We start from the raw sequence: 72,089 nt of genomic DNA, 5'->3' as shown, positions 1-72,089 counted from the left end.
TTTTATTGTGGTTTAGTAACAAATAAAAGGAGAGAAAGATAAATTTGCACCATCACATTTTTTTTGCTTGGCACTTGCCTCCAATAATTTCTGGAAGATGACAGTAGGATGATATTCTCAAACTTACAAAGTTTCTGCCAGCACTGGAAGGAATAAAATGGTGTGTGGGTGCAAAAGAAGAAAAGGAAACAACAATGTCGTGTTGGCCTTTCTAAGAGCACATTTCTTGTCAGCACATTCCTCTGCGAGTGAGCACATGCATTGCTTCTACCTCTGACCTGCACGGTCAGACCAGAAGGGACCTGAGAAAGAATGCTGGGATTATAAGGGAAATACGGGGAGAGTAGAGGTGGATGGAGAATGCCAATCTGCAGAATGTCATCGGTTCCACTGCTCATGAGTTCTTTTTTTCTTTAAAATCTTTAAAGACACAATCAGATGCCCAATTTCAGGAAGGCACTTAAAAAAAAAAAAGGAAGAAGAAGAAGGAAATTAAGTACATAGCTATACCCATGAAAGCTGTAGAAGCAGAAAGCAGCGATGGAAAGAGTGAGAGTAGCTCAAAGTGTTTTCATGTGGAAACCATGGCATGAGGCCAGCTCTGAATCCCAGAGACTCCACTCCTGCAGCAAAGCAAATTCTTCTCTTTTTGAATTATGCCTATTAAAAAATAAACAATATTTGTATGAATAGCTGACCAGTTCATGTGTGGAGGAGGGATCCCCTTGATGGAGAAGAGGAGTAGTACCCTTGAGACCCCAAACCACTGGATAAAACTGAAAAAATGCATGCACTGAATATTACCAAAAACTCCTACACAGATCCAAGACATTACCATAAAGGAAGAGTTTGCTTTTCTATATGAAAAAGAGAAATAGTGGCACACCACTAATAACTAGCGTGCAAGCTGGATCTCCTATAGAAGGTAAAGTAGTTCAGGATCAAATTTGTCCCCCCATGACCTGTTCCTGCGCTGACAACTGGCCAGCCTCAGTTTGCAGGGAAGGAAAAAAAGGGAAAACCCTCAGGTTTGGAGGCAGCTGCTTCTGCATTTTGGAGGCACTGCAACCCTGACCTCATCCTATCCTGACTTATAAAGTGATCACTGTAAAGACTAGAGAAAAAAGGCCACCCAGAAAATGCCCCCATAATTGCAGTTGCTCCAGATCACAGTGTCCCAAATGGACCATCCTGACTTAGATGGACTCTTCTTGAGAGACAAGGTGTGATTTTTTTTCAGGGCTTATATTGCAGAGAGCAACATAAGTGAGTTAAGCAGTCTTTTGGGTGCTCCTCCAGTGTGAGTAACAGATATTTTGTATTTGTATGAATTAGAAGTACATGTGGAACATTTGGACCTCCTGAATCCACAGGCAGAATCAGAAGATTTTGGTGTCTCTGAAAATAAATCTTTGAGGATAAAAGCCTTCCTTTTAGAACATTTAGTGCTTATTTCTCATAAAGAATTTTAAAACAATTGTCAAGAGACTAGAGCACATAGCATAAATATACTGTAGGTCTCTAATTTATTCTCAGAGCTTTGCTGATGCCACAAAACCGCAAACAGTAACAGATTCCTTTATGTGAATTAAAAGTTATATTGAGTTACAACCATCTGTTTACAATGCATAGTTTTGGGGCCTGATTCATTATGGCACAACTCCAATTTTGTAAATGACATTTACTTTAGAGTAACATTAGAATACCGCTTGGATGAATCTGGCCGTTTAATGTTTTAATGGTTTGTTTTTCTTTAACTATCAGAGTTATTACCTGTTGAAAAAGTAATGGTTGATTGAAACTTTCACTGCCATGAGCCTAGAAGGCCTACTGCAGTTACCTAAGAAATGGACTACGACTACAGACAAGGAATTGGAATATGTTATAAAACAGAAATACTGGGCAATATGTTTGGCAGGGTAAGTCCTCCTTTTTCTTGATGTGCTGCTCTCTCACGTAAAACTCAAATATGTGATAGCAGCATGGGGAGGTAAATACACTATCCATATGAAGTTTGTACTGACATTTTGGTGTTTTCATTTTTTGCTCATTTTTTTGTCAGGTTGCCCAAATTGCACATGATGGTGCATGGCACCCATACTACAGTACCACAGGAGCCAAGTGGCTTCTTTGGCAGGGAAACAGTCTTGTTCATGACACGCTATTGTCGCCTTTCCTACAGTGCCAGAATGATGTGTCTGTGCTACGCCTACATCTTGGCCTGAGGAGCAAGGGCTCATGTGACATCAGTGACACAATAGTGCAGAAGAAACCAGTATGAGCTGTCCTTAATGGGGCAGTCTTATGGGGCTGCAGCACTAATGAATTTATTGTAAACCTTGGAGGTAGCATAGTACTACTGGCAGAAGAGATATGCTATTGGCTTAAGGCATGGCAGATCAACATCATTTTTTTTATCATTTTTTATAATCTTTTTATCATTTTGATGCAAAGTGAAAGACTTTGATGCAAAGTGAAACACCAGAACCTGCACCCTGCTAAAACAAAGAACACTGGTTGCAGGATAGCACAAGTGTTTTGTATCTGTTGTTCCCAGGATAGTAACTAACTTACTGCAAAATTAAAGTGTAAAGGAGGGCCCTACACAAGAGCTCAGATTATGAAAATGAAGTGTTTCTCTTGATTGTTTTTTTAAGAAATACCATCCTATTTCCAGGTGTCTCACCTGGGATTGTTGAATTTACTTATATGTTCATATTAAAGAAAGAGAGCAAATATGGACTGCTGGCACATGATTTGCTGTCACCATTGCCTGCTGATAAAGATGCAGGTTACTGGTGAATTGTGTAGGTCTCCCATTTGCAGACCCTGCCCAAGAAAGTATACACTGGCCCAGTACCCAGGAGTACTTGCAAAGAGGCAAGTAGTTTTAGATGCAGCTGCTGCACCCAGTCTTGAAAGTGTGGGAAAATACACGATAATAATTTAATGAGTTGTGCTTCCATAATTATATAAGCTATAAAGCAACTGAAATCAGTTCTGTTTCATTTTAACTTCAGCCACTGTAAAGTTAATTGTAGCTCGCTTCTCCTAGAGACATTTCATCCCGGCATATACTATATTACATGTTGAATTTCAAGAAAGTTTGAAATACTATGTATAATTTTAGATTTTCTTTTAGAGAACACTTTATTGGAGCCATAGAAACATATCTTTCACAAATCAAGCTAGTAATGCATAACTTTAGAATACACTGAGTTTCTATCTTAATCTTGAACATCTACCTTTTATTTGTTTATTATAAAGTTAAAAAGCAAGACCAAAACATCAAAGAAAGCACAGACACCGGAGTTAAGTAAAACTCAGTAGAGCTTCATCACATTCTTGACATTTTTATTGCATGATATGGGAAATCAATATTAAACATTAAACTGAGGTATCCACACTTCACTCCTTTCTTTCTTTTTTTTTTTTCCAAACATCAAAATTAGTCTACTCTCACTTTAGATTTTCAAGAAGCCCATATTTTTGCCAGAAAATAAAAGCATTAATAATAATAAAATTCATTTAGTATTTTTGCTTATGAAATCAAATCATGTTCATCCTTGTAGTATCAGAATGCCTTTCCTGGCTAAAGTTAGAGTGAGTGGTATTACATTTTGCTAAGCCGCTCTCCATCATCTTTGAAAGGTCATGGAGAACAGGAGAGGTACCAGAGGACTGAATGAAAGCCAACGTCACTCCAGTCTTCAAAAAAGGCAAGAAGGAGGACCTAGGAAACTACAGGCCAGTCAATTTCACCTTCATCCCTGGAAAAGTGATGAAGCAGCTCATCCTAGAGACCATCTCTAGGCATGTCAAGAAGGTGATCAGGAGTAGTACGCACAGATTCACCAAGAAAAAATTGTGTTTAATCAACCTGATAGCCTGATATGATGGGAAGACTGGCTGGCTGGGTGAGCGGAGAGCATGTCGTCTGCCGTGACTTCAGCAAGGTTTTCAACACTGTCTCCCATAATATCCTCATAGGAAAGCTCAGGAAGTGTGGGTTAGATGAGTAGGGTGGATCAAGAACTGGCTGGATGGCAGAGCTCAGAGGGTTAGGATAAACAGGTGCAGTGTCTTGTTGGAGGCCTGTGGATACTGGTGTCCCCCAGAGATCAGGACTGGGTCCAGTGCTGTTCAACTTATTCATCAATGGAGTAGAAGGGGAGGACACACAACATGCGATGCCTGCTGTGGACCAACACCCCAGCACCTTGCAGGCTACGACCAGGTGAGCTTAGGCGCAGGTCTGCACCAAAGAGCCTGTGGGGTGATGGTGGCAGTGGCGCAGGGTTAGAGGAGTGGCGAGCACCTGTGGAAGTTTCTGGAAATTGCCCCTGCCCTTTGGAAGCCCTTGGTTCTTTGCAAGCAGGACATCTTTCAGTCCATATGTTTCTCCCCTGCCTCTCCAAGTGGCCCCTCCTTCCCCCACCACTGTATTGGGAGCCCCCTTTGCCCATCGCTTGGGCTCACCATCACAGTGGCCTGCTGCTGTCACCTCTGACCTCACAGCTCATTGTGCCAGGTGGCATAAAAGCGGACATCTGGGAGCGGGGTCTGGAACTTCTAGCTCCAAGAAGACTTGTGGCAGGCAGGGGGCAAAGAGGCATAGCGCTGCAGAACCTCTTTGGGAGGCACTTTTGAGAAGGTCGCTGTGCAGGATGGCCAGCACAGTGGGCCTCAGTGACGCCACGCAAGACACAGCATGGTACAGACCGAGGCCTGCGGGAGCAGCTGACACTGGCTCTGCGAGGAACTGTGTGGAGCCAATGGAGATGGACCCGCCTCCTCAAGAAGCCAACGCAGAGCCAATGGAGGTGGATCCTCCTCCTCAAGAAGCTGGGGCGGAGCCAATGGAGGTGGACCCACCATCAGCAAAGTGGACATACCCCAGCAAGAACTTCTGTGGACTGGCGGGAGCAACGGAAGCTCGTCATCATCCCTGGAGGGCCAGGACCTCTCAAGGCCCACGAGTGTTTCCCCTGGGGTTATCAGGTGGCCGAGAGTGGGTGAGGAAGGGGGCCATGCCCAGATGCCAAAGGAGGCATTAGCCCAGCCCGCCAATGCCTACTCCTGTGTCCATCAATACAATTCTCAAGTTTGTAGTGTTGGGCTAGCCTTCCCTTTATGCTCTACAGTGTACTGCCCTCCATTGCTGCTGTATGCAGAAGTGTGAGCTCTTGTGGTTTAAGTTGTGAAGGAGAGTGGGGGAGAGAAGATCTATCTTCTTTGGGGCTGTTGTGGCAGGGTGACAGAGAGAGAGTGTGGGAGAGGCCTGTTATATTTTGGGGTTGCATTTGGGGTCGTTTCTTTTGGTCTGAGTAGGAGGAAGCAGTGAGTGGGGTCTTGCTGCCTTGTGCACCTTGTCCCTGAGGCTGCCAGAGCAGTGGCTGAAGATGGAGGCTGAGCCTTCCTGGGTGGGGTGACAGAGTGTGCTTGTGTGCAGGACTGGCGTCCTAGCTAGTATCATAAATGGTGTCCTGAAAAAGGCAAAAGCAGTACCTCAGTGGAGGTTTGGTGCCTGGCGGAAGCAGAAATTCTCCATCTGTTGGGTCTCCAAAGCCATAGCATGCGCCCCTTTGCCTGAGCAGCTTCTCTTTGCCTAAGCAGGATTTTATTCTCTTGCTGACTGCATCCTCCTCGAATGCTCCTCTCGTTCATGCAGGCCCTGTGCGACTTAGCATGAGCAATGGTGGTCATGGCTTGCCGTTTCCTTTTTCTGTGCCACATCTCTCCTTTCTTTTGCAAGATGAGTCATTGCTAGAGGCCCAGGAACCTGGAGCTGACTCCTAAGTGTCCTGACTGAGATGCGTGGCAAGGACAGTTTAAGTTGGGTGGGATACTGGGGGTACCAACAGCTCGGCTCCATTTGTATTGCGGATGAGCCTGTCGTGCAACTTGTGTTGCCCCTTTGTGCTTCCAGGTCTCGAGGGCTGTGAGTTGAGCCCTTGAGCATCTCCTGCACTGTCTTGCCAGAGGAGCTCCAGAAGTTAGCTTCAAGTTTAGCAGAAGTCTAAGAGAAGATTGAGAGGGGATCTTATCAACATTTAAAAATACCTGAGGGGAGAACACAAAGAGGATGGGGCCAAACTCTTCTCAGTGGTGGCCAGCGATAGCACAAGGGCTAGTGTGTACAAATTGAAACACAGGAAGTTTCATCTGCATGTGAGGAAGAATCTCTTTACTGTTAGGGTGACAGAGTCCTGGAACAGGCTGTCCAGATGTGTTGTGGAGTCTCCTCCTTTGGAGATATTCAAAACTCACCTGGATGCAACTCTATGCCACGTGCTCTAGGTGTCTCTGCTTGAGCAGGGACTTTGGACTAGGTGATCTCTAGAGGTCCCTTCCAACCTCAACCATTCTGTGATTCTGTGATTTTTGTCTTGTTTATAGCTTCTCTTTGTTATATTCCTCTGTTTAATGTTTAAAATAGCTTGAAGGCTGCAATTTGATTCTAAAACACAAGACAATATTCTACAGAGTATTAAACTTTCTCATAATTGCACTTTTTCCTGCCAAGTCTGCTTTTTTTTGTAAACTTTCGGTCATCAGCCAAGAGTTCCCTTCAGTTATAGACATCCTTGCAGTTGTTTTCACCTAAGAAATTTGAGAGAGAAGAATTTTCCCCTTAGGATTCCAGTTTAATAAGAAAAATGTAACTGCTACATCACAATAGTTTAGGCAATATTATAAAAGCCCAGGGAGGGGGAAAACAGCAAAAAGAAAAAAAAAAAAAAAGGACACTTCTCTATGACCTTGAGCAACACACATACCCATTTTATGGTTTTGATTGTATCTGGTTCAAGGTCTTTACATGGAAAAACTAAACTATTTTTTCCTAGTCTGCTCAGCTCATGTTAGCAATGGCTTATGGCCATACAACCCCAGGCTACGATCTCATAATTTCTTATTAGGGTCATGCTTGCTCAGAGCCTCAGTGAGAAACCTCTAAGGAGATTCAGGCTTTGGTGGGAAGCAGTCCTGGGGTTTGTGGCACTCCGGCCTCTAGCAGAGCAGTAAGAAACATGATGAGAGGACAGGAACAACCCCATATACTTACCCCCTGTGCCAAGATGCCTCAGTGCTCTCTTCAGCCATGGTGCTGTTAAAGCTGTTGGGTCAGCTGCAGTTCAGGGTGTGCCATTGCATTCTTGCTAATAAAATTATTTCAGCAATTCCAATCAGGTAGGACCTTCATTATAGCACCCCCTCCTAAAGCTCAGGGGAGCGTTAACTTCGATGAAACGGCTGTGGCATTTCAGCTGGAAGGTGGCTGTGCTCAGCAATTGGACACAGTCATTTCTCAGGACAAGTCTGACGCAAGCTTTGCTATCATTATAGCAAATGAAGACAGAGTAACTATGGCTTAACATCAAATTACTAAGAACAAGTTTTAACTCAAAGTTTGTAAATACACTTTGGGTTCTTCTGGACTGAAAATATCAGTAAACAAAATCAGTAAACATTGTAAACAAAATGTCACTGTGATGTAAAAAAGAAAACACACATGCACACACACAAAAAACCCAAATCCCAACAAAACTAAACAAACCAAGACAGGTTTGCATTGCGAAGCAGAGGCCCTTATACATTGGACATGAGTTATAGGGTGCCATAAGATGGTATGTAGCATCTCTCCCCACTCCCCAGTATTTTCCTTTGTGACTTGTGTTGGGTCACCTGAATAAAGCACAGGCACATGCATGTGTAGGCTTCCCCTCTTCTCCCTGGACAACTTCCTCCCTCCAAAGATAAATCACATCTGATTTCAGACCCACTTGTAAATACCATGACAGACCCACAAGGCCAATACTGGTGCAGAAAGGTTTTAAGATATAATTTTCAAAGTATGTGAACAATTCTACACAATCACTTAAGCATATCTCAGGAAAAAAAAAAAAGCATAGGCTACAGTTGTGTTTACTTTGTTTTGGTTTATCCTGGTAGTTTTATTGCTGCAGCCTGTACCTGGCCTTGAACCCCTGGTATCAGAATAGATCTGACACATGAAAGGCTTTCCTTGGAAACTTCATAGGAGCTATCCTGTCTGTGAAGCTGATCCCAGACAGAGAAAGCCTCACAGAATTTTGTGCAGTATTGTTACTTCCGTAGACCTTGTGGTAGTCTGCACTTACGACCAGTGTTGACCCTATACAGAAAAATTTATGTTCTGGTACTCTATGCTTTTCTGACATATGGTGGATATCAGTCTGTTGTGATGTTTCTCTTACATTTGCAATAAATCCCCTTTAAATTCTCTATAAATTAAAATAGCCTTCCTATTATTTATAGATTACATTGAACCAAGTTATGCTTTGCAACTTTGTTGACATCAGTGATATCACTCTAATGTACCAGACAAATTTTAGCTTAATATAGGAAGGAAAAATCACAAAAAGGGGTATTTTTCATATGATATATCATTGACTACAGGAAGAATATTTGGCCCTTCTCTGATATCTTTTTTATATTCCACAAGCTTTTCAGACCTGACTTATGGGTGGCAAGAGATTCTGAGCTGCAGATAAATTGTGTAATATTTGGTCTAATACTACTGTGTGACATTTTTGGCCTGGAGTGATCATGTGGGGTTGTATTTCAGATTACTCAAGGTCTTTCTCAAGAAATCTAATTAGACTTCAAAGATATTCCCACTAAAGTAGATGAACTCTAATTGCAGCTACAGAAATGACTTCAGAATCTTTGGAAAAAAAAAAGATGCATACTGCAAGGAAAAAAAAAAAAGGCAAGAAGACTGGCTAGCTTTTAGGAGAACACTGACCACGGGCCAAATCGTGCCCTCAGCTCTGTGTATGCAATTCCCATTGAAGCTAAGGGGATTTGTATATGCCTTAGAGCAGAATATGGCTTCTTGTTTTAGACGGCAAAACTCTCCCATACACAGATGAGAAATAAACATTAAAAACCAACATATGCTATAAATTTCACTGCATTGAATTTCCTTTTATAGCTATTTCTTCAGCTAAAGAAACGCTGTCTGCTTTTTACAGAAGTTTGACAATTGCAGTTTTTCCTTCCCATCAGATCCATGGTAAACTGTTGCTAGCCGTATTGTTGATCACTTGCATATACCAGGCCTCTGGAAGGACATATAGAAGGGGATGGTCTTAAGTTGGAACAACAATGTCCACTTGGGGGGTTAACCAAACTCTGTGTTTGTCACAGACTCACCAACCTAATCTGGCTGGAAGGAACCTCACAGGGTCTCTAGTTCAAGTACCCTGCTGAAAGCAGGGCTGCCACTGCACTGGACCACGTTGCTTAGGGATTTGGCCAGTTAGGCCTTGAGAACATTGAAAAGCAGAGATCCTGCAGCCTCTCTGAGCAACCTTAATTACTCTCATAATGATAATTTTTGTTTTTCCTTGTATCCAGTTGGGACCTCCAGTTTCAGTTAATGTGCATTATCTCACATTATCCCACCATGCACCACAAGGCTCTTCACACAAGAACACCATGGCTCTGTGCTGTTGGTAACTTCCCAGTAGTCACTGCTAGGCTGCACATCAGTCTCCCCAATGCTGCCTGTTCTCCACACTGAACAAACCCAGCTCTCTGTCTCTCCTCACTGGGCATGTGCTCCAGCAACTGATCACTTTGAGGGCCCTCTGTTGAATTCACTCAGTTTATCAATGTCTTTCTTGCCTTTCAGTGTCCCAAAACTCATATGCAGTCTTGTAGATGTCATCTAAGGATTAGAGAGGGATAATTGCTTTTCTCCTTCTGCTGACTTTCCTCTTGTTAAGACAGCCTTGGATGCTGTTGACCCTCTTTTGTTGTTAGGGGATCCTCTTGGGTTATGTTCAGTTTCCTGGCACCAACACCCTTGGATGCTTTTCAGCAGAGCAGTTTCCCAGCTAGCTGGTCCCCAGTCTGGATCAATGTTATACATTAATCTACCTGAGATACAGGATCTGGCGTTTTTCCTTGTTGAATTTCATGAGGTTACGGTTAGCTACCTCCTCCAGCCTGTCAAGACGTCTGCCTTAATTGAAATAAACACCTGTGTATAGAAAAGCTCCCACAGGTCAATGCTATGAAAAATCTCAAAATAGACTTCTGTGGTGCAGAGCTTCACCTTCAGAGCAATCCTAATAGCTGAGTGTGAGGAGACCACAAAGCCAAAAGTATGAAGTCAGAGACAAGACAATGATGTGCTCCTGAGCTAAGGACAATTCTAGTATGGATTGAGGAGGATTTGAGTGTGAGAACCCATGGGTCAGGATTTTGACTCTTTTGGAGACGTAGTAGCAGAAAAGGTTGGCTTTTTTTTTGCCTCGGGAGTTTAATGGAAGAAGGACCTGTATATCCCTATGTAAATAGATTTCTATGTAAATAGAAAAAGCTTTGCTATGAGAAATGACCATGTCAGCTTGGACTCTTCAATTTGGAAAAGATGATTTGGGTAGGTCTGACAAATTCTGCAAAACAGAGTTGATTGATCGAGCTCAATGTCCACTTTATTTGAACAAAGGAAATAGGAGCCACCAAGCAAAGTGACAGGTTTAAATCTGAAGGAAGTGTTTCTTTATGCTGCTGTTCTAACCTTGATGTATTAAAAAAAAAAGTGTGTTCAAGGACAAGTACTCAAGTGGTTGGAAGAGAAAGTTACTGATTAAACAAACTAATCAGACTTAGGAAATTCCCTGAGATTAGAAAAATTGAAAACAATTGGAAGCTTGAGGAAACTTAAAAGTATTGTACAGTTGGTCTTACTTTTTCCATGGCATCCATTATTTCCACTGTTGGAGATAGCTACTCTGAACTACGTGGACCCTAGATCTCAAACAGTATGGCTATTCTCACAAAGTAATGGTTTAAAAAATAAGTGCCCTTTTAAGAACATGGTTCAGCTAATGTCACATGTATTCCTAATGTAAGGCACAGTGACTCTGACTTTCCTTATGAACAGTGTGAATGAAATCTCATTTTAGGATGTTATAGGAAGACCATGGAAAAATATATTAGTATAATTAGACTAAATTTAATACTTGAAAAATATTGCTCCAAGGGACATCTCAATAGCTTTTAGTGAAAAAAATACTCCTTAAGTAAGTTACCCATTGAACAGTAAGCCTTAGAATTAGCAAGTTTTAAGATATAAGGTGACTTCAAGAGAGGCTGGATATAAATTCCATTATTAATTTTATATCAGATAAAACTGCAATAATCCAGGTGTTGTAATCATAACAAAATTATAGCAGTCGCTTTTGCCAAGGCTTGCTCAAGATTAGTTCCCTTATCTATCTCATTAGTTCAAAGAACATTGCAGACTTCACTTTGTTGGCAAGCACCTGCATTGCCCTAGACAAGGAGTAGTAACTAGGTACTGAACAAGCAGAGAGTAAAATTTGGCAAGGTAAACGCAATTCCATATAAATTAAGTCATTGAAGATATCACATTGCTTATATGATAGTAATTAAGTTCAGTAACACACTTTCCTTCAAGGTACTTCAAGTGACTTTGGGAGCCATTTGTTAAATATTCATTTTTTGGCTCCAAAATAAATTCAAGTACATTTTTCATTAATGCACTTAAGCAGAAAACAGTTAACTAGGTAAGCAAATCTCTTTAAGGAAAAACTAGCCCGGTGAATTGCACATTGCATTAGTTTCAGGTAGTTCAATCTCAAACTCAAGCGAAAACAGAATAAATACAAGTATACTCTACAATAGTTGCTTGTATAAATTATTTGTGAGCCAAGAAGGAGCATTGGCTAAGACAATAAATAAAGTTTGTTATATTTTGGCTTGCTAAATATGTACTGTAAGATAAATGTCAGTTTTCCAATGGAAGGCTACAACATGTGTTACAAACATTAACTTTCTGAACCTGTTATGCCTGTTCTCAAATGGGAACATAAGGACCCGATACTTGAAGGTGCTCTTAGTGTTTGCTTATAATGGTCTTCAGCTGAACTGCAAGGGCACAGCAATTCTAAAGGCTCAAACCTTTGCAAAATGACCTGACACATTTTTGATTGTTCCCTTAAAAAAAAATATGGTAAATTGGTTAAAGACATCATTTATACTCTGTAACATCACGATTAGAAGATGGTCATGAACCAAGAATGTGCTGTGAAGATGCTGTATCTGTCTTCTGTGATTTAGGTTTACCATACAGGACAGCAGACAAAAAAGATTTTTTGGAAAGGAAAGTTCAATTTATCTCTCAATGGGATGGATTTTGGACAGCACTTCAAGTGAATGTGTCGCTGTGATAACAGCCTACCCAGCAAGAGAGACTTGAAAATGTATAGCATTTTTTAAAGGAATTTCTGGATGTATATAAGAAGATAGGAGAGCTGTTATTTTAAATGTAAAAAAAAAAAGTATAGATTAGCCTCTGACAAACTGCTTAGCAAAATGCGGTAGATATTTTGATACTGAAGAAAAGGTAAATTTTGATACTGAAGAAAGGCTGAAATATTCCCACTCACTGACTCGCTGTCACACACAAAATCATAAATAGAGAAGTACTTGCAAATAATAAAAGTCATCATCAGAATGATGGTACTTGAAAGGAAATGTGCCTTTGTGGTGGGTTGCATACACATTGCAGAAGCTGGGCAGGGTCCAAATTTAGAGCTGGAGAATCCCTGTGGGTTTTTCAGGATTGGCTACTTCACCAAGAAATAGCTCTTACTTCTTAATATTGGAAAGGACCAGAGGAATGTGACTGCTGGCTGCTACAAGGCAGGGAGATGCACTGCTTAGCTTTGCTCTACTGACTGTTCTTGAACTTGTTCTTGCCCGCTCAATAACAATGATAAAGTTCTCTTCAGAATAAATCAGCTGTTTGCGGAGCAAGTCTTCTGATTCAGTGCCTGCAATCTTCTAAGAAGGCATCGGAGGGAAATCTCCAATAGCCCAATTTGGATGTGGAGAAATGCACAAGGAGTTGAGAAAGATGGGAAGTGTTTATTTTTCTTTTTTTACTTTATTTATTTATTTGTTTTTAATTTTGCACTGGAGCTTGGGGCAGATGCAGAATGATTCAAGGACAAAAGACAAATCACAAGTTGCACACCTTCTTAGACACTTCTGAAGACACCAGTGATCTATGTAGAGAGACCTGGGTTTAAGCCTTAGAAGTCTTTAAATCCCCTGCTTTGTCTGTTAAGCAAAGGAATGTCTACCAATTCTTTGCAAATCCGGTGAAGAGACATGTGCCCTGCACCCTTAGAAGTTAAACCATGTATTTTGTACCTTCAGCAATGCTTCCAGAAGGACTGAACTAGCGCTATGATCACAGGCTGAGGACTCAGGAGTGGATTTGTGAGATGGGCTGCTCCTGCAAAGCAGTTCTGAGGGCACTGGAACCCTAGTGAGGCCATGGGCTGTCTAGATTTCAGAAGCACAAAACAGAGCTTACGATGTAATTTTGGTTAGGAGTCAAAAAGGCGGGCTTGTGAAGCTGCAAAGATGAATGAAACACACCACATACATACACTGATTTCAGTAAGCATAATGTGACATAATTTTGCAGTATTATGTTTTTGTGGTTAATAATTTAGTTTTAGCAACTTGCATTCACATTGTCTTTATTAAAAAGTAACTGTTCTTCATGAATCATGTAGTATAAGACCAAAAAACAATTAGAGACCACATTAGGTTCTGGGCTAAGTAGATGACAGAATGGTTTGCGAAAAAAAAGGGAAAAAACTGTTTTCTGCCACCCATGACAGTTCCCTTGGTGTGAAAGGCCAGGAGTTGAGAGTGTTGACTGGTCTCTAACCCCAGTAAATAAGACTTGCAAACTCTGTCTAGATAATGTGAATACTGAACAGTCAGAATTTGGACAACATCAAAACTCAAGCAAAACACTAAGGAGTTGGAAGCCCCAGCACCACATTGATGATACCATTGCTGCAAAGGCAGCTTCAGACCATTTAGGTTTCTGTAAAACTGGGTTTTTTATTTAATTCATACAGTGCACAGAGACAGTTTTGTTTTAAACCCAAGGTAGAAGGAGTGTATTTCCAAGATTCCTGTCTTTATTGTAGACCTGGAAAGAAAAGAAATTACCCGCTTAAATCAACACTAGATCTTAACTAGTAAAGTTCAGCCTCTTTATAAAGTCCTTATTCCTAATTCTAATAATCACTTTTTGGTTGTCATCATGCATATTCAGATCTTCACTCTAACCACTTTGCTGAGCAGATAGCTTATGCACAATGGTTGTCAATGCCAAACCCTTCTCCTTCCATCCTCTCTATATCAGATCAAATTCTGCACCCACCAACAAAATAGGAATCATGCAGGGAAAAAAAAATCTATAATGGTGTTCACCTACATGACTGCTGTTAAAAAAGTGACTGAAATCAGGATTTCTTTCCTCTTCTGACTTTAGAGGTTGTAATTTAGGTTTCTTTCCTCTTCTGAGAGCTTGAGTAGCAAGACTTTTTCTTGTCAATGGTATCTGCAATAAAATATTGCTTGCATTACATCAGAGCCAAATTAAGGCAGTTTTGCCCTCAATTGACAACTTCATGGAAGTGAATGAGAGGTGGTTCACTACAGTGATGACTAGATTGTGCCAGGACACCTCACTACCAGCAAATATAGGCATGTAGATAGATATGTTTTAATAATCAGCTTTCAGGACATAGGATTGAAAGACTTCATTGAGCTCCCCATTGTTCCACAAGATGTAGGGTATGCAACATAGCTTGGTGCCAGCATCACTGTTTATGGGGACTTAAAGTTAATGCTAATACTGACTTCTTCAAGATTATGTATCAACTGGCAGAAAAGAAGTTCTATGAAGCTCAGTTTACATACTTAAACAATATGTTAGAAGTTCAAATCTGGGCTTATGTTTATTTTGAGTTGGTAAAAACATTAATGTCCTATGTACAAAGAGCTTTCATGGAAAAATGCGTATTTCTCAGTTAGTGGCACTGGATAGATGTGCTTCTTCTGTGTGTCAGTGAATGTTTATGGATCTCTTGTCTCTGTGAAAGGACATTTCTCAGCCGTAATCTCGTCAGCCACATACTGAGATTATGTTCCTTGTTTTGATAGAAAACACAATACGGATGCACAGGCTGTAGTTGTTTTATATATGTATGTATATGTATGTATGTATTTATATATATATATTTTTTTCTACTATCCAGTGCCTCTTTTCCTAGGTGTTTCTATTGTACTCTTCAATCCTGGAGGCTAAGTGACCTATTGACTGCACATATATCAATTGTCACTTGATTCTAACTCTCATCCCTGGGGCAAAAACTAGATCATGTTAAAAACCCAAGCTTTCCTCTGCCCCAGCGAGCTCAATACCTGGCATTGCCAGTGACGTCCCTTAGGAGTGTGGAAGTGGGGCACGTCCCTAGTGCCACAGTCGTCTCTTAGTGATGCATCATGTTTTTAAAACACACACTGTAAATGTGTGACACACAATAATTATCACATCCTTTTCATTAGAAATTTCATGACATTTCTTTTTAACGCAACTGCTACGACTGATTCTACACAAGAGGAGAATGAAGGCCCCTTTCCGATTTACTGATGTATTTTCACCTGTACACGTCAACGTAAGGCTGCAGTAGGAGGCACAGATGAGATGATATCTGCGCAGAAATTCACCCATTCCCATAGCACTAGCTTCTCTACCACCTGGTCAGAAGCAAGGTGACCTATTAATTCACATAATATTTCTATAACAAAGATCTTGTACCTTACAAGGTGCATTACTGTGTCAATTGTCAAAGTGCTCACTGTGTCAAAGTGATCACTTCCATTTCTTCTCCATTTTCAAAGTTTGTCCTGGGCATGCATTCATGTGCTTAATTACAGCTGACAAACCTAGTACTTTTTCATATTTTGATTAATTTCTCCTGATAGTCTTATTTCACTTTCAAACCACTGTAATCATATACTTCTTCTTTTGGACATATCTACACACCTTAATGAAACAGCTTTATACTATAAAAGAGAGGCCAACATCTCTTTCTTAAGTTAGCACAGATATACCAAGCATTAAAAATATGGAAATTCCACATGGATTAAATATTGATTTTATTTTTTAGAGAGCAAGTACAATGATGTTGCATTAAAATAATGCCATGTCATAATTGTTACAGCTCTGATAGAAAAATAAACATCTCAATATACTACAGTGTCAACTCATTAATAAATATCAAAATAGAAGTTAGTAGTCAAACAAAATTAATAGACAGCTATAAAAGTATACTATTTTAAATAATAAAATATTCAGTATGTTTCCAGAAAAAAGTAGTGATTTAAAAGTATCATTTAAAAAGGGAAAAGAACAGTAAAAAGTTATACATTTATTTAAAACCTCTTCCCTTACTAACATTCTCTATGCATAAACTCTAGAGAAACATTATTTATCTGCATATATTTTTTTACAAAGGGTAGTATGTGTTAAATAGAAACTAAAAACAAAGTATGTAGCATTATTAATAGTTGTCACACCATTGCTAAATAAGACATGTTAAAGTAGCTTCGTTTTTTGAAGCAGTAGTAGGTAAAAAAGATGTTAGCACAGGGGATTTATCCGACACTAATGCCTTTACAAATGAATTTTTCTTCTTTCACCCTCTGCCTTCAAAATATAACTGAAACACCCCCCAAGTCAGGATGAAACTTTAAGATGTGTTGAATCCATTTTTTTTAACAAGTGCCAGACATTTTAGTATTTTCTTGATAAGTAAGTACCTTTTCTCAAGAGTATGTGCAGAAAAGAAAAGAATGTGCAACACTACATTTCTGAAGTATAAGAATGACTTAATTTAGTTTTTTTTTCAGAAAGGCCAATCATACAGAATTGGTTTGCACTCACTGAAATCCCGCTGATTTAACTGACTATGGAAATTTATTCATGTTAGCTATTTTTAACCTTTTTTCCTCTCCATAGATTTTAGTTCTTTGTAATATCCATAAGAGATCTGCCCATTGAGCAGTGTCAAGATCATGATTAAAAAGTAGTGTTCTTCTTAACTACTGCTCTATTCCTGCTTACCACATAAATCTCTATTTCCAATGCACGGCAAGAACACTGTAACTACATTTCACGTGTAATTAGACGAGAGTAAGTTTCATTCATTTCATTCAGCATTGATTTACCATATTCTACTTAATTAGGAAACGATTCCCTAAGCTTCCATCTCTTGGTATTTTCCAGTAAAATTCCCAGCAGGTTCATTTATGAGGCATCACCTCTGCCAAATCAGCCTGCTTTCAAACGGCTTCCTGCCCTAACAAATAGAGAAGTATGGCCTCAGAACATAATCTCTTTAAGGATGGCATCTAAGATCTACTCTAGGATGCGTTGTGACTGCTTGAGATGCTGTCACTCTGCAGGTTTTGGCAAAGGCAGCACTACCTTGTACCTCGCTCAGTTTTGGGCATCACTAATGCCCAAGTGCTTCGAGGACCAAGGCAGGCCTGAAGCTGCTTCACTCCCACAGTTTGTGACACATGTACATTTATATATGTACACTATGTAGAAAGCAAATATTATATTGATCAGACTGGAAAAACTATTTCTTTTAGTGCGGTCTGAAGAATACTTCACATAGCAGATCTTCATGACACCATAGAGAGGAAAAAATGAATGGGTGAAATGTAAACTATGCCTATACAAATGTCCTTCCTTTTTAAGGCCCACTTTCAACATTGCTTGTGAACATAAGGGAATTTCAGCTGGGCACAATGAAAATTCCTTGCATACCATGTGCACGTTTTCTAGATGAAGCAGCTATTTTCCCACACCCATCTGTAGTGATGTTTTTAGCGTGTCCATGGTGCTTGGATACAATCAATTCATAGTATTTCTAGTTTCATAGTTTTGTGTATTTTTAAAAATTTGAACAAGAAAGCACTTTTTAAAATTGTATGAACACGTGCCAATTCTGAAATGTCACACAGACAGTCAAATGTAGGAAAAAAAAAGTATTAGAAATGATACCTATGATTTTTACCATTAACAAATCTGCTATAAGGAGTCATATAAATGTTCTGGCTTGTGGGATGAAAATCTTAAAAGAAAATCAGTGAGGAAGCATCACACTGTATGGTAGTATATTTTGGAGTGAGGCATGTAGTCAAATTATTCTTTTCTTTTTTCTTTTTTTTTTTGGTAGGAGCCTAACATAAAAAGTTTTATTTAAGAAATTTAGAGCATTCTGTTCTGAGGCCAAACTCCCCCACTCCCTGTTTTTATGAGCGTCTTTGACGCACAATACATTGAAAACTAATATGAACTAATTTGTCTGTAATATCTCCCATATTAAGCACTATAGGAAGCACAGTCATTCTGCAATTGCTGAGCAAATTCCTTGTGAATTACAGGCTGCTTTCTCATTTAAGGTCATGTGCTGAGGGAACACAGCTCCCTAAATAGTGAGGTTTTTGTTGAGCTATTCATCTCCTGCAGCAGCTCTTCTGAAAAACATGGTCAAAGGCAGAGCGAAACAAGTACCAAGTAAAGCCACAGTTTCTCATGGAGAGATTCCATCCATAGAAACAAAGCTTCTCCCAAGGATTCTGCTCTGTATAAGCTCCCCATGGGCCTTCCAAAGCCTTGACCTGTCACATTAGCAGCAGCTTATTCTTTCTCACTAGCCCACTCATCACCCCCTCCACAATGCAGCGGAGCAATGAGGGAGACGAAAAAACCTCCCCCACCCCCTGCCTTTTTCTCTTATTTCCTTTCCTTTATTTTTTTTTCTTAACAACCGCTCAGGACAGCAAGCAGCTTGAAGGGCAGCTTGTCCCCAAGCCTGCACGATTTATCGGGCAGGTGTTCTGGTAACCAGCTACTCTCTGTGCCCTCCGCGGGCAGCACTGGGGTGCCAGCACGGCACTGCGGGAGGAAAAGCAGGAGCAATGGGAGGTGTCTGGAAGATAAAGGGCTACACCTCAAAATTTCCTCCCCCAATAAACACAGCTCCATTTCCCAGCACCCCCAACTTATCTCTAACAGGGAGAAATAATTGTAAAGAAAAACGATAGCTCTCCCTTTACTAACTGGCTGAAGGGCTATGAAGCATACGTGATTCTGAGGAATCCTTTTCGTTAAATGGTATCCCATTGTTTTAAGAGCATAGCTATATCTTTTGTTAAACATTCACATATTTTCAGTTGAGCGTTTAATATTTTTGTTGTTACTGTTATGCTAAACAGATAACCAGGTCCCCTGTTTTTTACTTACTTAAAAATAGTAATTGTGACAAGGACAACATTATGTAATTTCTTACAAATAGTTTATCTAAATCCCACTGGAACCAATGGTCTGGAGTCTGAAAAATTCCATAGGAAGAAAATTGTTCCATGCTGTTCCATTTAAAAAATAATAAAAATAGAAGTTTAAAACATAATTGATACAGAATAATTCTTCATATAGAATTAATCTATAAATAACATGATAGTGAGGCTGTCACTGAAATCAGAGTCTGTGTAAGGAATTCCCCTCTTCTTTAAATGAGAGTTTTAACTATGTGGAAAGAAGCTCAGGTTCTTCTATGAAGACTGCTTCAGAAACAATTAATGGTGCAGCTTATAAAATTTATAGAAACAAGCCCTTAAAGCTTTTAGGAAAACTCAGTGGAAAGCCGACTGTCTCTATATTATTTTTGTTAATCCCTCACTTGATCCTTGGCCCAAGTAATTCACTGTGAACTCTTGTATAACATCATCTGTTCTACATCCTGCCTTCTTTTTGCACGTATACGCCTCAGATTTCAGTGGGAATCGACACTACAGGAAAAGTACAGAATAAGAAATACTAAGATTCTTATACATTTGTAGAAATGTCATAGAAAGATGCTTCTGTGACTCCTACTTGTAATGAGTACAAATCAATATTTAGTACCAGTAATACTTCTAAAATGATATACCGCATACTGCTGTCTTTTGAGATGATTTTTTTTTTGCCAGCTAGATCTTAGTGCATGTTTAAGAAAGGTTGATCAGAATTCCTACAGTTTCAGCAGCATAAAATAAGTGAATCAGACTGCTAGTTGACCCTTCCAAATACCAAATGGCCATAACATGTCTTGCAGCACTAAAGCTTCCTTCAGAGTAAGAAAATATATCCGGCTGACCTTGTAGCTTAAATTCTGCTCTCAGATAAGCTTATATTGGTCCCACTGTATTTAGAAGAATTTTTGCTCATTTATGAAAGCAGAATTTGAGCCTATATTTATGAAGTCAACTAACATATTCTCTTGAAAAAGACTCTTATTTTCTGTGCTTTTTTTTTAATTACAGATACTTTTTTTATACTACATTAGACACATTCTCAATGCACAGTCACAAAAAATGAAGTGGTTAAGTAAAGAGTCAAAAAAAAATCCTGACAACTAGTTTTATAGAGAAAAAAGAGCGCACATGGAAAATCAGACTTACGTCTGACATTCAAAAAGAACAGAGCCCTTATTTGGCAAAACACTGACATGTAGCTAGCAAACCAAACACAGCTCTGGTGTGATTTATCTGGTTGCAATTGAGTTGATGCTCTCACTCCAGTGGTGAAGTTAGCCAGCAGTGATGATTCTGTAGACTATGGTGCTGGTAACAGGGACTCGCTCATTTTCTGTTTGCACTCGTTTTTCACATATCTTAAAATTTCTATAAAAGCTTTTATTTTGAAACAAGTAAAAAGCTAAAAATTAATCTTTTTTTCAAATATAAACTATCAGCGACACCACTGTGTAGATTAAAAATTGTATTATATACATATTTATCTCTATGTGTGCATGTGTGTGTATGCATATGTATATATCTACACATACACACAACTATACACACATCAGTACAACCTAGCACACATTTAGTCCAGTTATTTTTATTTAGTAACGAGGAAAAGCTGAGAGGCTAAAACAAACAAATCAATTTAGTCAACTGAGAGAACTATAAAGTACCATTCACTCTATTTAAGAGTATTTACATTTTCATCTATTGCCACAATATATAGCAATATTAATAGCTCAGTCACAGTTTTTGTCCATTCCCACAGAGCATATCAGTACTAGCTACATGTAGAGTGAGATCAGTGCTTTGTCAGACCTGTTTATATCTACATTCTAGGCTAAACTAAATAAATTAGAATACATTAAAGTGCTACATCAACACTAATGTTCTGGAACAGTAGTAATGCACATTTCTCTTTCAAAAATACAGCAGCTAAAGTTTCAAACATAGTCACATTATGTGACTATACTTGCATGTCACCTTGTTACAGTATTCAACAAAATGCATGACACAAAACCGAACAGCAACAGTCAAGACTCTTACAGAGTACAAAAGGTAACTTTTTAAAAGTAGAAAATGATGAAAATAGACATTTCCAGAAAATGCACTGTCTTCAGAATTCACACTTGAAAGTTTCATTTAATCGTAACTTGCTGATGTCGATATTTATTTCTTCTGGTTTGTCACGTCTGTATGTTACTGTTCTTGTACAAACAGTAGGCAAAAACATCTTATCCTTGAAGGAGAAGATACAATTTTTATCAACAATTAGCTAAAATTTAAGTACAAGAAAAAAAGACTGAATTTGATGGCTCTGAAAATAATTACCTTTTTTGTTGTAGACACTCTGTAATCAGATGAAGATTTTATTTTATTGCTATTCCATTGCAGAATTATCTGCCTGATGATAAGTACCGTGAGCAACCCGATCAGAAATGTAACTATAAAGATGATGGAAAAAATTCTAAAGTAGCCTCGTCCAGAGAAACATTCTGCAACAAGAGGAAAACACAAGTGTAAAGTCTAAAATAGGAAGAGCCCTAAAACACTTTTGTATTTCTCATTGCACATTACTTTATCAAATTAATTAAAATTTAAATTGCATTTAACTTAAGCTAACTAAAATCTAAATTACATTCCCTGCTAACTTAAATGAAAATAAAGTATTGATAAAAATTAAGGGAAAATAACTCCTGTTGCCCCACGCAGACTTTCAAAGTAATACATTTCAAGAAATGCTGTAGAAAGAACATCAAGCATTATTATTCCTTTAGTCTGCAGAACTAAGATCAAAACTTAATTGTTGTAGCCACCGTAAATAATCTGTAAAACTATGATTTTACAGCTGCAAAAGAAATTAAAAACTGCTGTAGAAGTAAGGGGCCAAAACAGATTCATTTTCATAAAGTTAAAGAGCAAATCACTAACATAATATGGAAGAGAACATGTTCTCTTGCTTCCTGGTCTAGCGTTCTCTTCACTGACCACCTCTCTCACATAACAGGCTTTCCTCTAATTAATACTATGGTCATGACACTAGCAGTCCCAATACATAGTATCACTCATGAGCTTCTGTAAAACAAAATCATGTAAAAATGTTACCTGACAGAAAGTAAACGTATACCTGCATTCTTGTTGCAGTCTGTACCTGATTATGATCTACAAGATTTTATCAAAAGTGACTTTATTCTTTCACAGTTCTCATAAATACACAGCTGTGTGACTTGAAAGTCATATTTGAACATTACTGAAAGTGAGGTAAGCATTCCATTTTACTATTCCTTGTTTCTGGTAATGTCAAATAATGTAAACATATGCAAAGTAATAAAATATACTGCTGTCATAATAATTTTTATAAATATTTCTTTAAGCATTTCTCCGGCAGGACTCATTATTATTAGATGTGACTTCTCAGGGAGCTGGGAAATCTGATGTAGCAATGCTTGGCAATCATATTTCCTGTTATTATTTATCTTTCACTTTCCCTGAAGCTAAGAATGGTTTTATTCTTTTTCCTACTTTCTTTGTTGTTGTAATATCACTAATATACTTCTGAAAAGCAGTGGTGAATTCCATTATTAATCCTAACAGATTTTGATCTCTTACTAAAATTAGCTAGAAAATGTCACATACCTGAAGTCTGATCAATATAATGCAACATGTAAGTGCATGAGGTTTGACATTGGTCAAGTATAGCTTGAGATGCATTGTTAGAATGATGGCATTGAACACAATTCCTGTAAAAGAAAAATGTCTTTAAAACCCTTTGTTACTTTCCTTTAAAAGATTATATCAAGAGGCTGAGATATCATTTGCAGATATTGTTTTCCTATTGTTAGTAAAAACACTGCAACATTTATTTTTTTCTAAAATGAGATACTCCTTTTTTTTTCTCCCTGTGATACTTCTCAAAACTAATTAGTCAAAAGTAGCAAAATAACTCAGATATCTCTTACTAAAAGCCACTTTCATTTGGCCCCTACTCTGCATTTTGTGATGTGTATTTTTCACGGGCTGAAGCTAAGAACCCACCTCTTCTTCAACTGTCAGCCTCCAATTGAGTCTTGGGGCTCTCCTATAGCTCTGCAGAAGCTGGACATTTAAAATGATATTGAAAAAGCCGTGACAGAACTTTTAGTAAAACTATGCCATCTTTTGAATTTGTTAAAGGCACATATTTTGCAGTGACTTTGAACAAGTCAGACCAGCAAACCCAACTGCATTTTATCTAGTGAAGTTTTAGCAGTCACCTTTTAGACCTTATCAGTTCACGTTATCAGATGAACTGTAATCCAACTGAGTACTAAAAAATAATTGAATTTTGATCATGCTTCCCTTTCACCTTCTCAACCACGCTGGCATTCAGAAGATTATGTGCACTCACAGGCAGACCTTGAAGAGCTGTGCCCAAAAAGTGTGTTTCATGTGCTCTCTAAATCAGCAGCCACCAGTGGGCCACTCACAGACCAATCTGAACTTCTCTGACTTTGAAGCAGGCAAGAGTAGGATCTAGTATCCCCCTTTAAAACTCCCAAAATATAAACTTTATTTCCCACCCAAAAGATTTTGTATAAAGAACCATTCTTTAATATGAATACTAAGACTATAATATCAAAAAGCCATCTTCCTATGACACGTCTTTTACCTGTATAGAGCTGAAAGTTGAACACAGATTGGTGAATACGCATGGACATGAAGTTCTCTTAATTGCTAGTGCAAACTCCTCAAATACAAAGAAAAAGCTCTCAAGTAGGAATCCTGTTTCAATTTCACACAGGCTAAACATCTAAGGAACACATCAGGCATTTAGCCTAGCAGAAATATTTCTTCTCTTTGAAAAGTATATTGCAAAAAAGTCAAGTTTAACACAAGAAACATACCAGTTTTCTTCACAGGCACTGTTACAGGTCGGGCAATATTCACAGAAACGGCCAAAGCTTCTTGGATCAGTGCATTCACACTTTCCACATATGCACTTTCCTCTTCCACTGCAAATCTGGCCCTTTGAATTCAGGCAGTGTTTTGCTGCTTGTGATGAGCACTGGCAACGGTCACCTTCCCAGCCAGCAAAGCATTTACATTTGCCAGCTTCGCATTCACCATTACCTACAACATCACACAATCTTAAATCATTTGTTCTTATGAAAACACTAAAAGTCAATTTTATAGGCATACATTTGCATCATTATTGCTGGAGTATGGAGTAACAGAGCTAACTGAGACTTTGGCTGGCTCATATATTTTTAAATCTTACCATTTCAGACTGAAAGTTCCAGAATCATATATATTTATGCCTGCTGCTTGTTGCTAATTTGAGCAAAAGCTGTTACCTTATCTCATCGAAAAATATTTTACTAGAATTTTCCTAATTTCCCTTGCACCAAAGCAGCTGGGATTAAAAATTACATAACTATCAGGAAAACAGGCTTCAAGCAAACTAAACAAAGTTCTCCTCATTATCAAGAAAGCATTCAATTCCAATACACCGCAAGATTTGAGGAGGAAGAAGTTTCAAATTATTGTGCACATGCCAGTTGGGATTATTTTTTCTTCTCAGGAACATGCATTATAACACTACCTTGCTCTCATTCTAAAGGGAAGGAGACTGAGCTGCTTAAGTGCTGGATTTATGAAGTGTAGGTTAACAAGCATTTAAAACGCACAGCCTCGAGCGTTCAAAGGCTATGAAAAATCCCTGGTGGCCTCTTAATTTTTGCAGGCAAAGCAGTGGGAGCTTTAGGGCAAAGTCCATGTTTTCCCTGTTGCACTACATTTAAGCAGGTGTACAAATGACAGGCTGATAGTGTTTATACACATTTTTCACAGGGTGGGAAAGCTCCTTCAGGAAGTATCGAAATAGGACACAAAGGACGTGCAGATCTAGCAAACCTCGTGAGGCCCCCCCACCTCCACCTTGGCAACACCCAGATTTCACACACAGTCCGATGGTCCTTCTTGTGCTCCAGGGATTTACAGGTCAGCAGCAGACAGACAGTTGCGTTTACCATATAGGCTCCCCTAAAAGCAAAGCCAAAGTGTAGGCCACCCCCTTACTTGCCTGGGGAGAAAGAGCCTTATGGAACATTTCACAGCAAAGCTTTCCACTGAAAAACATCCCACGGAGAGGCATGTGATTCAGCTATGGTACAGGTTCTCCCTGTGGTTCTGCTAGGCAGGACTACACCATGCATGAGAATTTCCAGGGCATCTTAGACACGGATCCCCCTGCCTCTTCTTCTGACCCAGGCACCACCTTTCAGGCTTTGGCAGCTTATATATTTGAAAAGTCTGCTTATGTTAAACCTAGTTGGGGGGCGCAATGGAGACTGAGAACACAAACTATAACTCTCTGTGCTGTAAGGAAGTATTTAAAGGATTACGTAACATCATTTCTCTTCCTTCCACGCAAAGTTCATAGTAACAAGCAGGACAAAACCAAAACAACTCTCCTAAGGTCAATAGTATTACTCCACATTTATTCTACTGAAGCTAAAAAATCTGTTCCCCAGTTTACTCCTTGGTAAATACAGTCATGCAGAACAGCAGTATGGATTTTAAAATGCTTTAAAAAATACTTCCAAACAAAAAAAATATATATTCTGGTAAAAATTTTGTAACAGAATTTAGTTATATTTAAATTAAATTTAGAATTTAGTTAGATTTAGTTTCTCTTTTCCTAGTAATATTAACTGAAAAGTACATGTTTACTACTTGTTTCGCACACACTTCTGTTTATGAATAAGAAATGGACTACAGATGGAATAAGGATTTGTGCCACTTACACTGTCCATTACGTAGAGCAGGAATTCTGTAGAGTATTAACATATATTTTAGTATTTGAAATCAAGTGTTAATATAGCTCTGATGAGATTTAGGATGTTAAAGAAATCAGAACCTCATTTGGAAATTGAGATTCCTCATAATCTCCAATATCTATGTTCCTAATTAGACTGAAATGTATCAGTTTATTTTCTGGAATGACTGTCTTATTCAAGATAACACTACTGTTAACATATATAAAACGAGGTTGAGAAATAAAACAAACAAACAAAACAAAACAATGCACAGACTTAAATTCTGCAGCTTACCAGAACACAAATTTCCCTGGTGATAAGGGCAGGAAAAATCATCCAGTTCACAGTACTTGCCATACACCTTGCCCAGCTTATTTTTGTAACAGAAACATTTTCCATCTATGCAGTCTCCTTGACCACTGCAGATGGGCTGCTCCTCGTACCGTCTGCACCTCTCAGAAGAAACCGAATCTCTGTTGGAATTACAGTGAGTGTCACTGCAATGGGATTGCTCACCATCAGGAAAAGTTTCATCAGCACAAACCCTTTTGTGCCTTGCACTGTCTCCACACTGACAGGCACAGTTTTTATGTATATTAACGATGGTGGTTTCATTGAAACCAATAGGCTTAAGTATTGCATATTTTCTTCCTCCAGTTGCATGACATCCTTTCATTGTAACTGAAACATTGAAAAGCACCTAAGAAGAAACACAGATTTTACATCATTAAGATTTCCTATAAATTGCTTAACATTTTTAACACACAAGTAAATCAGAATTTTACATTATATATGTACGTGTACTACGTAATAAGAGCAAAATACACAGTGGCTAGTTGTAAAATATGGGATATTAGTAATTGCAAGCATCAGAGATATAGTTAAAACCCTAGTAATAAAATAGCGATAGCAGTCTACATTCCATGTTAAGGAGAAATGGCCGCAGAAGACAAGGTAAGTTCAAGTGAAATACTCACAGAATTATCATTATCCTGTTTTTAGACAATCCACTCTCAGAAACAGAGATATTCTTAATAAAGGGAATGTATAATGAACGTTCCTGTTGCAGAAGCACACTGTGCCAATGTAAACCACCAGATTTTTAGGATAGTTCTCTACTTCTACTAAAACAGAGAAATGGCTCAGGCCTTATCTGCAGCTTTTTTTTGCCACTGATATTTTGCCACTTAGAGAGTAAGAAAAAGAGGCCACAGGGTGACAGGCCCAATGGGAATTAAGAGTACTGCAATTAGCTGCCCTCGCTGCTCTTGCTGCAGCCCTGGGCACAGCAAGTGCTCTTCTGGGTGAATCCAGTACCTACCCCCTGGTCACGTTCCCCTTCCACAGGCAGAGGTTTCTGCTTAGGTTTCTGCTATTCTGGCATGGGACTCTGGATAATTTTAGTGCTCTGGGCAACTTCCATCAATCACTACTAAAACTCTTTAACATCTTTGGCATATGTAATGTGTTCACTGCGCAGCACTCTTCGGTACTTTTTTTTTGTGTGTGCTGGAAGGCTTTTGAAAGGATCTTCTCACTATAGCTTTTTAATCTACTGACTAAATAACTATTTTGTTTAGATTTCTTACAGAGCAAATATAACCAAGAAAAGCAAAAAAAAAAGTGATAAGAAAGCCCAAGAAAAGTGAGTATTTTCACTCCACTCTTTATCAGCTAAGAACAAAGATTTCCAAATCAAACAGCAGATATGGAAACGTAGGAACTGATTACAGAAGAGGTTGGAGCCATCTGCAAAGACTAAGGCCATTCATTGCTCAGCGTTGTCCCCGTCCCGCTGCGCCCCCACACGAGAATGGCCAAGCTCTGGTTTGACAACGGCCGCTTTGTGACGAGCCGCGCTGGGGCAGCGCGCATGATCAACAGCACCACACTTGTGCAGAGAGGCATGCACTTCGTTAGCTGCACTGTCTAGTGCACAGAAAGGTTTTGTCACTGCCTTTTCTTCGTTTTGTAATAACGTGTCCCTATACACATACCTCACAGCTGCCCTAATAACCCTGAGCATCAGACTTCTTCCCTGAGGTTGCAAAGCAGAAGTGTGGATGTGCACTAACTCATACTGCAGGTGCACACCGTGTGGGGAGGAAGGCCTGCAGCTAGAAAGGGTCCTTTTTAGTCAATACTGAACCCTGCTAGAAACCACAATCATGTGCAACACAGTACTGGGGAAATGGCCAGGGAATGGGAGGGAAGGGCAAATAACACCTTGCATTAACCATGACATTTTGCAGATCTGAACACAGTAGCAGAAAGATTGAACATATTACAACTATGCAGTTAAGAAAATGTGAATACTGACACTCACTAATAGCCAAACTTAGTTTTGCAATCCCTAAGGAGGCTGTATGACTCTTCCAGAATATAATACACATTTGTGTTTTGGTAAGAAAAGGAAGGAAGAAGGATTAGACAATGCAAAGAATGTGAGAATTAAAGAAAAGCATTTTGCCTGTAAACAAATAGTGAAAGGAGGATTTACAGTTAAAAATAAATTCATCTCTTGAGGATGGCTCATTTTCAACAGCTGTTAGTTTTAGGACCACATGTAATCTTTTACAGTCAACTGGCTTGGCTTTTTATTAAAAAGAAACAGATATAAATATTTTTCTTTTCATTAAACAGAACAAATTCCAGTCCTATTTCTTAAGACTTGCACAGAACACAACACTGTAGAAAAGATAAATTAAGAAGAAAAAGACAGCAAATCTCCTTGAGCCGTATGTGCCAAACAGCAACATATCAGACAAATTTAGAAAAGTATAAAATATACTCAAACTAGCATATTCAAAATTCACACATTTAATCTACTGATTTGTGGGTTTATTTCTAAACAAGACACAAATCACATCACATCAGCTGAGCCACGTGTACATGGCAAGAAGGAAAAAACTCCTTAACCCTGCACTCCAGAAGCACAGACCTCTTCCTGGCAAGCAAAATGAGTTACTCTGCTAGTTCCAGCCAATCGAATAAATAGATCAAGGTGCAGAGCAGTTGTTCTGGGAAGAAAACCACATTCTTTATATTAGCCAGACACTATCTTCCCTTGCATGTTCTTCATGTGATGCTCCAGGTCTGAAGTCAGCTTCATTCAGTAAGCGGCTCTGGCCCAAGTAGGGATAAGAAACTTTATGAATTTTATTTAGAAAATACACTAGTTATCTACACAGGAGAGTACTTCAAAAGTGAAGGAGAGTTAAAGGTGGAGTCTCATCCAGATGCAAGCAGCAAGAATTCCAGTTATTCTCTTCCACTGCGTGATTATCTTTCAACCTCTTAAAATACAAATCTCACTACAATGAACATGATCATTGTGTCTGGTGACAGACTACAGAGGATAGTTTTAATGGACATTAGCTTTGGGGCAAAGCATTGAGTCTTAGTTCCATGAGACTAATGAGAATTAAAATAAGATTCAGGGAAAATAGAACCAGAGAATAACAGAGAGTCTGTGACCATAAATCACAAAAAACCATTTTCAGCTGAAATAAATCCTTATAAGATTTCACACCACTAAAAATCAACCACAGAAAAGGTATTTGAAGAATGAGAAATCTCAACATACTTCTTCATTATATGCCACATTTTTACATCCTTCCATGCCTGTTTTTCTACTTCCATCAGGACATATTGCAATGATATTGAAATTAAGATCCTGAATCTGGTTATCCACTTGAATTTTCACTTCAGAGATTAGTTTCTGGAAGAAAAAAAAATCTCTTAGTTGCACCGCTTCTCAATATAAAATGTATACTAGTGACTAATAACAAGTACTGCTACCAAGTATGTCTCATCAAAACTGAGGAAAGCTTGTCGGTCTGAATAAAGGAATGATTTCAAATATTTTTTCCCATATAAAGACCCAGCAACATTTCAAATACACACAAGCGAGCTGTTAATTCTGAAGTTATGTTTTCCATGTATAAACATTTTTAGCTATTTTAAGTGATCTGGGGACTATATTTTTGATAATTTAAAAGCTGATTCTAAAAAACACGTGTAACAAAAACTGATTATTGTTTGAGAGGCAATACTGTCCCTTAGACATATATTTAAAATGAAACTGTAAATAAATACTATAGTATTACAACAACATAGTGCACAATTATTAAAATATACAATTATATGTACAATAGTACAATTATTCTAACCAGCAGAGAAGATTCCTGATTGATTTTATATTTTCAACTTGTGATATTTTGCACACGCCTTGGAAAAGTTTCCTCTGGACAAACTTCGGGGAGCTCCAGAGGCTACTGGAATTATTCTTAGTGATTTATTCAGATAAAAACTATGACTGTATAAATCAACAAGTAGTTGATTCCCATTAGGGATTTTTACAGTATAAAATAATGAAAACTCTGCAAATATTTGTTGTGTTCTAATTATGAAAGAAATATTACTTCTTGACCTCTTACAAATTTATTAAAGCTGCTTGTAGAAGCTGATGAGCTGAAAATTATATGAAGAGATTATCAAAATTCCTTACATTTTAGAATTAAAAAAAAAATCAGTTTAGTGGGATATTTCTACTTTTATAAATGCTAATTTAATTACATGATTCTGAACACATGTTTATCTTAATGACTTTTTAAAAGTAGTGACTCATCTTTGGCTTTTTAGCCAGGGATTTTCAGCCAGGGTTTTCTGCAACTAAGCCAATAGGTTTCCCTGCTTAGAACAAAAGTGCAAGAGGCCCACTATCAATCTAATATCAACACTAAATTTATATTCTTACTTTTGCTTTCTAAAGAGCAAAACATTCAAGCCCAGTTAACCTTGTATTTGTAAATTACAGGTCACTAAAACAATGAAAAAAAATCAGTGTATCAAATCCAACAATATTTGGGATGAGAAGGAAGATGATGTCTGAAAAATGAAAATAAGGGAAGAGCAAAGAGTGGGTGGACAAAGCAGGAAAGTCCCAAAGAATCTTCTATTTAACTAAGTGATTGTTTTCATTCCCCTTCCTTGAACGTTTGCCCTGGATTATCCTTTAGAACCTGCGATACAATTTAGGATGGACAATATAAAAGTGGTAGTTTGACATGGAATAATGTATTTATCCTACAACATGTAATGGGACCATGATCTTCAAAAAATTAAGCTAGTAGTATTTCATAATTTCCTGAAAACTTCTATAATCACAATAAGATTTCTTGATTTTATAAGAGAAAATACAATACCAGATGACTTCACTGCAGTTTCATTCTACCAAACATTCCTGTGCTTTTAAACATCTTTGGCAACTACACAATGTTTCCAACATGACAGTGAGAAAAATCTGTATGAACCCATGCTACTGAGTACTAGAAGACATGCAGCTGGGCTCTTCATTTTATCAGCTATTATAATTCTCCCAAGTCCTAGCAATTAAAAATGATGTGATGCATAATGATATCTTGCATATAACTTTGTAATGGATTTCTCAGCCTTTATTTGCGACAGCATTCAACTTATTAATCAGAGGAACAGGTGACTTTATATTCTCTTCTGTCCTTCTTTCACTTGTGAAGAATTACATGTAAAAATCACAAAGCTATCTATCTCCATTGCTATCTCTCAGATTCCTATTAAAACTCTCCTTCACTGCAGTGTCTCAAAAACTTGAATCATAGATGCTGCTTTTCATGGTATTCACTATTCACTACCTCCTTGCTAGAAAATAGACCTGCTGTCTATTTTCTAAGAACTGCACTGTAAAACTCTGTAGGTACTAGAGTGTCTTTCTTTTCTCTTAATTTATATGGTGCCTAGACAGTTACATGGTCTATAACCACAAATCTGAGATGCCAAAATACCAATAAGTCAGGCATTTCTGTGAAGTAACGTGACGAAAGTGCAGAGAATCAAATAGCATACTTAGAAACATTCTTACTAGAGAAAAGAATGCTAATGCTTAGCTTTGAGAACCCAACAGTCTGGAGATTTGAGAGCCATCATGAAACAGACACCTACCAACCTGGACATTCAGAAAAGCAGGGAACCTATCCTATGACTTTAAAGTCAAGACCCTTCTAGGTATACATGAAAGTTCCTATTTCAGGTTCTGCATTACTAAAGGTGAAAAATCCTTGTACAAGTACTTAGATAACATTGTCATTCTGACCATACCTGATAGGCTTCTACCACCAAATCATTGAGATTTGCTGCTTGTGATTCTATCTGTCTTGCAATAGTACCAGGCAACAGAGGTAATAGGTCCTACGAAAAATACAATAATTTATGCATAGTTTAGATTTTTAATATAAATACTGTTCTTTTAAAATCAGGAAGAAAAATGAGGTTTCTAACCTACTTTATACCAATGAAACTGGCTTCCTTGAACTGCAAATATAACATTGATGTTATTGTCAATCAACTTTTCAGACAGCTGCCCAAGTGATGGATGTTCCTGCAAAATACAACAGACCAGAGAAGACTGTAGTTCAGTAACAGAAAAAAACCTTACATATGATATATTATGCTATACAGATTACAAAACCACCCCAATCCTTTCATTTTAAATTTATGGAGCAATATTATGCCTATATCCAAGAGAAGCTGGGACCAACTCAAAAGACAGATCATGACAAAAATTCATCAGCGCACCAGCTAGATTGTGGCCTGTTGCCAGCTATGTAGTAGTGCGGCACATTTGGAGGACACACTGAACTCTCCTCCTATGCTAGATGACATCCACTGTTCTCCCCTCGTCTATCCAGCTGGCCATTCCATCATAGAAGGCTATCAGGTTAGTCAAGCAAGATTTCCCCTTGGTAAATCCATGCTGGCTACTCTTCAGCACCTTCTTGTCCTCCATGTGCCCAGAGACAACAGCCAGTATGAGCCGTTCCATCACTTTTCCGGGGACGGAGGTGAGGCTCACTGGCCTGTAGTTGCCTGGGTCCTCCTTCTTGCCTTTTTTGAAGACTGGCGTGACATTGGCCTTCTTCCAGTCCTCCGGCACCTCCCCCATTCTCCAGAATCTTTCAAAGATGATGGAGAGCGGCTTAGCTATGACATCCGCCAGCTCATGCATCCCATCAGGGCCCATGGATTTGTGGGTATCGAGTTTCCTTAGGTGCTCTCTGACCCAATCTTCCTCTACCCAGGGCGAGTCTTCCACTCTCCAGGCTTCTTCTCTTGTCCCTAGGGCCTGGGATTCTAAAGGGCTGCCCTTGGTAAACACCGAAGCAAAGAAGGCATTCAGCAACTCTGCTTTTTCTGTGTTATACGTATCCAGGGTACCCATCCTGTTCACCAGTGCATCCACGTTTTCCCTGATCTTCCTTTTGCTGTTAATATATTTGAAGAAGTTTTTCTTGTTATTTTTAACGTCCCTTGCCAGGTTGCGTTCCAAACGTGCCTTAGCTTTCCTTGTCACATCTCTGCATTCCCTGACAACGTTCTTGTATTTCTCCCAGGGGACCTGTCCTTCTTTCCACATTCTGCATACCTCCTCCTTCTGCTTGAGCACTGCCGCAAGCTCCCTGCTCATCCACGCAGGTCTCCTGCCCCCTCTGCCTGACTTCTTACGCACAGGGATGCCCTGTTGCTGGGTGTGGAGGAAGTGCCGCTTGAAAACTAACCAGCTCTCTTGGGCCCCCTTCCTTCTAGAGCACTAGCCCATGGGATTCTACCGAGGAGGTCTCTGAAGGGGCTAAAGTTGGCCCTCCTGAAGTCCATGGTTGCAAGGCTACTTACAGCCCTGCCACCTCCTCGCTGGATCCTGAACTCCACCAACTCATGGTCACTGCAGCCGAGGCTACCCCCCACCTTCACATCTCTTAGAAGTCCCCCTCTATTTGTTAGCACGAGGTCCAGTAGCCCACCTCTCCTTGTTGGCTCCTCCACAACCTGTGTCAAAAAGATATCATCGATGCTCTGCAGGAATCTCCATGACTGTTTGTGCCTGGCTGTGTTGTCCTTCCAGTTGATGTCAGGGTAGTTGAAGTCCCCTATGAGAACCAGGGCTTGTGACCATGAGGCAACATCCAGCTGACTATAGAAGGTCTCATCAACTTCCTCCCTCATCCTGGTCAGGTGGCCTCTTGCAGACACCCACCACAGTGTCTCCCATGTTAGCCTGCCCTTTAACCCTTAGCCACAGGCTCTCAACTTGCTCATCATCCACTCCCAGGTTGAGCTTCATGCATTCCAGTTGCTCTCTCATATAAAGAGCAACTCCACCACCTCGCCTTCTCAGCCTGTCCTTCCTAAAGAGCACATAGCCTTCCATGACAGTGCTCCAGTCGTGTGAGCTATCCCACCATGTCTCTGTGATTCCAATGAGATCATGATGATGGGCCTGCACACAGATCTCCAGTTCGTCCTGCTTATTCCCCATTGTACCATTTTGTTGGTGTTGAGTCTGGTGTTTATGAAATATAATTGTATGTGGCATTGCCTGTGATCTGCCTAGAATGATGATGGGACTTCTGACAATAGGAGGGCTCTTGTGCTCTTCGGGGAGAAAGAAAGATACTGAGATGAGGAATATTTTGGAGAACAGCAAGGCTACTGAATGGCAGAGTAATCAGAGTATTTTCCTAGATATGTATCTTAGTACTGGGGGTGAGACACATCCGTTCAGTGTAAGCAGCAGCCCAGGTTCTAACAGTCTCGATATTCTAATGTTCTTTGTGATGATACTTTTCTCCTATCCTCTTCTGTCCAAACCTTGCCTTAGCAGTGATGCTTCCATGTCCTCACAGCAGTCTTCTGCATTTTCTAAACAACACTTGTGCTTGGTGCTTAAAAAAAGTAGCATGTCACATCCCTCCTAAATATTTTCTCTTATTTGGTGGTGTCTATGATGGTATGTGCTATGCCAGTGACAGCAGTGGAACCTGCTGGTCATTTGTTGCTGGAATAAGATATCTGATGCTTGAATTCGGAACAAGATGTTACTATCCTCTCATCCAAGAGTATTTGGAAGAACAAAGTGGTTTGTGTGGTCCCAGTGGTCTTCATACATCTTGGCCATAAGAGATCTTTCAATTTCAATTTATTCTAAAATAAACTGTACCTGCAAGTTATCATTGCTTTACTACACATCTGTAAATGCTTCTTAAGAGGGAAATTCAACACTCACAATTCATGACTGAATGCAGAGAAGTGGTTCGGGCTTTGGCCAGCATTTTCCGTTATAGATAATGACATCTGGGCACCTATTCACCTCTGTCAGGTCTTTCAACATCTTTCCATTCTATATACTTCTGCTGTCTTTCTGCCTGTTTTTTTTTTTTTTCATCATCCATTTAATCTGTTTATTCTCTCTCTCTCATTTTTCTGAACAAATTGTTAGTTCTTGGAGAGCCACTCTTTAAGTAAACCGCTATCCTAACAGTAACTCAAATGCCAGAGCAGCAAAGAGGAAATTATGCAAAGAGGTAAAATCAATTTTCCATCATATTCCACCAGTAAAAATAGCCTAGTATAGAAAGAACTAAAAAGTCATTCAAGTTTGATCTTAGCCAGGGCCCACCGAAGTTTTTTACCCGTTGGTAGGAGATCGTATTTCTTAATAAAAGTGATTAAAGTTAGGTAACACAGCAATAAATGGGCCTTCTTAGCATTGCAACTGGAGAATGTGTCATCCACCAAGGTCCATTGAGAATACAGTCCCAGTGTGAGAACACAGCACCATTATAGTGGCTTTGTTGCCATTCTCCATAGCCTACAACACAGCACTGAGGCTTCATTCTTCAGGACCACAGACCTGGGGCCTCATCTGTGTACTGTGACCCTCTATGCAACATGTATTTGTTTAGCACTTCACAGATGGAGCAAGTGGGTCCCAGGGCATAGAAGTCATATGTTCTACAACTACCTCCTGCATTGTAAATGTGTGAAAGACAGGGACGGCATTGAAGGATCATCAGATGGCAGTCAAATAAATGTCTTCTGCTTAACACAGGACAATAGACAAGTGAGTCTTCAACATCTCTACAACTAATGGCAAAAGTCTTAAAATCAAAGAATCATGGAAACATTATGGTTGGAAAACACCTTTAAGATCATCAAGTCCAACCGTAAACCCATCACCACCCTGCCTGCTAAATCATGTCCCTAAGTGCATCATGTACGCAATTTTTGAACACTGCCAGGCACAGTGACTCCACCACTTCCCTGGGCAACCTCTTTCCACGCTTCACCACTCTTTCCGTGTAGAATTTTTTTCTAATACGTATCCTGAACTTCCCTTGGTGCAAATTATGGCCATTTCCTCTTTTCCTGTGGGTAGTTATTTTGGAGAAGAGACTGACCCTGCCTCTCTAGAACCTCATTTCTGGTAGTTGTAGAGAGCAGTAAGTCCTTTATCCACTAGGGGAGTCACTAGATGAGTGTTATCAGAACTGAGTTTGCAAGCCCTGATGAAAGCAAACAAACAAACGTCAAAAAAGCATATTTGGATGGTACTTACTGAAGTCAAGAGATCATATGCAAAGAACAGCAAGAGTCATAGTGACTGGATCTGCAAACTACCTAGGTTTTTACAAGTACAGCTGAAACAACTTTCATCTACTTGTCAAATTGAACACTTCAGTATCCAGTTTGGCTAACAGTATATTGAAACCTCAATTCAGATGAGAAAGAAAATTTAATATTTTATCAGAAAGAAGTTGAAAAATATCATCAACATAACTGTCCACACTTCCTTTTTCATTTCAAGCATATACAGAGATGCCCCAAGGGATTGATGGTCATTGAAGGGGCCTCATCCTGCTCCTGTAAAAATCTTGATGTTCTTTTTATCTTTTCCCACTACTAATCAGGAGAATGTATTCTTATTCTTTTTTCTTCTTTCATTAACTGTTTTAATCGACTTGTTCTTAAGCTGAAGGTATAACAAATGTTAAATATTTCAGAAAGGTGAGTGAACCAAGGACATATTTTATTAAAATTGAATAATTTCTTTCCTGTGTTATGCTTTTTTTGTTATCCTTTGGATGACCTTATGAAAAGTTAGAAAGCTAGAAAAGTGTCTAATTAGAAATTTGTTTTAAAGGTTAGGCTTATGCAAAGTTAAAGCAAAGTCCTTTTAAGTGACAGAACAAAGAAGATGCAATAATATGCTAGAATGCCACCTGATCTATAGCAGCAGAAACTAAGAATGAAAGCAGGACTATAATGTGTTACAGGGAGCTCTTTAATTCTATATATCTCACCAAAATTAATAAAAAATCTTCATGTCCCACCTATATTCTTTAAAAAATGAGCCTTTCATGACATTTCTTTTTAAAAGACTTCTGTTTGCCCTTTTTCTTGTTTTTTTTTTTTTTCTTGTCCATTTAAAGCTCAAGCCTTTTTTTTTATTTCCTTTTTTTCTGTTTTTTTTTTTTTTAATGGGACTCTGGCTAATGAGAATATGACTAAAATAATTGCAGGATATATGACACTGAGGAGAAAAAGAAGTCAGCAGGAAACCAATACACCTACCCCTGTAGAGTCTTGTACTATCATGTCCAATCTACTCCAGAAGATACTTGATGCTGAGAAATAGTGCCCTTCTGCACATTTCTGCATTACCCAGATTTGCATGTGGGCAACTCAAGAAGCAGAAAAGAAATAACGAACTAACAGCTAACAAACACTATTTCTAAAGCTGGACAGAAAATAAAAATAATTTGTTTTGAAACAGTTGCTATCTTTATTATCAAACAAACCCTGAACACCAGAAAAAGGATTTGTATCTACAGCAAGTGTTTAATAATCAGAGCCAGATTCCTCTTGGTCATAGTATTGCAATTCCTATGAAGTGAAAAAAAAAAAAAAAAAAAAAAAAAAAAAAAGGAAGGAAAAGAGAAGCTCTTAGAAAAACAAGATAGGGAGACCCATAAGTATGGGAAAACTTTGGGAAAGTTTTTTCAATTACTTGGTTTAAGTAGAATAAAGAGAGGAGTGTTCTCATCTCAGGAACACTGAAGCAATACTGAAACCAAGCAGACTAGCTAGAGGGCAATAAATAATCCTGACATCTAAGAGAGAATATCAAAAAGGTGTCAGAGGGAGTATATTAATGTAGAACATCAGATAATCGGAAATCCAAACAACCTTCCTGCCAGTTTACGCTGAACTCCATTGTCCTTTCCGGAAGGTTCTTACACCCACCTATTCCAGGAAGCCTTCCATTTTTCATGATCACATACCGTTCAGTAGCTCCCTACTCTTGCCTCATAATCCTATAAACACCAGTTGTTTGGACTTGCATATAATCCTCACTGATTGCACTAGCACCTTCCCGATTTATATCAGACCTGAACACTCAAGTCTTTTAACAAAGTAGTCTTTAGTGTGGTCTTTAACAAAGTGAAGTTAGCAGTGGGAAGAAAACGGTAATGTCCTCTCACTGGTACCATAATTTATATATTCCTGAGTATTTGGTGACTGCATAGCAATTAAGTAATGATTTACATTTCTTGAGGCTTAAAAGAGAAAGTCAATGAAATTCAATATTACAAATCTTAGACAAAAATCCATTCTTAACCTCTTATGACTATTTTATCTTCCTAAAGAAATCTTTCTGAGAACTAAAAATATCTGCTGATATAATTATGCAAGAGAGATTTTATGATTTTTTGTACAGATATATTTTATCAAACATTGGTTTTACATTATTATATATAGATTTTACACTGTGAGATTCTCAAATGTGTTTGATATTACATTAATACAACAGAGCTCTGCAGTATAAGAATATTGTCTAGTCCATCAAGGATGAATTCGTTCATTGCTATTGTACATCTTCTTTTCTATTAAGGAAACTAGGCATCTTCTAACCATAAAACATAACCACTACTCTTGTCCTACCTGCAAAACCCTGCATTTCTTACCTATTACCAGCTTTATATCATGGAAAATATCACAGCAGAGAATTTCTGATCATATTTTATATGGAATGTATGTGATTTTATGATATGGTAATATTAAAAAACATTTAAAAAGTAATATGTTCTCCTCTGCTGCATACTGCTGATTTGAACTCCAAAATACTTTATCCCAAATAAAAAGAATTGTCAGGATTTCCAGACAACTGACTCTTCATTTCACATCTAGCCTATCTGGGCTCATATTATTCTAATAACTGCAATAAAAGTAAAGCATTAACACCAATCTACATTTTTTTTCTACATTTTAACACTGGTTTCCTAAAAGTAGAGCATGATGTATACCTTACCATACTCGTAGCTTTGACGTACACATTATCTTTCAGATGGCAGTTTCCATCATGGGGAATTACTATCCCTGCTAATTTGCTATCAAGGGCCAGATGGGAAGTTTGATCTGTCATCACAAGAAGTAGTCTCTTTGCTTCTTTGCGCCATCCAATATGACTCTAAAATCAAACAAACAAACAAACAAAAAACAAAGAACATAAGAAAGCAGTGAATTGCTATTCTCTAAAATAATAAAGAAATTTTATGAAAGACTAATGTAAAAATCTTTTTTCATATATTGCACTGTTTAGAAGCACTGAGTTTACACAGTTTATGAAGAATTTAAAGCATTTTTTGTGGATATATATATCGTAATCTAAGTCTGCAAATTACTTGAATGATTCAGAGGTCCATTTATCACTTTCTTTCCCTTTTTAAGGAAGATCCTTTAAAATATATACAAATTATATATTATATAGTAGACTTGGGCAACATCTGTCACTTTACGTGCGTCTCTATTATACATGCATTATGCAACTGCATAGCATTTCTACAGTTCTCTAGGATCTATAAAACATTGAAATCTTTACTGAAACCACTACTTGGTGTTCTCTTTTGTTTTTCCTTACTGTTTGTTTTTCCTACGATTTCCTCTTTCTACATAGGTTTCTATAAAGGACACTCACATATGATTGACCAATGAATAAACTAAAGCCTCAGTGTCTTCATCCACCCATAAATTATCTTATTATGCACCAAAAGACTGTGCATGTCAACCATCCTAAGAGACTAATGACACAGTGTCAAAAGTAAAGGTGAATTTAATGTGCTTTACGAATTTAGTAATGTGGAGGAAATAACAGGGCAAACATATCTAAATGGGGTTGTGTGCCAACTTATGTCTCCACAAAATTTATATCCCTGCAAGAAATAAATGACTGTTTTAAAATCAAACTTTAGAGAGGCTCACATGAACCTCTCCCTATGCTTTTTCATGCTGCTTCTCAGTAACTCTGTTGCATTCCCTCCTTTCTTCTTCTTCCTTGCTTCCTTTGACTGTTGCATCTCTGCCACCTGCCTTTAACATTGTCAGGTATCATTCATCTCATGTGAAAGATATCTGCAATACAGCCTATGTATTCAGCCAGGTGCATAAATTATTTGCTACTCTTCCTTTTTTTTTGTATTGCAGAAAGGGATTTATCTCTTTTTTCAGACTCATTACTTTCTAGCTTTTAATAGTGAATAATAGTAGGGATAGCAAGTGCAGAGGGGTGTCATGTCTTTTCCTGCTCACATATTAGCCTTAATCAGCCAATGCTAGATAGTATTACCCTAAAAAGAAAATATTTTAAGATGTATTTATAAATAGATTATATCTTAAGTAATCCCCAAGTCTGCACCAAATTCTCCTCCATAAAAGTAGAACCTACTTATTCCTAAGTCTCCACCATTTCACTTTGTCAGCTCAACACTCTTACCTACATACACCGTAGCAACCAAAATTTTAAGTAGCTTCACATCTTAACCTGCTATTGCTTGTAAAAGGGATGTATTGGTTGCAGCAAGTTGGAGCAAGTTATAAAGTTCTATTGGAGGCAAAATGACTGCAAATTAATATTAATTACCATTCAGGATGGTAGTTATGAACTGAGCATTGTTTTTATCCATTTTGGTTCGCAATTCAATTATCAGGAAAGCCTCCCCACTCATGAAGGTTTCCATTTTATTGTTTTTGGAAGCACACATTATTCCCAAACTTGAATGTCATAAGTGTGGAATGTGTCCAATGAGAAACACTGGATTTTAAGGAATATGTCCTATGCTTCAGGGTAATTTTTATAACAGCTGTGATCAGTGCCTCTGAAGAATGGCTTTTATTCACCTGTTTTACAGCTCATCAAATATTGAAAATAAAACTGGGATCAAACCACTCATTTTAGCAGAATTCAGGTTCATTTTTGGCCTTGCCTCATTTGATCACTCCAAAAGAGAATGTGAGGATAGACAAGATAAAAGAATTATCCTGACATCATCTCAAGGGACTAGAACCATACCAAAATCCTGTAATGCAGACAGGAGTTGAATCACTTAATGCAAGAGGACCAAAAAGAGTATTTTATAAAGCACTACTCAGTTAATGCACAAAATTTCTTTTGCACTTCTAGACATAAAAGGTCAAGACCATTCCAAAGAGCCCTTCCAAGCAGACAAAATATTACCATTTAATATGATTACAACTTGGAAACTACTGCGGCAGATATTTTTCATCCCTTTCTCGATGGGAAGGATCGTGACACATCTTTATCCATATATGAAATTTAAATTTTAGTGGATTTTTCTAAGTATGAACTCTTTAAAAACAGAGATAACACTGAAGAGCATTTGTTTTCAGCATCTGCACAGAAGATATATCTTCTGACTGACTGACTGACTTTTCTGACTGTATCTTCTGACTGACTCTTCAGTTTCAAACACATTGTGATTTCAGAAATGTCAAATGATTTATCTTTACTTAGGAACACTGTAAGTAGCCTTGCAACCATGGACTTCAGGAGGGCCAACTTTAGCCCCTTCAGAGACCTCCTCGGTAGAATCCCATGTGCTAGAGCTCTAGAAGGAAGGGGGCCCAAGAGAGCTGGTTAGTTTTCAAGCGGCACTTCCTCCACGTCCAGCAACAGTGCATCCCTGTGCGTAAGAAGTCAGGCAGAGGGGGCAGGAGACCTGCGTGGATGAGCAGGGAGCTTGCGGCAGTGCTCAAGCAGAAGAAGGAGGTATGCAGAATGTGGAAAGAAGGACAGGTCCCCTGGGAGAAATACAAGAACGTTGTCAGGGAATGCAGAGATGTGACAAGGAAAGCTAAGGCACGTTTGGAACGCAATCTGGCAAGGGATGCTAAAAATAACAAGAAAAACTCCTTCAAATATATTAACAACAAAAGGAAGATCAGGGAAAACGTGGGTCCGCTGGCGGACGAGATGGGCACCCTGGTTACAAATAACACAGAAAAAGCAGAGTTGCTGAATGCCGCCTTTGCTTCGGTGTTTACCAAGGGCAGCCCTTTAGAGCCCCAGGCCCTAGGAACAAGAGAAGAAGCCAGGGGAGAGAAGGAAACTCGATGCCCACAAATCCATGGGCCCTGATGGGATGCACCCCAGAGTGCTGCGGGAGCTGGTGGATGTCATAGCTAAGCTGCTCTCCATCATCTTTGAAAGATTCTGGAGAATGGGGGAGGTGCCGGAGGACTGGAAGAAGGCCAATGTCACGCCAGTCTTCAAAAAAGGCAAGAAGGAGGACCCAGGCAACTACAGGCCAGTCAGCCTCACCTCCGTCCCTGGAAAAGTGATGGAACGGCTCATACTGGCTGTTGTCTCCAGGCATGTGGAGGACAAGAAGGTGCTGAAGAGTAGCCAGCATGGATTTACCAAGGGTAAATCATGCTTGACTAACCTGATAGCCTTCTATGATGGAATGACCGGCTGGATAGACGAGGGGAGAGCGGTGGATGTCGTCTATCTCAACTTCACCAAGACTTTTGATACCATCCCTTACAACATCCTCCTGGGCAAGCTCTGAAGTATGGGATAGATGAGTGCACAGTGAGGTGGATTAGGAACTGGCTGGATGGCAGAGGTCAGAGGGTGGTGATCAGTGGTACAGAGTCTAGTTGGAGGCCTGTAGCTAGTGGTGTCCCCCAGGGGTCAGTCCTTGGTCCAGTCCTGTTCAATTTATTCATCAATGACCTGGATGAAGGCACAGAGTGCTCCCTCAGCAAGTTTGCTGATGATACCAAACTGGGAGGAGTAGCTGATACCCCAGAGGGCTGTGCTGCCATCCAGAGGGACCTGGACAGACTGGACAACTGGGCAGTGAAAAACCTCATGAAATTCAACAAAGACAGTTGAGAGGTCCTGCACCTGGGGAGGAATAACCCCAGACACCAGTACAGGCTGGGGACCGAACCCCTGGAGAGCGGCTCTGCAGAGAAGGACCTGGGTGTCATGGTGGACGAGAAGTTGACCATGAGGCAGCAGTGTGCCCTCGTGGCCAAGAAGGCCAATGGGATCCTGGGCTGCATTAAGAAGAGCGTCTCCAGCAGGTCGAGGGAGGTGATCCTGCCCCTCTACTCAGCCCTGGTGAGGCCACATCTGGAGTATTGTGTCCAGTTCTGGGCTCCACAGTACAAGAGGGATGTGGAGCTGCTGGAGAGAGTCCAGTGCAGGGCTACAAGAATGATCAGGGGCCTGGAACATCTGCCCTGTGAGGAGAGGCTAAGGGAGCTGGGCCTGTTCAGCCTGGAGAAGAGAAGGCTGAGAGGGGATCTAATAGTCTGTAAGTTAGTCTATAAGAAGTACCTCAAGCAGTGAGCAGGATGGTGCTGGCCTCTTTTCACTGGTGGCCACTAATAGAACTAGTGGAAACGACCAGAAACTGAAGCACCAAAAGTTCCACAGGAACTTAAGGAAAATTTTCTTAACAGTAAGGGTGACGGGACACTGGAACAAGTTGCCAAGAGAGGTTGTGGAGTCTCCTTCTCTGGAGATCTTCAAAACCCTCTTGGATGCAGTCCTGTGCCATGTGCTCTAGGTGACCCTGCATGTGCAGGGGGGTTGGACTAGATGACCTCTAGAAGTCCTTTCCAACCTTAAGCATTCTAGGATTCTATGAACACAGAGGGCTTTAATGTTCTTATGAAGTCTGTAATTGATGGAAAGTAATATATGTGTCTGTTTAAGCAAGAAACAGTTATTGTCATGATCCTACAGCTATGCTAGTTACATTGAACTAAAAGGATAAAAATAAACTTTTACTCTGGGATTAAAAGCACCATTTTTCAAAAAACATGCTTCAAAAAAACCACAGCCTAAAGGGCATCATTAACTAGCACTGAAAACGATTTCCTGCTGCTATCCTTTTTCAGTTTCAGCTGGAAACTGAAATATGGGGCTAAAGGAGGAAATAATGAAAAAAATGAAGAACAAATATTACTATTATCAAAGTGACATTCTAAATTCAAGAACATTGAACACAGATGTGCTGACATCAATGCCTCAGTTGCATTTGGTCTTTTGTTCATAAATTCCTTACCTGGCATACAGCTGCTTGGAGCATTGCATCAAAACCTCCTTCGGGTGTATCGATATTCCCAGAAATTTTTTGTTTATTGACTGCATTTCTGAATTCTGCTATATTGTCAGTCAGGGACAGCACATGAATATAACCATGAGGAGGCATACAATCTAGATTATAATCACTATAAAAAAAAGTAAAAACAAGTCCATTAAATTACATATTTTCCATTTGAAAGAGATGTAAATTTATACAATGGAAATACATTCTAAATACTGTATAAATGTTATTAATATAGCAACAGTAGATATGTAGTATTTCAGAATGAGAAGGAATACAGCATGAGAGACAGCATGATACCATAGAATATATTATGCCTTTTAAATGTCTATAGAATGATGTAGATTCTCATTTTGTTATAGTGAGAAAGGGCTACACAATAACATTAAGATTCTTTAATTACTTGATGCATAGGCTATTGGATTGAAAGCTAAAAATATCAACTTTAAGTTCCTACATCCACTAATGGGATGTAAAAGTATATAAAATTCATGCTGAAATTAATGACATTACAATGCATGGACGCAGAACTAGATTTTCAGTATATGGAGTTGCTTAAACAATAATTTTTGAAATGATGTAAAAGGGAAGAAAGCTTTAAGTTTGACATAAGCAAAATAGTCCAGTAGCACTTAGATACATTGCTGTTTGGTGATACCTTTACTGCAGTGGTGTTTATGGCACAAAGTGCTCAGCTGATTTGAGATAGTAAACAGGCCTCACCTGACTTAACTTCTGTTACACAAAGGGTAGTAATCCAGAGTATTCTATTCTCTGTAGTAACTCTCTGGAATAATCTATTCTCCTTTGACTCAGTTTACAAAAACTGAAGGGAAGTAATGCACCTGTAGATATCAACATTAGGGCAAATGACTTATGTCGAGAAGCACAAATTTCCTTCCACTGTGTATATTGATAGTCTAGATGATTGCTTCAGAAATAGACATTTGTATTTTTATGATGAATTCCAGTAATGCCCAATTCAAAACTCATTGAAAATAAAAGAATGACTATGGACTTGACAGAATTTTGGATCAAGCCTTTTCTGGAAAGCTAGTAGCTTTCAGGAGATGTGACTAGTTCAATATTCATTTTTTTAAAATACTACAGTTTATGTATATAAGATTTTTTTGTGAATAATCTTGTCTTCTAACAGCTTTGGGAAGTGATTCCTCACCTACAAAAGTGTTGAATGTATAAAGGATGTAAAACAACAAAAAAAGATATACAATCCAGAACACCTTACTCATTTAAAATGGGACTTTGGTCATGTAACAACTGCAAAATTAGAACAAAAGATTGCTTTTGTTCATTAAACAGGCTAAAAGGAAGAAAATGCATCACTTTTACAAAAGCAGAAATTCTAACAAAAGTCTTAATGATTAGAAGACTGTACACCAAAAGAGAAGGTTTAGGTCGTAAAGTGTAAAAATTTTTAACAAATCTACACAACATATATCCCAAATTACTTAGAACATATTAGTTGCCTATGCAATTGAATGTAAAACATACTCAAATATACTAAAGGTGCTCTTACATCTAGAGTTTGGAAAGTTATGTCCATATCGTTTGGTTTGTTTCTATAAATCAAATATTGCCCATTTTTATGATATATCAAAAACTCTGTTCTTCTAAAATCACTCTTTCAGATATTTTTAAAGTAAGCACTGTGCAATATTTTTTAGTATTTTCTTAAGGATCTTGTTGGAGAAACTAAATATCTAATCGAAGAGACAGATTTTGAGGAGCTTTGAAAATAAAAATGCATGATATTTCTCAGTACTAAAGTAAACAGAAACACTACATACCTGCATTGGTTATGGATTCTACCTGGGTGAATGCTAATATAGGGTGACACAGTTTTATCCACATATGATCCAAATCCAAGTCGAAAATCAAGAGAAATATTCTCCATCTTTTTAGATAAAGCAAACCCAACTGAATTTAGTTTTTCTATATTGTTGTGCATAGAGGCTGAGACATCAACTAGATAATAAAGATCCACAGGGTATTTCTCTAGAGGACGGACTTTTAATATAAAGTTTGCTTCACTTCCTGATGCAAAGGAAACAAATAGGTTTATTTACAATTGTTGAATGTACACTTAAAAATACTTTACATTTATTTTTGCAGCAACCTCAGCATAAAGCTGTTTGTGCCAGCAAACAGTAAAAAAACAACAAACAATCAAGAAACCTCCCAAGAATAAATGACATTTTGAAGCATAGTTCAAAAACAAGCTGTACTGGGGCTCTCTATAAAATATACTGTTTTTTTTTTTTTTCCCTGAAGGGTATTGTGATTTACTGTAAAAAGTCTGTCTATTCCCCATTTTCATTTAAATTCCTAGTTATGTAATCCCTTTGGCATTATACCCAACAGCGGCAATGACTCAAAAAGTACATAGATTTGCATACAGATTGTGGACAGTCACTTCAAGACTAACAGTTTTAAGTATATTACTTTACCCTCTAAACAAAGTATTTGTCATGTGTGTCTAAAGCTACATATACATATCACAAAAAGATCAGAGCCTGAAAAACTTATGTTTCAAATTTATATCAGTCTGCTTCTAAAGATTAAATGAGAACATTCAGTAGGATAAAAAAAAAAAAGTTTCTAATGTTCTAATATTAAAAAAAAAATCTTTTGGCCCAGTCAAAACAGAAATATTCTTTTATCTCAGAATGACAAATATCTGTCCTGCAGAATCACATCACTTCCTCTTACATAACAAAAAGTTAATGCACTAGAAACCTATAAAAATAGTTGCCGCATTTTTGCTTGCTAGCAAAAAAGAGTGATGTGTCTGGACTATGGGCTCTGTAGCTTCAGTAATGCATGCCTTCAAAATATCCATTATTTCATGACACCCAAAGTTACAGCAGAACTAGATTTTTGCATGAATGTCGACTCTAATTTGGTATTACACAATGAAGACATAGCAAAGGACAGGTGGAAGGGAAACCTTCTGGAAGGATCATTCAGCTTTTCAATAAAGGTTATCATCTAACCACTTTCTGAAATAGAATCACTAAAAAAATTACTACATTGTGACTTTTCTGTTCATGGTATTTACTACTGTTTGTGGCATTTTCTGTTCATGGCACATACATGACATTGCTGCTTCAGGCCATTGGGTAGCAAAATACAAGTAGATTTAACAGAACTGTGTCTTTTTTTAATCAAAGATCTGACATGATAAAAGTAAAATGCAAAATACTTTTAAAATAGGCTCACTACACAATTTTTATTTTAATGTTTTTTTGAGCCTGACATCCTGAAAATGTCAAGATTTGCCTATGTCAGGACTTTCATGACCAAAACAGAATTATAGTATGTGGTAGCTTATGTGCTTACTCTTTGACTGTGTAAACTGAATAATAAATCCAGAACTTGAGTTTGCCTACAGTCAGATACTAATGCAGCTTGTAAATCTTGAGAGTTGGGATTTATGTAAACAGTGACGAAAATCCAAAACAAATCAAAACAAAAATATCTTTGTTCTGCATGATTATACTGTATCAAATTTATGTTTTGAGGCACAGTTATAGCTGTATATCTATATATTTCCCCAGGAGTAAAATAAGGAGAACAAAATATGGCCAGAATGTATTCCATATATCAACTGTTGTTCTTTAGCAGTCTCAAAAATTTCAGACTTATGCATCCTGAAGCAAGAGCTAAATTCATTTTCAATACAAGTTAAAAAGTTAGTGAAACCAAATCTTAGAGGGCTAAATGTTTTATAAAAGTCAAGCATACACCAAAGCCTTTGGAAAAAAATGTGATCGTGAACATTTCTTGACATAGCTTCGCTCCTGAGGCCTCCTAAAATAAACTAGAGTCGGAGACATTTCTTTGAAAGGTGAGTGTGGAAATGAGAGAAAGTAGCGTTACTTATTTCAGTTGTGTTATTATAAAGAAGATGGAAAACTAGAGTTCCTTTATGCTTTACACTTCTTTGGTTCCTTTCTTTTCAAGAAATGATCTTTACGGTGAAGATCAGCATGTCATTCAGGTAATTCAGACTCTTCTTGTTCACTTACTGTTTCTCTGTCAAAGACTAATCTCTCTTAAATGACATACTCTTTCTCTGAATATAGTTTGCAATGGAAAGAAATAAATGAAATTTTATGATATGACACATGTCCTGTATTTCTTTCAATCACCTTCCCCTCCTTTGTTGACACATACATAAACAGGACTTATACACTGATTTGACTTCTCTGTTAAGTAGAGGGCACACAGAGGTACACTAAAAAATTCACATCCATTAAGGGACCTGTAGATTTAGTTTAGAATCTGACATGTAATTACTTTTTGGGCTTTTAAAATCAAATTTCAGATCCCCAAAACAGCTGATTGCAACCTGAAATTACCATTTTTGTAACACACTTGGATCAGGAGCACTTCAGTTTGATAAACTATGCCAGCTCAGCTCAGCTCAGCTGATTTTCTGCTGCCGGTCTAGGCTGTCAGGTACGAGCAAGATGGGTCTGATGGGACAGCCTTTGCCCCATACATGAGTGGGATTGTGCAGCCAATTCCATTTTACACAACACCTCAAAAGCATTTACCAAGACCCTGGTAGAACTAAGACTGACTGTCTTCTCCATGTCAAGGTTCACCCATATTTCAACAAAGGGCCCTCCTACAAAGGTACCTCAGTTGTATTTTAGCCTTTCTGTCAAATTAGCTCCATGTAGCATGGAATAATTAAATGTTGACTGGTAAAGAGAGTACCCCAAAAAAAAAAAAAAAGGAAGAATGACTTTATAGACTACTATTATTATCGCATTTCACTGGGAGAAGGGACATATGCCCCAAAAGTCACTCCACTTCCTATTGAAAGAAACTATTAAGTGGTCTTAATAATAGGCCATTTTTAAAGGAGGACAGACATTTATATATAGCAGAGAGTTCAGGAACATTAAGTCCTAGGAACTGCACAGCCCCAGAGCACAGGATCAGGCACTTGAGCTTTTGATGACTGAGAGACAGATTTCTAGCTTGAGGATACTGTCTGTAGGTGTATACCCATCTCTACTGTATTCCATGTAGGGGAATCAGGTTTTCACTTAGCCTTTGTAAATGAAATTTTTGCCATCGAATACCTACGTGTACTTTATGAATCCAGCTCTTTCTTTCATTTTGCTCTTGGTACCATCACTGTTGTCTAATCAAGAAGCTTATCAAATGATGAATTTAGGAATTCTAGCCCAATTTACTTACAGTAAAGACTTTTAAGAAAAGCAATTTATATACACTTAAGGGAAAATGATTTTTATGGTGGCTAAATTGAAAGAATTAAGAAACCACAACAGAAAAGAAATCAGAAGACTGTCTAAAACCCTCTTTCACTTATTGCTTGCATTATTCTGACCTTCAGCTGTGTTTGGCAGAAACATTTCTTGCTGAAAGCCATACTTGAGTACAGTACAACACCCTCATAGTCCTACAATATAATGTTACATATATATATATATATATTCTTCAAAATAATTATTCCAGCTATTTCATCACAAATGGTACTTAAATAATACTCTACTTAGTTTTCATTGAGTATACGTTAGAGACAACCCAACCTGGACGCAGCTGTACTGAAACTTTTCCCGGCGTCACTTGTGTATTTGTTTCATGGTCACTCGGTATTGTCACATGAACTGTGGGATTTTCTACAAAATCTGAGTGGCAGCCTCTTTTCATCAAGTTAGAAACAGTGTCACAGCGTCCCGTCTGTGTTGTGTCAGCTATGAAATCCTGTTTTATAAGAGACATAAAGTACAAAACAATTTGAGCTGAAAAAACAACAACTGTAGTATCTTCAAAGGAATGCAAGAAACAAAATAACAGTCTTTCAAACAATAAAATATGCTACCATAATTGCATAAATTGTAGGACTAGTTCATGGAAGCCATATGCTTTTAATAAAGACAATGACAAAATATTTAAATTAGAAGTTAAACCTAATTGCTACAATGATTTTTTTCTACAAAGGAAAAATCTTTTGTGTGAGAAAGAGCATCTTGCACAACCAGAATGAACTGACTTTGGAGGAAAGGAAAACATGAACTGTCACTACAAAAGGTTTTATGCTATGTTCACTGAACTAGTTCCAGCAAGAAAATGTCATTTGCACTACTTCAAAACATGTTGGTTTTCAGAGGAATCTGACAGTAATTTTATTTAAGCTGATATTTAAATGTAGAAGCAGAAGTGAGCTTTAGATTTATCTAACCTGAGTTTGTCTACCACAGGTTTTACTTCATACTCTAAACTCAAGCCAATAACTAACTGGAATATGTCATTTCAGTTTCTAGTAAGATACTACAGGACTGGATAGTTTAAGATGCCACCAACATAAGAAGCTGCCGTAACAAAAGAAAATTGATTAGCTGAAGGATGAGCTCAGAATGAGCAGCATGTCCTTTGTTGCAAAGGGCAAAGTTGCCAAGATCCAATACAAAATTCCTTCCTGACCACAAATCTGGTGATTATCATGATCCTGATCATGCAGGAAAAAAAAAAATGACATGATTCTTTGTACTCTTTCAAAGCCTTCGTCCATCCCAGACACAGCTGGAGATCAAACAATGGACAATCTCTGATATTTCAGAGGCAGATGGGGAAAATAAACAAACAAAAAGTGCATGGAGCCAACTGGGCATTAGGGAATAATCATCCAGACCCCAAAAAGGACCAGAAAAATACTCTGAAAAATGAGGCTGGATAGTCAAAAGTTCAGCTGAAAGTGCTGCAAGTGTGCTGGATATGATTCTGACACTGCTGTAGTCCCCAGCACCTAGGGAGGTAGGAGTTAAACACAGGATTACACTGCGCAGAGCTACCGCCATCATCCCCTTGCTCATTCAGCCTCATTCAGCTGCCTTGCAAAAGAAAAGCTTTTGCTTAGTCAGTCTTTGGGCTTTTGAAAGGTATCTAATCTCACATATGAAATTCCAGAAAAAAAGATAATAACCTGGTAAATTCAAATCCTTAATTTAAATAGTTACTTCTTCTAACAGGCAGGAAACTCTGTCCTGTTTAAGGGCTGAACTTGTTTCAGCATTTGGTTTTATTATTCTTTTTGCCAGGAAGGCTGACAAATATTCTTATTCTCTCTGCTCTCCTTGCCAACATTTTCTCTATCTTTTCTTCATGCAAAAGATTTAAATCACTGGTAAGCTGAATAACCCTACTTAAGTTCTGGGCATTAAATCTTATTTTTACGTTCCAATTCATTTTTTGGTCTACCTCTGACATAGTATTTCCACAACCTTCTTCAGTGTAGACAGCAGAGATTGCTTTTTGAGTTGGCTGCTATTTATATACGCTTTCTGATGTATACAGATTTCAAAAATACAGATTTTTTTTTTTTTAATATCCAAAAAAGCCACTTTGGTATCACTGGCAGCTAATACATATGTAGCGTGTTGTAGTTTACTATGTGATGATATAAAGTCAGCACACATCAGGTGTTCCTCAGAACTTTTCTTATTAAAATCACTGTTTAGGTGAGCCAACCACCCTCTGCTGAAAATGTGTTGCTTTACCCTTTACACTGGAAAAGTTCTGAATTAAAAAGGGTTTTGCCATTCCACAAACATTGATGCTGAATACGTGAACTGGCTTTTAAAGGACAGTTTCACAAATCATTGACTTCCATAAACAATTCACAAGATTGACATGACAAGTGAGACAAGAGGCAGAGAAGTCAAACCAGGTCAGTGCAGTGATCCGAGCGCCTGGTTAATTATGTCTCTAGTGCTGGAAAGCTAAGAAGTGCTGTGATAAATACAGATGTAGCTGGATAAAACTGTGTCCTTTGTAACAACGGCCATCAGACCACAGTAATGGACCACTCCACACTGCAATCCGTTGCGCCATATACACATTTCCTTAGCCTTCTTTGTAAAGCAAGCTCTCCACGCCTCTAATAATCCTTGAATTACTTGTCCTTATACTTGTTTCAGACTAAGTTAATCATTCCAAGACTCAATATCTCAGATAAAATTACACTAACTCCTTATCTCATCTTGACCCACCCCAGGACTTTATCTGACTTCTTTGCTAACCTGAATGCTAGTAGAGATAATTTGCAGGTGACCTTCAAAAGCATATGAGCTTTTAATAGCCAAGAAACAATCTTAAAAACCTTGCTCCTCTGAAGTGTTTAAAAAGGTCCAGCTTTACTCAAAATGGTATAATCAACTGTTTTTGTCCATCAAACAAAAACAGAACCCCTCATATTTTTACAGTTTCCAAATCATTAACTATTTCAGAATAATTTATTCTAAAAGGATAAATCTTTTGTGACAAGTCGCAGAACTGTAAATTTCATGTGTCAAAACAGAACAGTATCCTTCTTTTTCTATTTGTGACAGAGGTTGTTATGTAACGTGACATTAAATCCACTGTTACTAAAACCTTTGGCTGAAATGCAATAGGCATATATATATATATATATATATAGAGAGAGACTAACTCTGATATGAAATGAGGGTTTAATGTAAATTATTGATAAATAATTTGACTTTGAAGCCAGAAACCGCTGAACATTCAGAATTACTGTCAGTCTGCCAAAGCTGTCTACAAAACAGATGGAACACATTAAAAAGTTCTCACTTTCTCTAAAATTACTGCAATTTTCCAAATAAAATATTGTATTTTCTCTTTTGGAAACTAAATATATTTCACATGATTTCTCAGGTGCTTTCTCCAAAGGCTGTCTAAAAAAGATTTTCCTGATATTTCTCACTATAGCTTTCATAATTCAAAATCCTTTTGTCTTTATAAAGGTCAGAAGCATCTAAAATATAAAGTCAAAAATAAATAAGTGAGACATCGTACCTCCTGAGCACACCATCCGCACTCTGGACCCAAAGCAAGGCACTTTGTGCATGTTACTGCATTTGAAGTGGCACATCTGTTTTCCACTGTAATGAAAAATAAAACCAAACATTCATGATTCATGATGATATGTGGGCATTGTAAATACCTAATTTTAAACTAAGATTTCAGAAATGACAGCAGTGGTGACAACATAGCAAAACAGAAGTAAAAGAGAACAAAGGCAGACTGCTGCTGGAATATTCACAGATGTTTTTGTAACTACAGCCTAGAACTATATGTACAGATAGAATAAAATCCATTCTCAAGTCCAAATTTCTAAAATACTGATTTAGCATAATATTGAAGTAAGAATTTATGCTTTGTCATGGATTTTCCTGATTAATTACTGGGCAGAAAACATTTACCAGGTAGTTTATCTCTTTGTAGATACGAGTTATTTATTATGCACTTTGTATGGAAACCAAAATGTTTCCTCACTTTCTATAAATATTCCCTCTCTGCATTTTCTGCACAGAAAAGCATGCCAGAAACAGCAGATTTCCTTTTCTTTCTTTTTTTATTTTTTCAGAAGAAAATACAAATTTATCTAGGATTAAGTGTGTCATAGATTGAAGACTTTCATAATTCTGTACTACACAGCTGCAGAAATTGTACCTACGAACAGGCCTATGACCAAACTACTTTATATACTTTATGATTCTTTGTTTTATAGGTCCCTGCTTAAGTTACTGCTATTTTTAAATCTTTGCTATAAAACTTCAGCAGTCCAAGCTGAGAAGAGCTATCCTTTTCAAGGTTTTCAGTCAGCTCGACTTGAATTAGCGCAAGTAACTTTTACATCAGTGTGTTTCTCTACAAGGCAGAATCTGCCAACAAGAGTTATGAGGAAGACACATAATTTGCCTCTCCAGTACACGTCTTAGTGGCATATGCAGCATGGCATATTCAAATCTAATGATTATAAAATATGCTGGAAAAAAAAAAGAATTTCTGCATACTGGAAAGTCTATATCACTTGATCCATCATTACAATGCAATATCCTCATATCACAATAGTTTGAAGAAAGGTTTGGTTTTCATCTAAAACTTTGAGGTACTGTGTCAGATTATTTCTTTCCAACGTGCAAAAAAATGCAAAACATTTATCTTTTTAAAAGAATGATAGCAATTTCTCACACTGAAAAGCAGTATGAGGAAAACATTTTCTAAAATATCCCTTTTCTTTTAGTGATTTCAGCAAAAAACAAACAGGAAATCCAGCATCCTGAATAACAGGTGATCCAAGGAACTAATCACAGGTTGCAAGTTATTAACATCAACAACATATATATCATTATTGCTATAAACAAGACAGCTAAGTTTAATACAGCACAATTTCAGTGTTATAACATTTTATGTTGATGGGAATTTCGTTAATTTCAATGGTCAAAGCTGTATTTCTATTCACATAAATGCTGTTTACAATGTTTGCCACGTAGTCAATGTGAAAAGAGAAAAAGAGAAAAACTATTACAGATGTGAAAGAAATAATAAGCTGAAAAGCATCCCAGAAAGGTGCTGGAACAGAGGAAAGTGATTAAATTGTGGGAGAGATCAGAAGGGAGACATAAAGGAGGAATAAAAAGAACAAGACAAAATCCAAAAGGTTTTTGTTTGTTTATTATAAAAACAAATACAGCAAGTTTTACTTGGATGTGAAATGAGAGCAAGCTCATTGGCTATTCTTTGACAAAACACAACTTTAAATTTATAAGAAGAATGGTAGCAGCATTTTATGTACTGAAGTCTGAAGGTCCAGACTTGGAGCCCATAGAAAAAGTCCATGAAAACCCCAAGAGATGAGAATGAGAATAAGGATGCCAGGTTGGGAAAGAGATGCAAGGCTGTAGAGTTTGCTGTAGATCTATTTCCAGGCAGTATTTGTAAAGCACACAGACAGAGGATGAAAACAAGTTGTTGAAGGAAGGAAAAATAAAAGGAATATTAAGAGTTCTACGCTCAGAAACATCACTTCATATCTTCAGCTGGATACTGAACACAGCAGACATTGAAAGACATTGTGAAAAAAAAAAAAAGGAAGAAGAAAAAAGAGAGTAAAGCAGTGGACTTGGTGAAAGTTTCGAAGGACATGAAAATATATGGACTGCTGATTTCCAGCAAAGTGGATCAAGACCACCACAGGTCAAAACAGGGGGGAGATAAGGCACGAGCTTTCAAGTTATCCATCAAGTAACCTCCACCTTCAAAGGACGGAGCTATTCTGGGAATAAAGTTGACAGGAAGGAATGAGAGACCTCTGTCTCTAGCTAAACAGATAAGCAATGTTTCAAATTGATTCCTGCTCATTACTTGAAGCAATAAACCAAAGTAAACCAACAAGGGAGTCTGACCTAATGCATTTCCCACAGTAGTTTCTGAAACTCCTTGCTTAAAATGCAGAATCCCAGCTACTTAACACAGGCAGTATACATTCCCAAATTGTCCCCTTTCCTAAATTAAATTCCTTTAAATATGTAACAAAACTGTATTATCTGTTATACTGAATTATAAATTACAAAACTGTATTATAAATATGTAACAAAATTGTATCGTGTTGCACTACCCACATGCTAAAAGGAGTTAACAGTTATCTATGATGGGGATAACTGCATATTTTCAGATGCATTTCCAAGACAGTTGTCCCAGATATTTTTCCATATTATTAGTTTAGATACTGAATCTACCTGAAGTCTATTTCAATTTATTAATAGAATCAGTATTGAAAAAAATAAGTTCTTTCTGTGTCTTTCTAAGCTGCAAAGGCCAAATAAACGAAGTTCTTAAAATCTAGTTTGAGTTTTCAGTGTGATCATGGCAGAAGAAATGCTTTAACAAATGAGATATACGGTCTTGCTGGATACAAATCTCTGCTGATAACTCTCCAGCCTCAAGAGCACCATTTTCACAACATGAAGTCACTGATTGGCAATTGACAAACTTGGTACCACTGGCACAAAAAATGATTTTTTTGGAATAAAGAGAAACTTCAAAAAGGTTTATTAATACCCCAGACACATTCTGGCTACATTACTACCATAGTTCCCAAGCACATAGTCACTTAGAGCAGTAACATTTATGGGAATGCTTTCATTCACCAAATATTTATTATTTAGGTATAAGCCTACTCTAAAACCTGTATTGATATAGCATAAACTTCTCAGTTTCTTTTAAAAATAATATGCAAAAGCAAGAAACATTTTTAATGAGTTGGCTGAAAAAGGAACTGAGATTTTTCCTGCCACTTCACCAAAAACAGAGTCCAGACAAGACTAAGTTACTATTCAGCCAAAGCTAAGGGCAAGTTTCTACTGGCTTAGTTATAACTGATGTATGCCAAAAGGTATTTTCAAAAAGAAAGGCCAAATTTTATGCTGGGAACTGCACAGGCATATGCATATAATAAAAAGTAAGTCCAGTAGGTTATACTACACTTTTCAAGCCTTCCCCACCATAAGAAAGCTGTGCTGCAACTATTCCAGCTATTTACACTGAACACAGGTGTCACAAGTCTAAATTCTCAGCAACAAGGACCAAAGTTGAACGAAATTTGTTTACGTTATAGTTGTATCCTGTCTCCCTGTAATGAAAACTGCTTTATCATGACCAGAATATTTATCTCAGAGATGTAATAATAATAATAATGTTCACTGGGAGCTAAGAGTGGTTGTTATAACAGGTTTTCAAACAGACAGCACTTTGCCGAAGTACAGCCAAGAATGTGGATTTACATTAATTTCACTGTTGGTACTTGTTTGTGCTGTTCTTGGAGGGTGCGCCCTTTGCTTTTTTAAAACAGAAAGCCAATATATAACCAGCAAATCATACTGCCTGGTGAAGGTCCTCAGCTTGTTGAATGGAGTTTAAAACACGGAGGTATATAAAAACCTCTGCAGTTTTTTTCCTTAAATTCTACATCCGATTGTCTTCTAGAGAAAAAGGCAACAAGTCTGTCTCTATAAACAATGCGCCTCTCAATAACTCAGGTGCAGCATCACTTCTGAGGAAAGCTGCAGCTTGCACACAGTGCACTCCAGGCACCTTCACCTTTCTCTCTCTCGAGGAGCTCAACTACGTGATTCCTGCAGCGAGAACAGTCAGTAACTGTCCCAGGTAACACACAGCTCCTCAATTCATTTTAGCCCAGAGAGCAGATACAATGAAAACCATTGTAAAAATATTACGATGGGGGAAATTTTTTCCGTGATTATTGTGTCTGATACTACTTGCTCAGATTACAAGGGAAAAAATGAGAGCCTGCACTTTAACTGCCAAGCCTAAAATCTAATCCTGGAATTAGGGTTTTCCCCCCCACCTTTTCCAAATAAACAAGTCTATTCTTGTACATGAATTATGGTTAATAAATATCCCCAAAATGACTGAGCAGAAATAACAGGCAACTATCTTTCTTTCCGCTCGCTCCCATTACCTACTTGAATGGTTAATCCATTTCACTGTTATATCCATGGTTGTCCACTTCAGTTGCCACTATTCAGACAAGAGCTAAGCTATAAACTGACTTGAAAATACCGTTTATCAGCAGCAGAAGCAGCAGCAAACCCAAACTGATTATTTAAGAAACAGATATATTTGCTAAAAAGAAAATGAATGTGAAGAAGTGCAAAATACAACTGTAACTGTAAAATCCTGAGCTCATGAAAAATACATTTGTAAACATGGCATGGCAAGTGAATAAAAGCACCTTCCAATAAAAGGGCATTCTTTTTCTATTAATCATTAAAAAGTTAGTGTTCCTTAAAAGAAAACTTAAAATTCATTTTGAGATCTAAAGAGTAAAAACCAATTACCACATGTACAAATTGCCCTATGAACCTGGGGAGTATTGCTGACAGTGACAGAAATGTTTTAAAAAGACATCGAAATGTCCACCACCTCAATGTACCAGAACTTGTAACTTTGCAAACTGTGACGTCAAATAACTAAACCTTCCATTTTTTACAGACTTCACAAAGCATAAGCAACAACACTCAAGAGAACTGATCCTGGATATCAGGTATCCAAGGAGAAGAGTATTATGGTATCCCCTTTTCATTATCAGATATTGGCAATAGACCTCTCTAACCACAGCACTGGGAAAGTTGTGACAGAAGAGGACACCTCATGGCTGATAGTGGAGGAGAGCCAATATATCAGAAGCCTGTTATTTAATGGCATATAGAGGTAGAGTTCCCAAGCAGTACATGGAGTGTGCACGCTCTCGTGATTAAGAAATTGTATGAACACACAAATGCAATGTTCACACAACTTCAGCTGTGACCTTGACTGTGAGCAGAGACTACCTCAGACTGACTTTGTTCCCAAGCCACAATAAAGAATGAAAACAAGCAAAGTAACCTTGAAAAAATTCATAACATACAGTTTTTGTTTCTTGGCCAACTCTACTTGCAGCCTCTCCTTTCTAAAACTTCCTGCTTTTCCAGGGGATGTTTCAATTTTGTTGATGCAATCCATGCATGCCTGCAAACAACTCAACAACCATTCAGTTTCTGAAACCAGCTTATTCTGTCCCTTGTAAATAAAAACATATATGATAATTTATGCTGATTAAGTCCTTAGAAGGGTCTCGTTTCCCACAGCCATCAGGTCTTATGTCATGGGTTTGATGACCCTGTTTGCACAGCTTTGCATCCTTAAAAAAGGCAAAGCATATGAAACCACCAACTTTAAATCTCTTTTAATTAAATCCCTCGACTTAATCGGAATCCCAGGATGTGTGGAGCTATCTTAATTCTCTTGCTTCCTAAGAGGGAACACGAACATGTTTCGTAAGAGGGAATGTGAACGTGGGAATTATTATACCCTAGTAATTTCCAGCTGCTAGAATCTCCCTAGGAGTTGGCCAGCTTGAATACAGTCTGCTATACTGAATACTGCTATGGCAAAGCCTAGAACTGCTGCTGCCATATTTCACTGGTAACTTAATTTCTTTATGTATTAGCAAGCAATACAAGCAAGTAGCATACCAATAACCTAGAATCATAATTATATTCCCAGGTATAACATACAATATTTACAATATACAATATTTATTAAATTAAGATGATGAATACGAAGGTAGGATCAAACAACCATTTTTGTCTATTTAAAGGAGTTTGACCTTGAATAAACGGAAAGACCAAGATGTATCTCCCATCAGCTTATATAGCTCCATCTCCTCAAACCTAGACCTCAACACTACTACTACTTGACCTTCCTAGTCAAGCTTTCTTTTGCATTTCTAGACTCTATCACCTTCTTGCTTTCTACCTTGTAAGAGCATTACCTCAGCTTGCTGCTGCATTTTCAATCAGAAATCTAGAACCAGTGCAGAGGAAGGACAACAACCCAAAGCTATTTCTTCACGAGATCCATTACCACAGGCTTGCTTATCCTCACTCATCACCTTGGTGAGGATTCTTAGCCCACAGCAGTGTAAACAATTGACTTTACTTACTTTATTTATATCTCTATATCCTGTCCTAGAACAAAATCATTCCATATTTCAGACAATATTGCTCAAAGATGAAAATCTGGACAAAGCAGCACCCAGTTCTGAGCACAAAATGATTAAATTGTGCTCTTAGAGCATCTTTTTTCTGAAACAAAACAAAGACTCCAAACCAAAAACCGTGTATGTATGTACTAGGCAGGCACTGCAGAGTTAAAATAGTGAACACATAATAAGTTGTTTACAGTCACAATTAGAAAACCTGAAGACTATGAAATCAAAGATAAGACTTAGGGAGGGTAATCACTATTCTTTAACGTCTCTTAGTATATAGTGCACAAGTCTTGGAAAAAGATGTGCTCAGCAGGGCTACTTTGACAATGTTATTGCATCCTGGAATACAAAATGTTTGATGTTTATTATACTGGTAAATTGCTTTTTGGTAGAATCATAACTCTTAGAACATGGTTATTGGCCATGAGACAAACAGAATGTGCTAAACATTTTCTGGGATTTTCTTTTAGAATATTTTTGTTTGTTTTATGTTCTTTGAATGCAAAAACATTTATAAGTTGTCGTATCTTTATTAATTATATGATAGCACAAAAGCCTATTAAAATCTAATTTGATAATCAACAGTTGAACTATGAGCCCTCCAAAGGTGCTTTTCTACAGTGCTTTTCTGAATATATAGACCAAAAGTTAATGAATATACAGATCTTCCTAAAGAGTCCTTTGAGAACTTTGTTTCTAAAACAAGAGATATATGTACTGCTCACAAACATTCAGAAAAATATTGATCAAACCTGTCTAGGAACAGATACTGCCCATCCTCTATTTTCATTTTTTTATAAGCCATTTAGCTTTTATAATTTTGGAACCAAGATTAAATAAAACTCTACTGAAGTCTATAAAATACACAGACTCACATACTCACTATAACAGCTGTTTCTGCATGCTTCTGCTTGGGCTTCTGCAAACAAATAGCCACATGTGTGTATGTTTTGCAGGTTCAGTTTAAACGCTTTGTAACAGAAAGCATTCAAATATGCAAGTTCAAGATTTTAAACAGGTAGTAATATATTTAATGTTCTGAGGTCATCCATGAAATTTTGGAAAGAAGATGGTATTCAACAGTTTTGCTTAGGCTGGAAGAGAACACTTGCTTATGTCATTAGTTTTATTTAGGATATTTTGCATCATTCTTGCCAGAGTGCAAGTTGTCTCAAGTTTTCTTACTTTCTGGGAGTCCTGTTTGTACAATAAGATATGATCTTCTTAGAATTCAGCTTTGCAGCAAGAAACCACCATCTAAAATTATCAAGTTGTCCTTTGTACAGTAGCAACTCCTGTCAGCTTGAGGTGAAATGGAAACAAATCTAACTCTGAAGTACAGAGGAACAAGTGGAATTCACTTAGCCTAATTCACTGGAATATTGGGAAAGAAGAGAACTTATTTTGGGAAAGAGAAGTTTCTGGCTTACTCAGGCTTGGAGTATTTTCATGATGCCACCGTACAATAACATGCAGCTGTATTTATTATACAGCTATGACAACAACAACATTCTAAAAATATTTAAGTTTTTAAGATATGAACCCAATAACAGAGGGTGCTGCTAACAACTTGATTCCCAAAATAGTCAAACAATAAAAATACTGCCTCCAAGAATATTATTCCACCTGCCTGAAGCTACATCATTTTTCTTCTCCAATATTTACTTTTAAAATCTCTGTCTTTAGATCTTTTGATGATTATAAATACTTCAGGCTCATTGCTGTCACTGTGGGCAATAGGAGGCAGAAATTACCGCATGGTAATGAAGTTATGGGAAGCAAAGAAAGAAATGAAGTTATGAGCTTTGCAAACTTTTGAGCTTAGGCAAATAAAGTCTCAGCTAGAAATTGCTTTTTGGCAGCATTCAAAGGCTATAAATTCCTATCATCCTGAAACACATTTTGCTCAAGGGGTTATTCTTGTTCTGCTACCAGAATAAGAGGGAATCCTGAATGGCTGGCAAGACGCTTACTTTTCTTCTTGAAGAAAGGTTCCATTACAGTGGACAGTGAACTAATTCATTAGAGCCCTACTTCCTTCCCAAAAGCTAAACTAAATACCCCAAGTCAATATATGCTAACTGCCAAGAAAAATCATTTTTATTTGTTAATAAAGTTCAAGAGCTTAGAAAAGAATAATAGACCATATCCTATTTTGTACATCATAAATTGTGCCTATTTAAGCAGATCAAAAAGAAGTATTACATCTTTCAACTGGTTAGATAGAGGTCTAGCAAGAAGCAATCAGCAATGGAAAGACATGGGAGCTTTGAATACAGATTTTGTTGAAAAGGGAGGCATAAGCAAAAGGGGATGTTCTCAGGCCTTAAGAGTTTGATAAGATCTTCTTAGCAAAAAATGAATTGATGTTCTCCAGCATTTTATTTTCAGCATATCTAGCTTGGGAAGATAAGTTTATACCAAAAAATCTGGACCATCATCTACAGTAAAAGCAGGAAATAGTTCACAAATACCATTCTTGAAAACATAGCATATGATTTTAGCATCATGAATATATTTAAGAAATATTGAACAAACTTTAAAAATGAAGTCATTCTGTTTGTCCTTCTTGACAGGGGTCATTAAATTCCCATCACTGGCCAAGATAGATATACCTATACCAACACTTAGAAAAAATATGTGGAGTTTTTTTTTTTTTTTTTTTCTATAGGCAGTGTTTTATATGGGTACTGGTCATAAACAAAGTAACTTGTTTATTTAGTGTAGGTTCCTCTTGTCCAATGAACTAACATTTTTAAGTGCAGCCTATCCTAAAAAAAGCAGTATGTCTAGTTTCTCCTATGGACTCACTCTCAGATGTGCTAGTGATGAAGCTCGCTTTCTGACAATAGTCTTGGTAAATATTAGCAGCCAATGTCAACTGATACTATTTGTAAGTACTGTATTGCATGTTTCCTACATCCATGTCTACATCCATGTACATTAGTAACTAATAAACCATCCCAAACTGACCCAAATCCCAAATCCAATTAATATGGATATCTCATCCTTTTTTTTTTCTTTGATTTTAAAATTGCCTTGGTCTGGTAACTGTCTGTTATACTATACAAATTTCTGTAATGGATATTGCTTTACCTTCAAGTGGAATCTTTTATGTGAAAAGTTTCCTCATATTCTTAGTTTGTAATGGACTTCTTTCTAGGGAGTTGCAAAACACTTCCAGCAACTATGCACTTTGTGAAGTATATGCGAGATTATAAGCCTCACTGATTTCATATTTTAATGTCCTTTTCATAGAATCATAGAATCATTAAGGTTGCAAGGGACCTTCAGGGATCTAGTCCAACCAACAAAGTTAACCTTTTGTTGAGCATACAACCACATGAGGGTTTATTTGATGCATATTCCATAAAGCTCACATTCTGATATCTCACTGATACTCTGGAGAGGTAAACTTAGATTACACTTTGAAGGAAAACTTACTCATTCATAGCTCTTGACTAATGGGTTATAGCTCCTGCTTGATCATTTTTTGTTGTAGCTCTGGCCCATAGAAGCTTAAAGACCAAAAAAAGAAGCTCCTGTTGCTTCTTCACTCTGCTATAAAAAGTATTCCTGCTGACTGGAAGCTTCACGATGCCTTCATAACTTCCTCCTGCAACAGCATGTCCTTAATGACATATTGCCAACCTTCCCAAAGCACCACGAGCATGCTATTTTCTCTTCTAGTTGGTAAACTGCCCACATCCTCTCTCTGTGGTTTCCACAACCATCCCATCTCAAACATCTGTAGTATGGAAACACTGTAAATGGATGTAGTCACCCATCTCATTCAACTTGCAAATGCAACAAAAATAATTAAAAAAAAGCTTACCACATAAAAACCTAGAAGACTCACATATGAAAATGCAACAGATTATGAGAAGGATGTAATCTGAAACCCAAATCTATACATGTTGGTGGCATAACTTGCTTCTTAGGCAAAGCAGAAAGAACAGGATCAGCAGATCAGCAAGCCTCCACTCCCTATTCCTCAGAACCGCACCCCAGAGCCACCTTCTCTCCTCAGGGACAACACTCAGCTTAGTTTTCCTGATGATCTTTGATGAACTTTGGGGAGAAGATCACCCACGCAGCCTCAGGAAATTAAGAAAAGGGGAGGTGGCGGGTGGGAAAGGGGGAAAATTCTTTTTTTCTTGGGTTGCTGCAAGGGTTATGACAACTGAGCTGTCTCAATATTAAGTATCCTACGGACAACAAGTCCATTGAGTCCCAAGTGGAAATGGATCACGAAGAAGAGAAATCAACAAGCAAACACTAAAAAGCTACTAAAGCTACTAAAATCTATCATTACTTTCCCTTCTCTCTCTCTCTCTTTCTCTTTCACTTTTTTTCCCCCTTCAGGAACATTTCCTAACCACTTTTCTTTAAAAACATTTCTTATATGGGTGGCTTGAATGACTTTCTCTATTCTTTAGAGTAGGGACACCGTAATGATTTATGGAACTTTCTAGCCAGAGTGAATACTGATGAGGATCTCATATGACCAGACTGGTGAAACACCAAAGAACCAGAAGAGATTTATGAATTATGTTTGACATTAGAAGTAATGGGATGAATTGGGATGAATCAATTAACACTTGTCTTTGCTATGATCACAGGCCCTCTGCCTTTCTAAAACCTCAAACTCTCTTTTCATATGACACACACAAAAAAGAGAATATTAACTTTTAGTATATATAGTCTTCTGTATAGTTTTGTCAGCCCTAGGTACATAACAGAATGGCTGTGTGGCTATTCAACAGTATTTTAGTCTTAGACATTTCATGTGATTATGCAGCAGATAAAAGCTAAGGACTTTTTTCTGGTTAGTTTCTGAATAAGCTGAGTGAACTGACTCTTTCTCCACGTGATCACACAAGGGATCGACACACACACATGGTTCTACTACAAAATTCAGCTTTTATTCAGCTTATCAGTTTACTTATCCAGTTGTTCACTTTTCAGTATTCCATAATAAATTCGGGATCTGTCTGAATCACTGGGAGGCAAGTGTAATTTTGAAATAGTTCTATTCTTATGTCAGGTATTTGTTTTAGTTGGCTTCGTAAGCTGCAAATTTCCTACAGTAAGACTTACTGAACAAGGCAGCCTTTGTAGAAGGCGGCAATACTAACCTTTTTTTCTGAGCTAACAGAACATTTAATCTGGGACTTGCAACTTCACAGTGTTGCAAAGCTTCCTTTTGTGCTCTTCTTAACTTCAAACTCGGGACAAATTCTACCTCTGTTTACACCCAAGATAAAACTCATATCTTAAACTGCAGCCTGCAATGCAAATAACTTGGGAAGAATCAAAGAGTATGTTTTTCAAGAAGAAGAGCAAGAAATGTTCCAATAAGAATATGTGAATGTCCAGTGTAACTTCACATGCATTCATATTTTTCTTTTTCTTTCTTTTTTTTTTCAGAGCTGGATCCGCATTGCAACAGATGCACATGTACTGCCAGCTCTGCAAATAAACGAAGCGAGCTTGCTGATGGCACAGGACCAGCACGATGCTCTTCGCCATGCCCAGCGCCGAGGTGTGTCCAGGCAGAACAGGAGTGGCTGCAGCAACACGGCTGGGCTGCCAAATCTCTGCGCAAGGAGCTGCTGCTGCCCGCAGCCCCTGTGAGAGCCGCCTGCAGAAGGTCAAACCATTCCGGTGGTGCCGCACTGGCCTGCAGAGCTAATGCAACCCCTCCACCAAAGAAACATTTCCCCCTAAACAACATCCATGTGTTCACTTAAATATACAAAACAATCTTTCTGCTTTAAGGCTTACAGGCTCTTGCCTGTAAGGTGATTATGTATGAAGGAAAGAATTCAGTGCAACTTTCAGCTTCCATGGATTAGCAGAGGTTTCAAATAAAGAGGGAAAAATAAACAAACAAAAATAAAACAAACCAAAAACAACCAACAAGCTGCTTTGCTGACACGGGAATTGCTGACGCTATAAGCATGGGATCCATGGCATAACATTTGTGCTTATCTCCACTGTTACTATTAAGTGTAGCAAAGAGAAGGCAAGAGCTCCGTGCATGATCTTTACCTGTGTCAGGCATTCTCTTCTAACAGGGCAGGATACTATTCACACTATGAACAGGAATCATATTTGCACTAGCTGTTACCTGGGAGCTACAGTTCTGAGTGAGGACACACTGCACTGAGGCACAGAACAGCCTCTCCATCAAGTTTCAATTAGCCTTCAAACTCAATTACACTGCGCAGAAAATAATCTGGAATGCTAAATAAAAAAAAGTCATGTTTCATAAGAAATTTAATAATGCTATATTTTGTTTTTCCCATTGACATTTACTTTGGTTTTGAACTCAAAATGTGAAGCCAAAAAAGCAAAATAAATTATCCTATGAAAGTTAACAAATTATTCCATTGTTACTTAACAGTGCTGGGCAAATCTGGCTGAATTAGGCACGAACTTGTCAGACATGCAACAAGGAATTTAAGACTAATACATTGTTCCCATTATAAATCTTAGAGGTTACAACTTAACATTTTAAATTAACTCCAGGCTTGAACTTGAAATACATATATTTACTCCACAAAGAAAAAAGGGAGGAAAAAAAAGAAAGGAAAAGTGATTGACTTGATCCACTTTTCTGATCACCATCGGTGAATGAGCCCCTTTACGAAATGCTCCAGTAGCAACACGATAGGTCTGGCTGGCCAGCTGCTGCGTGGCCTGGGGAGCGTTTGCGCGAGTCCCTTCAGCTTTCCTGGAGCTTCTACCTGCTGTTCCCGCTGCCTTCGCCACCAGCACCCTTCGATACCGCATCCACGGGGGACTGCCAGCCCACGCGCTGCCGCTCGTTGAGCGGGCAGGGGGAAGCAGCAACCAACCTCGCCCGGCCCCCCCTGCGTAGGGCCCCCGCGCTGAGCGATGCACAAAGGAGCGTTTTCGCCCCGAGGAAGGGCCGGTTGCAGCCGGTGACCCCGGCGGAGGCCGCGGGCTGAGGCGGAGCCCCGTCCCCGCGCGGGGAGACCTTCGGGCTCCGCAAGACCCCGGGCACCCGCGCAGCTCCCGCCCGCACCTGGAGCGGCCCCGCGGCCCCGCGGCGCCCCCCGCCCCGCTCCGCGCATCCCCCTGAGCCCCGGCAAAGCCCCGCGGGCGCGGGCGCCGCGCGCAGCAACTTACGGCGCTGGGCGAGCCCCGGCGCGGCCGCCAGCAGCCGGGCGGCCCCGAGGAGGGGCGCGGGTCCGCGCTGGCACTTGTGCACGGAGACGATGCCCGCGGCCAGGCACGCCAGCAGCGGCAGCCACATCGCGCGGCTCCTCCGCGGCTCCCGCTCGCTCGCCCTCTCGGCGGGGCCGCGTCTCGGCGGCGCGGCGCGCTCAGTCCCGGCCCCCGCGGGGGCGGCGGCGGCGGCACGGCCGGGGGAGGGGCGGCGGCGCGGGCGGCGGGCCCGGCGCAGGTAGCGCGCGGGGCGGCGCGGCCGCGGGGCGCCGCATCTCAGGGGCAGCGCCCGCCGCGCCCCCGCGCCCCGCAGGGGGCGGCCCGCCCGCGGCGGCGGCGGCGGGGCCCAGCGGCTGCCGCCATCCGCCTCCAGCCCGGCGCGCTACGGGCTCTTGCGCGCTCGCCCTGCGCGGCCGCGGGGAGGCACTTGGGACCGCGCGGGGAAAAGGGGCAGGAGCGCCCCCGCCAGCCCCGCGTTCCGCAGCGAGAGCAGTCGCCGTCCCCGCCCTCTCCGCGCTGACACCCGCTGCCGCCGCCGCTGCGCTCCCCGCCAGGTGGGCGCCGCCGCCGCGGGGAGCTGCGGAGCGGAGCGGAGCGGCCGGTGCCGCCGCCGCGGTCGGTGCGCGCCGGGCCGCGTTGCTAGGAGACGCCCGCGGGGCAGGTTCCACGCCGCGCGGGGAGGGGGCGCGATGGCGGGGGCGGGTCCGCGCGGGCGGTGAAGTCACTGCGCCCGCCCGCGCCGCTTTGTTCGGCACCCGCGGCCCGCAACCATGGATCGCGCCCGCCCGGGCCGGCGGGCGCCGGGGAAGGGCGCCGGAGCGGGCGGGGGGGAGGGTGTCCGCACCCCCACCCGCCGAAGAATGCTTCATCTTAAATAAATAAATAAATAAATAAAAGTAACTTGCCGCCCTTTAATCAGCCCGCAGTCACGCTCCCCGAGTAATTTCTGCTCGGAGTTTCCACCCCTTGGGGCAAAGCGGGAGTAGCTGAGACGTTAGCGGAAAGCACCTCCCGCGCCGCGGAGGAAACTCCCGCGGGCCCCTAGGTGCACCCGGCCTTCCACCCCGCCGGCCTCGTCCCTGCACTTCCATGGCCCCTGGCCACGGGGCTTTCCCTTCCAGGGCGCCCGTTTATGGCAGTGTGTGAGGCCCAGGGTGACACGCACCTGAGGAGCACGATGGGTCACAGCACCACCCGCTTTGGGCCTCTTGGCTGAGCAAGGTGCTCCAGGACCATCGCCTCAGCTTCAGGGCAGCCGAACAGATCCCCAAAGGCATCCCCATGCGGCACGTTGGTCCATCTGTGCCATGGGTGTCTTTCATAAATCATCCAAATGCAACCTGCAAAAATACCACGCTGCTTGGTGGCCTCGAATGTGACCTGACATGCCCTGACAGCCTTGAATTCAGGACCTCACAGCCCTAAGAAAAGGGAGGTTTTCACCTTCGTGTTACAGGGCCAAAACCTGAAAGTGGGCTGGGTTTGCTCAGGTCACTGAGGAAGAGATGGTGGTCGAGCAGCCCAGTATTCTCACTCCCGGAGTTTCTGAATACCACATAATTTTTCTGCTTTGTTTTGAAAAAAAAAAAAAACTGTTTTGGACATTTGTCTTAAGCATGGTTCCTCAAGCTGCCAGTGTCCAAATGGGGACAGTGTATGTGACAAATCCATATATATAATGATGGTATCTGCATCTATGTGACTTCAAATAGTGTGGTGTTCTTGACCTAAGAACACTATGATTTCAGAAATCACAATTTAGGCTATGTAAGTGGTAAGCTATCATGGGACCTTCTTTGAAGTGAGGCACATTTGTGTCAAGTGAATAAAACTCAATTCATTCTGACTTGACAGAATAATATATAAACCCTGGGTCACATTATTGCAAATTCATGGTGATTCAGAAATATCTGGAAAAGATGGTACCACTATGAGGTATAAATAAACTCAAGGAAATATCTTAAAAATAAAAAATCCCAGCAGAAGCAAAAGCTGCAGAAAATGAGACTGGAATTTTTGCCTATCTCTCTGTTAGATCAGAATTTAAATGATCGTAAGCATCATAGAGAACATGACTCTGTCCTTCACAGCATGGATTATCTTGTGAATTTCTAAGCAGGGGATATTCACTGTAGAAGTTGAAAAGGCACATACTGTTCCTTATGAGAATTATGTCCAACAATATGAGAATTATGTCCAACAATTCTGGACATTCTACATTCTACTCGAAAATGGAAGGGAAAAAAAAGATAATTGTTTTCCTATAAAATCTGAGACAAATGTAATCCAAACTGGCATACTGTAGTCAGTAATTTAAATGCTGAGAACATTAGAAAATGGATAAGTCAGTACTGGGTGAAAATTGTTCATCTTACATGCTAAATGCTACCAGCATCAACAAAGAGAGAAGCCAAAGCTGACGATGCCAATAGTTGCAGCCTATATCAGCCTGAACAAGTTGACCCAAGTATCCCACTTACTGATAAAAGATGCAGCTCCTGTGTATTTCTTTGGCTTCTTTTGAGTACATGAGGTAACACGGTTGCAGAATCTCCATCCTTGGGGCTACTCTAAGCTCAGAATCTAAACTCAAGTTCCCAAGCAATGTAATCTAATTGGATCTGTTTTGAGCGAAGGGCTCTAGAGTTTTATTTCAATAGAATTTATTCTATGAATTTGTGAAGTTAAAAGTGAATAATGCTTTGTTCTTATTCTGCATAATCTAATTTTAATTTCCTAAGGTGTTGTTATTTATCATTGTATTTTCTTTCTAGTCAGTATTTACTTTTGCTTTATTATAAACAAAATATAATTAATACTGTATCAAAGCATTGTAGAATATCCTCTTTTCAGGAACCAGTTCTGAAAATGTTGCATCTACAATGAATACACTAGAGGTGGTCAAAAAACCCAAAACATTACTTATAAAACACGTGTTCCTTTTTTGGTCAAGTTGTTCCAACCAACTTTGGTGTGCCATTTCATGGGGGAGAATCCAAACAAAAATTTCAAAGGGAAAAGCGATGGTGTTTTACAACCTGTAATATCAAAACTGTTTTTTTTTTTTACATGAAAATTGTATGTGTGCACTATTAAATTCACTACAGACAGCATTTTGTAAACTTAAATTGATTTTGTTTTCCTCTGACTTTCTTACATTTCTATGAGACCTCACTCTGAACTAGTACTTTTCATTTAATAATGCAAAATCTCTTGGGAGTATGGCAATTGTTTTGAGTTTGTTTGGATTCACTTGGTCCCACTAACATTAACATATGAATTCTATTTTCTTTTCTATATAACTACATGGTACAATCACCTGATTGTCTGTTACAAACAATTATAGTTGCTATAGGTTGGGTTCTTAAACAATATTTGAATCTAAGCTGCATCTAGTTCATATGAAGATATCAGTGAATTTTGCAAGTCTTTCATAAACCATCAATTTAAAAATACAATACAATACAATGCAATGCAATTCTACATAAAATTTTGTCCTACACAATTCACAGTTAAAATTTTTAACAAAATGTAAATTTTGTCACTTTGGTAATGCCGCGACACCTATCCTTGTAAGATGCTGGAAGTATAGCAGGTATGTATTGCAGGTATATTACAGTACAATAAACCTGACCTATTTCTTACCGCTTTGGGAAATAAATTTTGGTGCTACAGATAATCATTTTTATGATCTCATCTTACACAGTAGGAGGACAGAGGCCGAGGGAAAAGGTGAGGTGCTATCCTATTTAGGGCTTACTAGGTTAAAATCAGACCGTAAGGCTCTATAAAGATACTTTTTTTCTAGGTCATCTGTGATATGGACTGCCAATTTGTAAAGTAGCATCGACGGAGGCCTTAGCAAGGATGCCCTTGTACCCTATCTGAAAATGAGTAGGGTGATGTTTTTAGACATAAGTAACAAGAAGAAATTATCCATATAAGCTTGGAATGATAATATGCTTGGAAAGATAAAAAGTGTAATGTCACAAGTGGTTAAAGCTTAGGGTTGTTTATTAAAATGCTCTAATAATCTTTTCTGGAAGTATTTACTGAAAAAAAACCCTACAGTGTATTCAGCTAAACAGATGTATTCTGAAACAAGAACATTTTAATTGTTGTCACATGGAAAGTTTTAAAGAACAATTACTCGAAGATTTTTCAGTACTTCCACTATGCATTTCTGTATGACGGAACTTGTATTTCAGAAAGAAGTATTTTCTTCCTTTTGACAAATAAACATGTGGTGCGCTTTGAGAGCCTTTCTGATTTCAGATAGAATAGCTCCCATCTGGTCTATCTTTAAAGTATAAAAATTACCTGGGGCTCTTCTAAATCTAATCATTAATATTTTCCAGAAACTACATGACAGAATTACAGGCACTGCAAGTTGATTTCTGGAAGGAAAAGAATAGAAGGGTAGTAAGTCATGTAAATTATTTCATTAACCTTATGTAGGTGGGACTTTGGTTGAAGGACAGAAGACTAGGTTCCATGCACTCATCTTTGTGTCATGTTCCTATGTCTTCTTTCAGTGCTTGGAAGAATGAAAAGTAAAAACATATTGTTTAACTCAGTTTTATATTCCCATATGACTGCAGCCCATGCAAAAACAGTTGTTAGGAGTTTCAATTTTGACCATGCATTTTTCAGTTCCATGGGGATGGGTGATGATGGACAGAGCTCCTCCTAACTGACATAGATATAGATCCACAGAAGTTAAGCCCAATGAATTCATCTGAAACATAGGTTTCAAATGTCAATTTATGAAGAAAACAAGTAGTATTTGCATTTCTACAAAGGAATTGCTATTTTCTTCTTCCCCAGAACTATTTTTCTCTCTTCTTCCCCTGAAGACTATTTGTCCCTCTTTGCCTCCCTCCCATCTGTCTTACAATTATTTTGGATCTTCCTTCTGATCCTTGTTTGTTTTTCCGTGACTTCAGATGTTCCCTAGGGTATTTTACAGGCCTATTACTTTCTCCACCTTCACCCTCACTGCTTTTCTCATTTCCTTAATGAAGGCCCAAGGTCCTTCCTGCTGCAGGAATCTCAAGTGATGTTGCAGTTTCTCCTTAATTCCCTCTCCATTATGGTTTAATGCCTTGTCTGTCCCCCAGGATATAAGAAATTGGGTGACCAAAGGAGATGAGGCAT

At 38.8% G+C, this 72,089-nt stretch overlaps 1 protein-coding gene across 2 annotated transcripts; it reads right to left on the bottom strand.

Annotated features, from left to right (window-relative positions):
* Positions 1-20,810: 20,810 nt before the first annotated feature.
* On the bottom strand, positions 20,811-67,059 carry ITGB8 (integrin subunit beta 8). 2 transcript variants are annotated; one of them, XM_088519692.1, is made up of 14 exons: positions 66,894-67,059; positions 53,195-53,280; positions 49,930-50,104; positions 46,150-46,396; positions 44,300-44,465; positions 39,232-39,390; positions 32,368-32,490; positions 32,184-32,273; positions 29,635-29,769; positions 26,343-26,748; positions 24,135-24,360; positions 22,888-22,991; positions 21,583-21,746; positions 20,811-21,490 (listed from the first exon to the last, which is right to left on the bottom strand). In XM_088519692.1, exons 1-14 carry the CDS (start codon positions 67,018-67,020, stop codon positions 21,368-21,370), a joined length of 2,331 nt encoding a protein of 776 aa, XP_088375818.1. In that variant the 5' UTR covers positions 67,021-67,059; the 3' UTR covers positions 20,811-21,367. The 2 variants fall into 2 exon arrangements, with proteins under 2 accessions (XP_088375818.1, XP_088375817.1); XM_088519691.1 differs by having other exon boundaries at positions 32,368-32,463; positions 66,894-67,035.
* Between the last annotated feature and the right edge of the window lie 5,030 nt (positions 67,060-72,089).

Source organism: Tinamus guttatus, unplaced genomic scaffold, assembly GCF_059628265.1.
Source record: "Tinamus guttatus ecotype Peru unplaced genomic scaffold, ASM5962826v1 Tinamus_guttatus_pri_ptg000067l, whole genome shotgun sequence".
Classification (NCBI taxonomy): Eukaryota; Metazoa; Chordata; class Aves; order Tinamiformes; family Tinamidae; genus Tinamus; species Tinamus guttatus.
Note: the sequence above shows the minus strand (reverse complement) of the source record. Positions and strands in the feature narration are given on the sequence as shown.

Coding starts and splice junctions, on each gene's coding strand:
- ITGB8 (XM_088519692.1), bottom strand. CDS start 67,020: ATGTGGCTGCCGCTGCTGGCGTGCCTGGCCGCGGGCATCGTCTCCGTG. Junction 44,466..46,149: donor AGAATCCATAACCAATGCAG/GTATGTAGTGTT, acceptor TTTTTTTTATAG/TGATTATAATCTAGATTGTA. Junction 24,361..26,342: donor CCAGGGAAATTTGTGTTCTG/GTAAGCTGCAGA, acceptor GTGATGTTGTAG/GTAATGGTGAATGCGAAGCT.